The 72089-nt window shown below is 44.5% G+C and overlaps 13 non-coding genes across 13 annotated transcripts; all 13 read right to left on the reverse strand.

Annotated features, from left to right (window-relative positions):
- Positions 1-16468: 16468 nt before the first annotated feature.
- Positions 16469-16541, reverse strand: TRNAH-GUG (transfer RNA histidin (anticodon GUG)). The gene has a single exon. It is a non-coding gene; the product is annotated as a tRNA-His (tRNA).
- A 6562-nt stretch (positions 16542-23103) lies between these two features.
- TRNAH-GUG (transfer RNA histidin (anticodon GUG)) lies at positions 23104-23176 on the reverse strand. The gene has a single exon. It is a non-coding gene; the product is annotated as a tRNA-His (tRNA).
- Positions 23177-27811: 4635 nt separating this feature from the next.
- On the reverse strand, positions 27812-27884 carry TRNAH-GUG (transfer RNA histidin (anticodon GUG)). Its single transcript has one exon. It is a non-coding gene; the product is annotated as a tRNA-His (tRNA).
- Positions 27885-28987: 1103 nt separating this feature from the next.
- Positions 28988-29060, reverse strand: TRNAH-GUG (transfer RNA histidin (anticodon GUG)). The gene has a single exon. It is a non-coding gene; the product is annotated as a tRNA-His (tRNA).
- A 4782-nt stretch (positions 29061-33842) lies between these two features.
- TRNAH-GUG (transfer RNA histidin (anticodon GUG)) lies at positions 33843-33915 on the reverse strand. Its single transcript has one exon. It is a non-coding gene; the product is annotated as a tRNA-His (tRNA).
- Positions 33916-33989: 74 nt separating this feature from the next.
- On the reverse strand, positions 33990-34062 carry TRNAH-GUG (transfer RNA histidin (anticodon GUG)). Its single transcript has one exon. It is a non-coding gene; the product is annotated as a tRNA-His (tRNA).
- A 960-nt stretch (positions 34063-35022) lies between these two features.
- TRNAH-GUG (transfer RNA histidin (anticodon GUG)) lies at positions 35023-35095 on the reverse strand. The gene has a single exon. It is a non-coding gene; the product is annotated as a tRNA-His (tRNA).
- A 515-nt stretch (positions 35096-35610) lies between these two features.
- Positions 35611-35683, reverse strand: TRNAH-GUG (transfer RNA histidin (anticodon GUG)). Its single transcript has one exon. It is a non-coding gene; the product is annotated as a tRNA-His (tRNA).
- Positions 35684-35757: 74 nt separating this feature from the next.
- On the reverse strand, positions 35758-35830 carry TRNAH-GUG (transfer RNA histidin (anticodon GUG)). The gene has a single exon. It is a non-coding gene; the product is annotated as a tRNA-His (tRNA).
- Positions 35831-36790: 960 nt separating this feature from the next.
- TRNAH-GUG (transfer RNA histidin (anticodon GUG)) lies at positions 36791-36863 on the reverse strand. Its single transcript has one exon. It is a non-coding gene; the product is annotated as a tRNA-His (tRNA).
- A 662-nt stretch (positions 36864-37525) lies between these two features.
- Positions 37526-37598, reverse strand: TRNAH-GUG (transfer RNA histidin (anticodon GUG)). The gene has a single exon. It is a non-coding gene; the product is annotated as a tRNA-His (tRNA).
- Positions 37599-40141: 2543 nt separating this feature from the next.
- On the reverse strand, positions 40142-40214 carry TRNAH-GUG (transfer RNA histidin (anticodon GUG)). Its single transcript has one exon. It is a non-coding gene; the product is annotated as a tRNA-His (tRNA).
- Positions 40215-41170: 956 nt separating this feature from the next.
- Positions 41171-41243, reverse strand: TRNAH-GUG (transfer RNA histidin (anticodon GUG)). The gene has a single exon. It is a non-coding gene; the product is annotated as a tRNA-His (tRNA).
- Between the last annotated feature and the right edge of the window lie 30846 nt (positions 41244-72089).

Consider the following 72089-nt stretch of genomic DNA (forward strand, 5'->3'; position numbering starts at 1 on the left):
TCGTCAGGTATTGTGTAAAAACCTTGACTTCTTACGTCACATCTGAGACCTCACAACACCGCTCCCGGATGGGCTCGAACCACCAACCTATTGGTTAACAGCCGATCGCGCTAACCATTGCGCCACGGAAGCCCAAAAGTTAAGTGCTCGTCAGGTATTGTGTAAAAACCTTGACTTTTTACGTCACATCTGAGACCTCACAACACCGCTCCCGGATGGGCTCGAACCACCAACCTATTGGTTAACAGCCGAACGCGCTAACCATTGAGCCACGGAAGCTCAGAAATTTAATGGTTGTCAGGTGTTGTGGAAAAACTTTGGCTTTCTACGTTACATTTGAGACCCCACAACACCTCTCCCGGGTGGGCTCGAACCACCAACCTTTCGATTAACAGCCGAACGCGCTAAACATTGCGCCACGGAAGCCCAAAAGTTAAATGCTCGTTAGGTATTGTGTAAAAACCTTGACTTTTTACGTCACATCTGAGACCTCACAACACCGCTCCCGGATGGGCTCGAACCACCAACCTATTGGTTAACAGCCGAACGCGCTAACCTTTGCGCCACGGAAGCCCAAAAGTTAAATGCTCGTCAGGTATTATGTAAAAACCTTGACTTTTTACGTCACATCTGAGACCTCACAACACCGCTCCCGGATGGGGTCGAACCACCAACCTATTGGTTAACAGCCGAACGCGCTAACCATTGAGCCACGGAAGCTCAGAAATTAAATGGTTGTCAGGTATTGTGGAAAACCTTGACTTTTTACGTCACATCTTTTTACGTCACATCTGAGACCTCACAACACCGCTCCCGGATGGGCTCGAACCACCAATCTATTGGTTAAAAGCCGAACGTGCTAACCATTGCGCCACGGAAGCCCAAAAATTAAATGGTCGTCAGGTATTGTGGAAAAACTTTGGCTTTCTACGTTACATTTGAGATCACACAACACCGCTCCCGGACGGGCTCGAACCACCAACCTATTGGTTAACAGCCGAACGCGCTAATCATTGCGCCACGGAAGCCCAAAAGTTTAGTGCTCGTCAGGTATTGTGTAAAAAACTTGACTTTTTACGTCACATCTGAGACCTCACAACACCGCTCCCGGATGGGCTCGAACCACCAACCTATTGGTTAACAGCCGAACGCGCTAACCATTGCGCCAAGGAAGCCCAAAATTTAAATGCTCGTCAGGTATTGTGTAAAAACCTTGACTTTTTACGTCACATCTGAGACCTCACAACACCGCTCCCGGATGGGCTCGAACCACCAACCTATTGCTTAACAGCCGAACGCGCTAACCATTGCGCCACGGAAGCCCAAAACCTAAATGCTCGTCAGGTATTGTGCAAAAAACTTGACTTTTTACGTCACATCTGAGACCTCACAACACCGCTCCCGGATGGGGTCGAACCACCAACCTATTGGTTAACAGCCGAACGCGCTAACCATTGCGCCAAGGAAGCCCAAAATTTAAATGCTCGTCAGGTATTGTGTAAAAACCTTGACTTTTTACGTCACATCTGAGACCTCACAACACCGCTCCCGGATGGGCTCGAACCACCAACCTATTGCTTAACAGCCGAACGCGCTAACCATTGCGCCACGGAAGCCCAAAACCTAAATGCTCGTCAGGTATTGTGCAAAAAACTTGACTTCTTACGTCACATCTGAGACCTCACAACACCGCTCCCGGATGGGCTCGAACCACCAACCTATTGGTTAACAGCCGAACGCGCTAACCATTGCGCCACGGAAGCCCAAAAGTTAAGTGCTCGTCAGGTATTGTGTAAAAACCTTGACTTTTTACGTCACATCTGAGACCTCACAACACCGCTCCCGGATGGGCTCGAACCACCAACCTATTGGTTAACAGCCGAACGCGCTAACCATTGAGCCACGGAAGCTCAGAAATTTAATGGTTGTCAGGTGTTGTGGAAAAACTTTGGCTTTCTACGTTACATTTGAGACCCCACAACACCTCTCCCGGGTGGGCTCGAACCACCAACCTTTCGATTAACAGCTGAACGCGCTAACCATTGCGCCACGGAATCCCAAAAATTAAATGCTCGTCAGGTATTGTGTAAAAACCTTGACTTTTTACGTCACATCTGAGACCTCACAACACCGCTCCCGGATGGGCTCGAACCACCAACCTATTGGTTAACAGCCGAACGCGCTAACCATTGCGCCACGGAAGCCCAAAAGTTAAATGCTCGTCAGGTATTATGTAAAAACCTTGACTTTTTACGTCACATCTGAGACCTCACAACACCGCTCCCGGATGGGGTCGAACCACCAACCTATTGGTTAACAGCCGAACGCGCTAACCATTGAGCCACGGAAGCTCAGAAATTAAATGGTTGTCAGGTATTGTGGAAAACCTTGACTTTTTACGTCACATCTTTTTACGTCACATCTGAGACCTCACAACACCGCTCCCGGATGGGCTCGAACCACCAATCTATTGGTTAAAAGCCGAACGTGCTAACCATTGCGCCACGGAAGCCCAAAAATTAAATGGTCGTCAGGTATTGTGGAAAAACTTTGGCTTTCTACGTTACATTTGAGATCACACAACACCGCTCCCGGACGGGCTCGAACCACCAACCTATTGGTTAACAGCCGAACGCGCTAACCATTGCGCCACGGAAGCCCAAAAGTTTAGTGCTCGTCAGGTATTGTGTAAAAAACTTGACTTTTTACGTCACATCTGAGACCTCACAACACCGCTCCCGGATGGGCTCGAACCACCAACCTATTGGTTAACAGCCGAACGCGCTAACCATTGCGCCAAGGAAGCCCAAAATTTAAATGCTCGTCAGGTATTGTGTAAAAACCTTGACTTTTTACGTCACATCTGAGACCTCACAACACCGCTCCCGGATGGGCTCGAACCACCAACCTATTGCTTAACAGCCGAACGCGCTAACCATTGCGCCACGGAAGCCCAAAACCTAAATGCTCGTCAGGTATTGTGCAAAAAACTTGACTTTTTACGTCACATCTGAGACCTCACAACACCGCTCCCGGATGGGGTCGAACCACCAACCTATTGGTTAACAGCCGAACGCGCTAACCATTGCGCCAAGGAAGCCCAAAATTTAAATGCTCGTCAGGTATTGTGTAAAAACCTTGACTTTTTACGTCACATCTGAGACCTCACAACACCGCTCCCGGATGGGCTCGAACCACCAACCTATTGCTTAACAGCCGAACGCGCTAACCATTGCGCCACGGAAGCCCAAAACCTAAATGCTCGTCAGGTATTGTGCAAAAAACTTGACTTTTTACGTCACATCTGAGACCTCACAACACCGCTCCCGGATGGGGTCGAACCACCAACCTATTGGTTAACAGCCGAACGCGCTAACCATTGCGCCACGGAAGCCCAAAAATTAAATACTCGTCAGGTATTGTGTAAAAACCTTGACTTCTTACGTCACATCTGAGACCTCACAACACCGCTCCCGGATGGGCTCGAACCACCAACCTATTGGTTAACAGCCGAACGCGCTAACCATTGCGCCACGGAAGCCCAAAAGTTAAGTGCTCGTCAGGTATTGTGTAAAAACCTTGACTTTTTACGTCACATCTGAGACCTCACAACACCGCTCCCGGATGGGCTCGAACCACCAACCTATTGGTTAACAGCCGAACGCGCTAACCATTGAGCCACGGAAGCTCAGAAATTTAATGGTTGTCAGGTGTTGTGGAAAAACTTTGGCTTTCTACGTTACATTTGAGACCCCACAACACCTCTCCCGGGTGGGCTCGAACCACCAACCTTTCGATTAACAGCTGAACGCGCTAACCATTGCGCCACGGAATCCCAAAAATTAAATGCTCGTCAGGTATTGTGTAAAAACCTTGACTTTTTACGTCACATCTGAGACCTCACAACACCGCTCCCGGATGGGCTCGAACCACCAACCTATTGGTTAACAGCCGAACGCGCTAACCATTGCGCCACGGAAGCCCAAAAGTTAAATGCTCGTTAGGTATTGTGTAAAAACCTTGACTTTTTACGTCACATCTGAGACCTCACAACACCGCTCCCGGATGGGCTCGAACCACCAACCTATTGGTTAACAGCCGAACGCGCTAACCATTGCGCCACGGAAGCCCAAAAGTTAAATGCTCGTCAGGTATTATGTAAAAACCTTGACTTTTTACGTCACATCTGAGACCTCACAACACCGCTCCCGGATGGGGTCGAACCACCAACCTATTGGTTAACAGCCGAACGCGCTAACCATTGCGCCACGGAAGCCCAAAAGTTAAATACTCGTCAGGTATTGTGTAAAAACCTTGACTTCTTACGTCACATCTGAGACCTCACAACACCGCTCCCGGATGGGCTCGAACCACCAACCTATTGGTTAACAGCCGAACGCGCTAACCATTGCGCCACGGAAGCCCAAAAGTTAAGTGCTCGTCAGGTATTGTGTAAAAACCTTGACTTTTTACGTCACATCTGAGACCTCACAACACCGCTCCCGGATGGGCTCGAACCACCAACCTATTGGTTAACAGCCGAACGCGCTAACCATTGAGCCACGGAAGCTCAGAAATTTAATGGTTGTCAGGTGTTGTGGAAAAACTTTGGCTTTCTACGTTACATTTGAGACCCCACAACACCTCTCCCGGGTGGGCTCGAACCACCAACCTTTCGATTAACAGCTGAACGCGCTAACCATTGCGCCACGGAATCCCAAAAATTAAATGCTCGTCAGGTATTGTGTAAAAACCTTGACTTTTTACGTCACATCTGAGACCTCACAACACCGCTCCCGGATGGGCTCGAACCACCAACCTATTGGTTAACAGCCGAACGCGCTAACCATTGCGCCACGGAAGCCCAAAAGTTAAATGCTCGTTAGGTATTGTGTAAAAACCTTGACTTTTTACGTCACATCTGAGACCTCACAACACCGCTCCCGGATGGGCTCGAACCACCAACCTATTGGTTAACAGCCGAACGCGCTAACCATTGCGCCACGGAAGCCCAAAAGTTAAATGCTCGTCAGGTATTATGTAAAAACCTTGACTTTTTACGTCACATCTGAGACCTCACAACACCGCTCCCGGATGGGGTCGAACCACCAACCTATTGGTTAACAGCCGAACGCGCTAACCATTGAGCCACGGAAGCTCAGAAATTAAATGGTTGTCAGGTATTGTGGAAAACCTTGACTTTTTACGTCACATCTGAGACCTCACAACACCGCTCCCGGATGGGCTCGAACCACCAACCTATTGGTTAACAGCCGAACGCGCTAACCATTGCGCCAAGGAAGCCCAAAATTTAAATGCTCGTCAGGTATTGTGTAAAAACCTTGACTTTTTACGTCACATCTGAGACCTCACAACACCGCTCCCGGATGGGCTCGAACCACCAACCTATTGCTTAACAGCCGAACGCGCTAACCATTGCGCCACGGAAGCCCAAAACCTAAATGCTCGTCAGGTATTGTGCAAAAAACTTGACTTTTTACGTCACGTCTGAGACCTCACAACACCGCTCCCGGATGGGGTCGAACCACCAACCTATTGGTTAACAGCCGAACGCGCTAACCATTGCGCCAAGGAAGCCCAAAATTTAAATGCTCGTCAGGTATTGTGTAAAAACCTTGACTTTTTACGTCACATCTGAGACCTCACAACACCGCTCCCGGATGGGCTCGAACCACCAACCTATTGCTTAACAGCCGAACGCGCTAACCATTGCGCCACGGAAGCCCAAAACCTAAATGCTCGTCAGGTATTGTGCAAAAAACTTGACTTTTTACGTCACATCTGAGACCTCACAACACCGCTCCCGGATGGGGTCGAACCACCAACCTATTGGTTAACAGCCGAACGCGCTAACCATTGCGCCACGGAAGCCCAAAAGTTAAATACTCGTCAGGTATTGTGTAAAAACCTTGACTTCTTACGTCACATCTGAGACCTCACAACACCGCTCCCGGATGGGCTCGAACCACCAACCTATTGGTTAACAGCCGAACGCGCTAACCATTGCGCCACGGAAGCCCAAAAGTTAAGTGCTCGTCAGGTATTGTGTAAAAACCTTGACTTTTTACGTCACATCTGAGACCTCACAACACCGCTCCCGGATGGGGTCGAACCACCAACCTATTGGTTAACAGCCGAACGCGCTAACCATTGCGCCATGGAAGCCCAAAACCTAAATGCTCGTCAGGTATTGTGCAAAAAACTTGACTTTTTACGTCACATCTGAGACCTCACAACACCGCTCCCGGATGGGGTCGAACCACCAACCTATTGGTTAACAGCCGAACGCGCTAACCATTGCGCCAAGGAAGCCCAAAATTTAAATGCTCGTCAGGTATTGTGTAAAAACCTTGACTTTTTACGTCACATCTGAGACCTCACAACACCGCTCCCGGATGGGCTCGAACCACCAACCTATTGCTTAACAGCCGAACGCGCTAACCATTGCGCCACGGAAGCCCAAAACCTAAATGCTCGTCAGGTATTGTGCAAAAAACTTGACTTTTTACGTCACATCTGAGACCTCACAACACCGCTCCCGGATGGGGTCGAACCACCAACCTATTGGTTAACAGCCGAACGCGCTAACCATTGCGCCACGGAAGCCCAAAAGTTAAATACTCGTCAGGTATTGTGTAAAAACCTTGACTTCTTACGTCACATCTGAGACCTCACAACACCGCTCCCGGATGGGCTCGAACCACCAACCTATTGGTTAACAGCCGAACGCGCTAACCATTGCGCCACGGAAGCCCAAAAGTTAAGTGCTCGTCAGGTATTGTGTAAAAACCTTGACTTTTTACGTCACATTTGAGACCTCACAACACCGCTCCCGGATGGGCTCGAACCACCAACCTATTTGTTAACAGCCGAACGCGCTAACCATTGAGCCACGGAAGCTCAGAAATTTAATGGTTGTCAGGTGTTGTGGAAAAACTTTGGCTTTCTACGTTACATTTGAGACCACACAACACCTCTCCCGGGTGGGCTCGAACCACCAACCTTTCGATTAACAGCTGAACGCGCTAACCATTGCGCCACGGAATCCCAAAAATTAAATGCTCGTCAGGTATTGTGTAAAAACCTTGACTTTTTACGTCACATCTGAGACCTCACAACACCGCTCCCGGATGGGCCCGAACCACCAACCTATTGGTTAACAGCCGAACGCGCTAACCATTGCGCCACGGAAGCCCAAAAGTTAAATGCTCGTTAGGTATTGTGTAAAAACCTTGACTTTTTACGTCACATCTGAGACCTCACAACACCGCTCCCGGATGGGCTCGAACCACCAACCTATTGGTTACAGCCGAACGCGCTAACCATTGCGCCACGGAAGCCCAAAAGTTAAATGCTCGTCAGGTATTATGTAAAAACCTTGACTTTTTACGTCACATCTGAGACCTCACAACACCGCTCCCGGATGGGGTCGAACCACCAACCTATTGGTTAACAGCCGAACGCGCTAACCATTGAGCCACGGAAGCTCAGAAATTAAATGGTTGTCAGGTATTGTGGAAAACCTTGACTTTTTACGTCACATCTGAGACCTCACAACACCGCTCCCGGATGGGCTCGAACCACCAACCTATTGGTTAACAGCCGAACGCGCTAACCGTTGCGCCAAGGAAGCCCAAAATTTAAATGCTCGTCAGGTATTGTGTAAAAACCTTGACTTTTTACGTCACATCTGAGACCTCACAACACCGCTCCCGGATGGGCTCGAACCACCAACCTATTGCTTAACAGCCGAACGCGCTAACCATTGCGCCACGTAAGCCCAAAACCTAAATGCTCGTCAGGTATTGTGCAAAAAACTTGACTTTTTACGTCACATCTGAGACCTCACAACACCGCTCCCGGATGGGCTCGAACCACCAACCTATTGGTTAACAGCCGAACGCGCTAACCATTGCGCCAAGGAAGCCCAAAATTTAAATGCTCGTCAGGTATTGTGTAAAAACCTTGACTTTTTACGTCACATCTGAGACCTCACAACACCGCTCCCGGATGGGCTCGAACCACCAACCTATTGCTTAACAGCCGAACGCGCTAACCATTGCGCCACGTAAGCCCAAAACCTAAATGCTCGTCAGGTATTGTGCAAAAACCTTGACTTTTTACGTCACATCTGAGACCTCACAACACCGCTCCCGGATGGGCTCGAACCACCAACCTATTGCTTAACAGCCGAACGCGCTAACCATTGCGCCACGGAAGCCCAAAACCTAAATGCTCGTCAGGTATTGTGCAAAAAACTTGACTTTTTACGTCACATCTGAGACCTCACAACACCGCTCCCGGATGGGGTCGAACCACCAACCTATTGGTTAACAGCCGAACGCGCTAACCATTGCGCCACGGAAGCCCAAAACTTAAATACTCGTCAGGTATTGTGTAAAAACCTTGACTTCTTACGTCACATCTGAGACCTCACAACACCGCTCCCGGATGGGCTCGAACCACCAACCTATTGGTTAACAGCCGAACGCGCTAACCATTGAGCCACGGAAGCTCAGAAATTTAATGGTTGTCAGGTGTTGTGGAAAAACTTTGGCTTTCTACGTTACATTTGAGACCCCACAACACCTCTCCCGGGTGGGCTCGAACCACCAACCTTTCGATTAACAGCTGAACGCGCTAACCATTGCGCCACGGAATCCCAAAAATTAAATGCTCGTCAGGTATTGTGTAAAAACCTTGACTTTTTACGTCACATCTGAGACCTCACAACACCGCTCCCGGATGGGCTCGAACCACCAACCTATTGGTTAACAGCCGAACGCGCTAACCATTGCGCCACGGAAGCCCAAAAGTTAAATGCTCGTTAGGTATTGTGTAAAAACCTTGACTTTTTACGTCACATCTGAGACCTCACAACACCGCTCCCGGATGGGCTCGAACCACCAACCTATTGGTTAACAGCCGAACGCGCTAACCATTGCGCCACGGAAGCCCAAAAGTTAAATGCTCGTCAGGTATTATGTAAAAACCTTGACTTTTTACGTCACATCTGAGACCTCACAACACCGCTCCCGGATGGGGTCGAACCACCAACCTATTGGTTAACAGCCGAACGCGCTAACCATTGAGCCACGGAAGCTCAGAAATTAAATGGTTGTCAGGTATTGTGGAAAACCTTGACTTTTTACGTCACATCTGAGACCTCACAACACCGCTCCCGGATGGGCTCGAACCACCAACCTATTGGTTAACAGCCGAACGCACTAACCATTGCGCCACGGAAGCCCAAAACCTAAATGCTCGTCAGGTATTGTGCAAAAAACTTGACTTTTTACGTCACATCTGAGACCTCACAACACCGCTCCCGGATGGGGTCGAACCACCAACCTATTGGTTAACAGCCGAACGCGCTAACCATTGCGCCAAGGAAGCCCAAAATTTAAATGCTCGTCAGGTATTGTGTAAAAACCTTGACTTTTTACGTCACATCTGAGACCTCACAACACCGCTCCCGGATGGGCTCGAACCACCAACCTATTGCTTAACAGCCGAACGCGCTAACCATTGCGCCACGGAAGCCCAAAACCTAAATGCTCGTCAGGTATTGTGCAAAAAACTTGACTTTTTACGTCACATCTGAGACCTCACAACACCGCTCCCGGATGGGGTCGAACCACCAACCTATTGGTTAACAGCCGAACGCGCTAACCATTGCGCCACGGAAGCCCAAAACTTAAATACTCGTCAGGTATTGTGTAAAAACCTTGACTTCTTACGTCACATCTGAGACCTCACAACACCGCTCCCGGATGGGCTCGAACCACCAACCTATTGGTTAACAGCCGAACGCGCTAACCATTGCGCCACGGAAGCCCAAAAGTTAAGTGCTCGTCTGGGATTGTGTAAAAACCTTGACTTTTTACGTCACATCTGAGACCTCACAACACCGCTCCCGGATGGGCTCGAACCACCAACCTATTGGTTAACAGCCGAACGCGCTAACCATTGAGCCACGGAAGCTCAGAAATTTAATGGTTGTCAGGTGTTGTGGAAAAACTTTGGCTTTCTACGTTACATTTGAGACCCCACAACACCTCTCCCGGGTGGGCTCGAACCACCAACCTATTGGTTAACAGCCGAACGCGCTAACCATTGAGCCACGGAAGCTCAGAAATTAAATGGTTGTCAGGTATTGTGGAAAACCTTGACTTTTTACGTCACATCTGAGACCTCACAACACCGCTCCCGGATGGGCTCGAACCACCAATCTATTGGTTAAAAGCCGAACGTGCTAACCATTGCGCCACGGAAGCCCAAAAATTAAATGGTCGTCAGGTATTGTGGAAAAACTTTGGCTTTCTACGTTACATTTGAGATCACACAACACCGCTCACGGATGGGCTCGAACCACCAACCTATTGGTTAACAGCCGAACGCGCTAACCATTGATTCACGGAAGCTCAGAAATTAAATGGTTGTCAGGTATTGTGGAAAACCTTTGGCTTTGTACGTTACATTTGAGACCCCACAACACCTTTCCCGGATGGGCTCGAACCACCAACCTATTGCTTAACAGCCGAACGCGCTAACCATTGCGCCACGGAAGCCCAAAACCTAAATGCTCGTCAGGTATTGTGCAAAAAACTTGACTTTTTACGTCACATCTGGGACCTCACAACACCGCTCCCGGATGGGCTCGAACCACCAACCTATTGGTTAACAGCCGAACGCGCTAACCATTGCGCCACGGAAGCCCAAAAGTTTTAACTCGTCAGGTATTGTGTAAAAACCTTGACTTCTTACGTCACATCTGAGACCTCACAACACCGCTCCCGGATGGGCTCGAACCACCAACCTATTGGTTAACATCCGAACGCGCTAACCATTGAGCCACGGAAGCTCAGAAATTAAATGGTTGTCAGGTGTTGTGGAAAAACTTTGGCTTTCTACGTTACATTTGAGACCCCACAACACCTCTCCCGGATGGGCTCGAACCACCAACCTTTCGATTAACAGCTGAACGCGCTAACCATTGCGCCACGGAATCCCAAAAATTAAATGCTCGTCAGGTATTGTGTAAAAACCTTGACTTCTTACGTCACATCTGAGACCTCACAACACCGCTCCCGGATGGGCTCGAACCACCAACCTATTGGTTAACAGCCGAACGCGCTAACCATTGCGCCACGGAAGCCCAAAAGTTAAGTGCTCGTCTGGGATTGTGTAAAAACCTTGACTTTTTACGTCACATCTGAGACCTCACAACACCGCTCCCGGATGGGCTCGAACCACCAACCTATTGGTTAACAGCCGAACGCGCTAACCATTGAGCCACGGAAGCTCAGAAATTTAATGGTTGTCAGGTGTTGTGGAAAAACTTTGGCTTTCTACGTTACATTTGAGACCCCACAACACCTCTCCCGGGTGGGCTCGAACCACCAACCTATTGGTTAACAGCCGAACGCGCTAACCATTGAGCCACGGAAGCTCAGAAATTAAATGGTTGTCAGGTATTGTGGAAAACCTTGACTTTTTACGTCACATCTGAGACCTCACAACACCGCTCCCGGATGGGCTCGAACCACCAATCTATTGGTTAAAAGCCGAACGTGCTAACCATTGCGCCACGGAAGCCCAAAAATTAAATGGTCGTCAGGTATTGTGGAAAAACTTTGGCTTTCTACGTTACATTTGAGATCACACAACACCGCTCACGGATGGGCTCGAACCACCAACCTATTGGTTAACAGCCGAACGCGCTAACCATTGATTCACGGAAGCTCAGAAATTAAATGGTTGTCAGGTATTGTGGAAAACCTTTGGCTTTGTACGTTACATTTGAGACCCCACAACACCTTTCCCGGATGGGCTCGAACCACCAACCTATTGCTTAACAGCCGAACGCGCTAACCATTGCGCCACGGAAGCCCAAAACCTAAATGCTCGTCAGGTATTGTGCAAAAAACTTGACTTTTTACGTCACATCTGGGACCTCACAACACCGCTCCCGGATGGGCTCGAACCACCAACCTATTGGTTAACAGCCGAACGCGCTAACCATTGCGCCACGGAAGCCCAAAAGTTTTAACTCGTCAGGTATTGTGTAAAAACCTTGACTTCTTACGTCACATCTGAGACCTCACAACACCGCTCCCGGATGGGCTCGAACCACCAACCTATTGGTTAACATCCGAACGCGCTAACCATTGAGCCACGGAAGCTCAGAAATTAAATGGTTGTCAGGTGTTGTGGAAAAACTTTGGCTTTCTACGTTACATTTGAGACCCCACAACACCTCTCCCGGATGGGCTCGAACCACCAACCTTTCGATTAACAGCTGAACGCGCTAACCATTGCGCCACGGAATCCCAAAAATTAAATGCTCGTCAGGTATTGTGTAAAAACCTTGACTTTTTACGTCACATCTGAGACCTAACAACACCGCTCCCGGATGGGCTCGAACCACCAACCTATTGGTTAACAGCCGAACGCGCTAACCATTGCGCCACGGAAGCCCAAAAGTTAAATACTCGTCAGGTATTGTGTAAAAACCTTGACTTCTTACGTCACATCTGAGACCTCACAACACCGCTCCCGGATGGGCTCGAACCACCAACCTATTGGTTAACAGCCGAACGTGCTAACCATTGCGCCACGGAAGCCCAAAAATTAAATGGTCGTCAGGTATTGTGGAAAAACTTTGGCTTTCTACGTTACATTTGAGATCACACAACACCGCTCCCGGGTGGGCTCGAACCACCAACCTATTGGTTAACAGCCGAACGCGCTAACCATTGCGCCAAGGAAGCCCAAAACTTAAATGCTCGTCAGGTATTGTGTAAAAACCTTGACTTTTTACGTCACATCTGAGACCTCACAACACCGCTCCCGGATGGGCTCGAACCACCAACCTATTGCTTAACAGCCGAACGCGCTAACCATTGCGCCACGGAAGCCCAAAACCTAAATGCTCGTCAGGTATTGTGCAAAAAACTTGACTTTTTTCGTCACATCTGAGACCTCACAACACCGCTCCCGGATGGGCTCGAACCACCAACCTATTGGTTAACAGCCGAACGCGCTAACCATTGCGCCACGGAAGCCCAAAAGTTAAATGCTCGTCAGGTATTGTGTAAAAACCTTGACTTTTTACGTCACATCTGAGACCTCACAACACCGCTCCCGGATGGGCTCGAACCACCAACCTATTGGTTAACAGCCGAACGCGCTAACCACTGAGCCACGGAAGCTCAGAAATTAAATGGTTGTGGAAAAACTTTGGCTTTCTACGTTACATTTGAGACCCCACAACACCTTTCCCGGGTGGGCTCGAACCACCAACCTTTCGATTAACAGCTGAACGCGCTAACCATTTTGCCACGGAATCCCAAAAATTAAATGCTCGTCAGGTATTGTGTAAAAACCTTGACTTTTTACGTCACATCTGAGACCTCACAACACCGCTCCCGGATGGGCTCGAACCACCAACCTATTGGTTAACAGCCGAACGCGCTAACCATTGCGCCACGGAAGCCCAAAAGTTAAATACTCGTCAGGTATTGTGTAAAAACCTTGACTTCTTACGTCACATCTGAGACCTCACAACACCGCTCCCGGATTGGCTCGAACCACCAACCTATTGGTTAACAGCCGAACGCGCTAACCATTGCGCCACGGAAGCACAAAAGTTAAATGCTCGTCAGGTATTGTGTAAAAACCTTGACTTTTTACGTCACATCTCGCTAACCATTGATCCACGGAAGCTCAGAAATTAAATGGTTGTCAGGTATTGTGGAAAAACTTTGGCTTTCTACGTTACATTTGAGACCCCACAACACCTTTCCCGGGTGGGCTCGAACCACCAACCTTTCGATTAACAGCTGAACGCGCTAACCATTGAGCCACGGAAGCTCAGAAATTAAATGGTTGTCAGGTGTTGTGGAAAAACTTTGGCTTTCTACGTTACATTTGAGACCCCACAACACCTCTCCCGGATGGGCTCGAACCACCAACCTTTCGATTAACAGCTGAACGCGCTAACCATTGCGCCACGGAATCCCAAAAATTAAATGCTCGTCAGGTATTGTGTAAAAACCTTGACTTTTTACGTCACATCTGAGACCTAACAACACCGCTCCCGGATGGGCTCGAACCACCAACCTATTGGTTAACAGCCGAACGCGCTAACCATTGCGCCACGGAAGCCCAAAAGTTAAATACTCGTCAGGTATTGTGTAACAACCTTGACTTCTTACGTCACATCTGAGACCTCACAACACCGCTCCCGGATGGGCTCGAACCACCAACCTATTGGTTAACAGCCGAACGTGCTAACCATTGCGCCACGGAAGCCCAAAAATTAAATGGTCGTCAGGTATTGTGGAAAAACTTTGGCTTTCTACGTTACATTTGAGATCACACAACACCGCTCCCGGGTGGGCTCGAACCACCAACCTATTGGTTAACAGCCGAACGCGCTAACCATTGCGCCAAGGAAGCCCAAAATTTAAATGCTCGTCAGGTATTGTGTAAAAACCTTGACTTTTTACGTCACATCTGAGACCTCACAACACCGCTCCCGGATGGGCTCGAACCACCAACCTATTGCTTATCAGCCGAACGCGCTAACCATTGCGCCACGGAAGCCCAAAACCTAAATGCTCGTAAGGTATTGTGCAAAAAACTTGACTTTTTACGTCACATCTGAGACCTCACAACACCGCTCCCGGATGGGCTCGAACCACCAACCTATTGGTTAACAGCCGAACGCGCTAACCATTGCGCCACGGAAGCCCAAAAGTTAAATACTCGTCAGGTATTGTGTAAAAACCTTGACTTCTTACGTCACATCTGAGACCTCACAACACCGCTCCCGGATGGGCTCGAACCACCAACCTATTGGTTAACAGCCGAACGCGCTAACCATTGCGCCACGGAAGCCCAAAAGTTAAATGCTCGTCAGGTATTGTGTAAAAACCTTGACTTTTTACGTCACATCTGAGACCTCACAACACCGCTCCCGGATGGGCTCGAACCACCAACCTATTGGTTAACAGCCGAACGCGCTAACCATTGAGCCACGGAAGCTCAGAAATTAAATGGTTGTCAGGTGTTGTGGAAAATTTTTGGCTTTCTACGTTACATTTGAGACCCCACAACACCTTTCCCGGGTGGGCTCGAACCACCAACCTTTCGATTAACAGCTGAACGCGCTAACCATTTTGCCACGGAATCCCAAAAATTAAATGCTCGTCAGGTATTGTGTAAAAACCTTGACTTTTACGTCACATCTGAGACCTCACAACACCGCTCCCGGATGGGCTCGAACCACCAACCTATTGGTTAACAGCCGAACGCGCTAACCATTGCGCCACGGAAGCCCAAAAGTTAAATACTCGTCAGGTATTGTGTAAAAACCTTGACTTCTTACGTCACATCTGAGACCTCACAACACCGCTCCCGGATGGGCTCGAACCACCAACCTATTGGTTAACAGCCGAACGCGCTAACCATTGCGCCACGGAAGCACAAAAGTTAAATGCTCGTCAGGTATTGTGTAAAAACCTTGACTTTTTACGTCACATCTGAGACCTCACAACACCGCTCCCGGATGGGCTCGAACCACCAACCTATTGGTTAACAGCCGAACGCGCTAACCATTGCGCCACGGAAGCCCAAAAGTTAAATGCTCGTTAGGTATTGTGTAAAAACCTTGACTTTTTACGTCACATCTGAGACCTCACAACACCGCTCCCGGATGGGCTCGAACCACCAACCTATTAGTTAACAGCCGAACGCGCTAACCATTGCGCCACGGAAGCCCAAAAGTTAAATGCTCGTCAGGTATTATGTAAAAACCTTGACTTTTTACGTCACATCTGAGACCTCACAACACCGCTCCCGGATGGGGTCGAACCACCAACCTATTGGTTAACAGCCGAACGCGCTAACTATTGCGCCACGGAAGCCCAAAAATTAAATGGTCGTCAGGTATTGTGGAAAAACTTTGGCTTTCTACGTTACATTTGAGATCACACAACACCGCTCCCGGATGGGCTCGAACCACCAACCTATTGGTTAACAGCCGAACGCGCTAACCATTGATCCACGGAAGCTCAGAAATTAAATGGTTGTCAGGTATTGTGGAAAAACTTTGGCTTTCTACGTTACATTTGAGACCCCACAACACCTTTCCCGGGTGGGCTCGAACCACCAACCTTTCGATTAACAGCTGAACGCGCTAACCATTGCGCCACGGAAGCCCAAAAATTAAATGCTCGTCAGGTATTGTGTAAAAACCTTGACTTTTTACGTCACATCTGAGACCTCACAACACCGCTCCCGGATGGGCTCGAACCACCAACCTATTGGTTAACAGCCGAACGCGCTAACCATTGCGCCACGGAAGCCCAAAAGTTAAATGCTCGTCAGGTATTGTGTAAAAACCTTGACTTTTTACGTCAAATCTGAGACCTCACAACACCGCTCCCGGATGGGGTCGAACCACCAACCTATTGGTTCACAGCCGAACGCGCTAACCATTGCGCCACGGAAGCACAAAAGTTAAATGCTCGTCAGGTATTATGTAAAAACCTTGACCTTTTACGTCACATCTGAGACCTCACAACACCGCTCCCGGATGGGCTCGAACCACCAACCTATTGGTTAACAGCCGAACGCGCTAACCATTGCGCCACGGAAGCACAAAAGTTAAATGCTCGTCAGGTATTATGTAAAAACCTTGACTTTTTACGTCACATCTGAGACCTCACAACACCGCTCCCGGATGGGGTCGAACCACCAACCTATTGGTTAACAGCCGAACGCGCTAACTATTGCGCCACGGAAGCCCAAAAATTAAATGGTCGTCAGGTATTGTGGAAAAACTTTGGCTTTTTACGTTACATTTGAGATCACACAACACCGCTCCCGGATGGGCTCGAACCACCAACCTATTGGTTAACAGCCGAACGCGCTAACCATTGATCCACGGAAGCTCAGAAATTAAATGGTTGTCAGGTATTGTGGAAAAACTTTGGCTTTCTACGTTACATTTGAGACCCCACAACACCTTTCCCGGGTGGGCTCGAACCACCAACCTTTCGATTAACAGCTGAACGCGCTAACCATTGCGCCACGGAAGCCCAAAAATTAAATGCTCGTCAGGTATTGTGTAAAAACCTTGACTTTTTACGTCACATCTGAGACCTCACAACACCGCTCCCGGATGGGCTCGAACCACCAACCTATTGGTTAACAGCCGAACGCGCTAACCATTGCGCCACGGAAGCCCAAAAGTTAAATGCTCGTCAGGTATTGTGTAAAAACCTTGACTTTTTACGTCACATCTGAGACCTCACAACACCGCTCCCGGATTGGCTCGAACCACCAACCTATTGGTTAACAGCCGAACGCGCTAACCATTGCGCCACGGAAGCCCAAAAGTTAAATGCTCGTTAGGTATTGTGTAAAAACCTTGACTTTTTACGTCACATCTGAGACCTCACAACACCGCTCCCGGATGGGCTCGAACCACCAACCTATTGGTTAACAGCCGAACGCGCTAACCATTGCGCCACGGAAGCCCAAAAGTTAAATGCTCGTCAGGTATTATGTAAAAACCTTGACCTTTTACGTCACATCTGAGACCTCACAACACCGCTCCCGGATGGGCTCGAACCACCAACCTATTGGTTAACAGCCGAACGCGCTAACCATTGCGCCACGGAAGCACAAAAGTTAAATGCTCGTCAGGTATTGTGTAAAAACCTTGACTTTTTACGTCACATCTGAGACCTCACAACACCGCTCCCGGATGGGCTCGAACCAGCAACCTATTGGTAAACAGCCGAACGCGCTAACCATTGCGCCACGGAAGCCCAAAAGTTAAATGCTCGTTAGGTATTGTGTAAAAACCTTGACTTTTTACGTCACATCTGAGACCTCACAACACCGCTCCCGGATGGGCTCGAACCACCAACCTATTGGTTAACAGCCGAACGCGCTAACCATTGCGCCACGGAAGCCCAAAAGTTAAATGCTCGTCAGGTATTGTGTAAAAACTGTTGAAATAATCTATTCTAGTGGCGTTGTTAATGAATGAGTTTTATTTAATTCAAGTTAAATTATAATAAAGTATAACATTAGTAGAAATAAATAACAAATTAACTAAGCCTAACCATAGCCTAACCGGCAAACACCAGAACTCGGAAGCAACTACCTTACACCCCAAAATGGGAAACATCAAGTAAACAAAGGGGGCGTGGCCAACCGGGGTCAAGGGTCTAATTTCGTAGCTTATCTCTAGTCTACAAAAAACATTATGTCTAATACTCCCCTTTGACTAAGATAATCTTACGAAACGGTATCATAATTAAGCTAACATAGATTCATTAATACACAAAATTCTAGAAATTTTCTTTTCGGTAACAACTTTGTGAAAATATCTGCAATATTATCATTTGTACGTACAAAAACTAGGTTAAACAACTTATTATTTAAACAATCACGAACAAAATGAAATCTCAAATCTATGTGTTTCGAGCGGTTATTCTCAATTACATTCTTGGCAAAGTCATTTGCAGCTTGATTATCACAGTACACTCTGGTTAAGCTTAATTTCAGTTCATCGGGGCAGCATTGTTTGTGAAGTTCATTCATGATCGGAGACAACCAGGCTATTTCTTTCGCTAATTCCGCTAGTGCTATATACTCGGACTCCATTGAAGACAAGGCAACGCAGGACTGCTTGCTTGATCGCCACTGGACTGGGTTGTTTCCGATGTTGACAATGAACCCACTGGTGGATTTGCGGTCCTCTGTATCCGAAGCCCAAGAGGCATCAGAATATGCGATTAGACCTGCATCCGATGTCTTGTGATAATGCAAGGAATAATCTTGGGTGTCAATCACGTACTGGAGGACTCTTCTTAGGTATGCACTATGACGCTTCCCGGGATTCGAAGAGAATTTTGCCAGGCATGACACTACGAATGTTATGTCTGGTCTCGTTCGCTGCGACAGATAAAGGAGGGTTCCAATGATTCTCCTATATCCATCTTCTTCTCCTGGTTGGTGGTGTTCGTTTCTTGTTAAGCATGTTCCATTCGGGAGTGGGATATCCAATTTCTTGTCTGATGTTTCCATTGCAAATTGTTTCTTGATTATCTCTATGTATCGTTGTTGATGTATTTTTGCTTCGCCTGATCTGGGAAATTCAAATTCTACTCCGAGGAAATAGTGGAGCTCTCCTAAATCCGTGACCTCAAATACGGAGTTGAGTTGGCAGAGGAGCTTCTTCATCGTATCACTTGTCGTGGTAAAGAGGATGATATCATCTACGTAGACTATTAATACCGCTTGCGATCCATATCGGTATAGGCAATTACAACCTAAGACTTTCGTATATCCAAGTTTGGCCAATGTGGCATCCAATTCCCTGAACCATTGGTGGCCGCTCTGCTTTAACCCATAGAGTGCTTTATTCAGGTGCCATACGGTATCTCCTGTTTCTGTAGCATAACCCTCTGGTTCGGCAACATGGATGTCTTCTTCAAGGCTACCGTAGAGATATGCGCTCTTTATGTCTAGCTGTCTATGCTGCCATTCTAGACAAGTGACAAACAGGAACACGCATATCCTGACTAGTGTGAAATTTATGACTGGAGCATACGTCAAGTCATAGTCTTCGCCGTATCTCTGCGTGTATCCCAGCGCCACCAACCGGGCCTTGTATCTTGCAATTTCTCCCGTCGATTTTCTCTTGATGGCAAACACCCATTTGGTCCCGATAATCTTCATTTCCGGCGTTTTCTTCACGGTCTCGTATACGTTCCTCTGCCTAATAGTCTTCATTTCCATATCCATTGCTTCTTTCCACTGTTCCTTTTCGTCACTTTCTATGGCATCAGCGTAACTTCTTGGGATTTCTATGAGGTTTGCCTCTACGTTTTCTTTTGCTTTCTTCTTCGTAGTGCTGAAGTCGAATTTCGTAGCATCGAATACCTCTCCCCTTTCTTCTAAATACTCTTGAATATCTTTCAGGCATTTGTATTTTCTCGTTCCTCCCTCAGGACGATAATATACATAGGTTCTTCCTCCTGTTTTGCTTGGCTGTATTTCCCTCTTCCATATCGTGGTAGGAGTGTTATTTCCGTCCTCAAGTTCTTCCTGACTGGTTTCTGTGGACCCTATTTCCCCGCTTTCTTCTGACGAGGTGCCGTCATTTTCTTCTGATGCTGTGTCTGATGAGTCTTCCGAGCTTTCATATTCGGCTTCTACATTGTGCAATTCTGGCCAATAGTCATTGTACACCGTGACCTTGTCGTTTTTTCTTTTCGTGGGTGAGATGGCTTCAATTCCTCTCTTGCCTTCATCGAAACTGACATGTTTAGTCTCTGCGGTAAAGTCTTCCTCAGGAAACCATATGCGATACCCTTTTGTTTTGACAGCGTACCCAACGAAAACTCCCTTCCTTGATCTCCTTTCCAATTTGCTCCTCTGGGGTTTGTGCAAATGGGTGAACGCTAAGCAACCAAAGCGCTTCAAATGACTAGCCGACAACTTCCTACCAATCCATTGCTCTTCTGGAACCACTCCAATCACCTTGGAATGTGGTAAGCGATTATTGAGGTAGGTAAATGTTTGTAACGCTTCCGCCCACATATGTTGCGGTAAGCCTGAATCTTCTAGAAGTGCTCGTACGCCATCTAACGCAGTTCGGTTAAATCTCTCCGCCACGCCGTTCATCTGTGGAGTATAGGTATTGGTCCTTTCCATTTGGATGCCTGCACCGTTGCATATTTCTTCGAATTTTCCGGAACAATATTCCAACCCATTGTCTGTTCGGATTCTCTTGAGTTTATGTCCTGTTTGTCTCTCAGCCCAAGCGATGTACTCCTGGAACGTCTTGTATAGGTCTTTCTTCGATGCGAGAAGATAAACTCTTGTCTTTCTTGAGAAGTCATCTATGAAACTCACGAAGTATTTTGCTCCTCCATTTGATTTGACAGGTGCAGGTCCCCACAAGTCGCTATGTACCAGTTCTAAGGTCTTTGTCGTTACGATCTTGTCAATGAGTTTTGATGGGGCCTTCGTTGATTTTGATACTCTGCATGGAACGCATACTCCTAATTTCCTCTGAAATGTCGGCAATCCCTTCACCATATTCTTGTTACTTAGGGCGATCATTCTATCGATACTTGGATGTCCCAGTCGCCTGTGCCAGAGTTCCGTTTCTTCTGCGGTACTGGCATTACATGTTGGCGTTTTACTTTCCTTTCCTTCTACTCGGGCGTCCACCATGTAAAGATTATTCCTTCGGAGTGTAGCTGTCATGAATACCTCATTATCCTCCTTATTGAATACTTCCACTAAGCCTTGGTGAAAGGTTAATTTGTATCCCTGCTCGTCTATCTTCCTTACGGATAACAAATTCCTTTTGTAGGTTGGGACATAGTAAACATCTCGTAACGTTATGTCCTCTTCGCCGTAGTTCGTTTTTACCCTCAGAATCACGTCTCCGGTCCCCTTGGCCTGGGTTTCGTTATCGGCCGTATCCACGTTCAATTCTGTACTCTTGTAGTTAATCATCCATTCTCGTCTCTTGCAAAAATGGTGTGTAGCACCGCTATCGAGTACCCAGGTATCTTCTTCCGATTTGGAGACCATCGCAGACGCGTAAAAAGATTTTCCTTCCCTTTTGGATGATGTAACGCTCTTCTTCTTTTTCGTATCGTCATATTGATCTGGGCACTGTCTTGCAAAATGACCTTTTCTATGGCAATTGAAACATTCCACTTCCTTTTTCTTTCTTCTTGGTCGTCCACCTCCTCGCTGATTCATTTTTGATGCAAATCCGCTGTGTGTCTTTGCCTCCTCCATTTCTTCGGCTATCGCCTCTTGCTTCTGCCTTTCAAATTCTTCAATGAGGAGGGTCTTTACGTTGTCTGGAGTGAATTCTTCGTCCGTTAAGTTGCATATTCTGAATTTCACATTAGAATATTCGCTGGGAAGTAAATGAATCATCTGGTAAGCCACCTCCTTTGATGGGATAGTTCCACCAGCTTGCGCTAATTTTTCCACGACTTCTTCCATCCTTGCCAGATACCCTGCCATAGACTCTGGCGGGGTGAATCTAAGTCCTTGTAACTCCACCCTCAGGTTCAAGATGCGTGTTTTCGACTTTGGCTCATGTTGCTTTCTTAGCCTTTCCCACGCCTCCACCGCTGTCGTACATGGTGCTATGATTCTCTTATGTTGGCTATCTACTGCGAGTAAGATCTTGGATAACGCTTTCTCTTGCCGTAATCTGTATCGCTCTCTCTCGTCTGCTCTTGCCGTCTCCGCTGGAGGAGTTTCTGTGTCGGCAACGATCCCCCAAAGTCCTTGATCCAATAAGGCGCTCTTCATGTCTACCTTCCAATCCGTATAATTGTCATCTGATAATTTCATAAATTCGAAAGCAGGCATTCCTCTACCACTATCGTACCGTTCCGCCATGATTCCACGGTCTTGTTTGGGCTTGCTTGTTGAGTGCCGCTTTGGGGGGGGGGTGGCTCTTAGTTACTTCCACCGCTTGACATGAGAACTTCTTGCATGCAGCCGGGCCTTGGGTTCATTAACAACGAGGTTCCGCGCTCGAACCACGCTCTGCTACCATGTTGAAATAATCTATTCTAGTGTCGTTGTTAATGAATGAGTTTTATTTAATTCAAGTTAAATTATAATAAAGTATAACATTAGTAGAAATAAATAACAAATTAACTAAGCCTAACCATAGCCTAACCGGCAAACACCAGAACTCGGAAGCAACTACCTTACACCCCAAAATGGGAAACATCAAGTAAACAAAGGGGGCGTGGCCAACCGGGGTCAAGGGTCTAATTTCGTAGCTTATCTCTAGTCTACAAAAAAACATTATGTCTAATAAAAACCTTGACTTTTTACGTCACATCTGAGACCTCACAACACCGCTCCCGGATGGGCTCGAACCACCAACCTATTGGTTAACAGCCGAACGCGCTAACCATTGCGCCACGGAAGCCCAAAAGTTAAATGCTCGTCAGGTATTGTGTAAAAACCTTGACTTTTTACGTCAAATCTGAGACCTCACAACACCGCTCCCGGATGGGGTCGAACCACCAACCTATTGGTTCACAGCCGAACGCGCTAACCATTGCACCACGGAAGCCCAAAAATTAAATGGTCGTCATTTATTGTGCAAAAGCTTTGGCTTTCTACGTTACATTTGAGATCCCACAACACCGCTCCCGGATGGGCTCGAACCACCAACCTATTGGTTAACAGCCGAACGTGCTAACCATTGCGCCACGGAAGCCCAAAAATTAAATGGTCGTCAGGTATTGTGGAAAAACTTTGGCTTTCTACGTTACATTTGAGATCACACAACACCGCTCCCGGGTGGGCTCGAACCACCAACCTATTGGTTAACAGCCGAACGCGCTAACCATTGCGCCACGGAAGCCAAGAAATTAAAAGGTTGTCAGGTATTGTGGAAAAGTTTTGACTTTTCACGCTACGTCTGAGAACCCACAACACCTCTCTCGGGTGGGCTCGAACCACCAACCTTTTGAATAACAGCTGAGCGCGCTAACCATTGCGCCACGGAAGCCCAAAAATTAAATGTTCGTCAGGTATTGTGGAAAAACTCTGACACTTTACGTTACATCTGAGACGTCACAACACCGCTCCAGGGAGGGCTCAAACAACCAGTCTTCTGAATTGCAGCTGAACGCGCTAACCATTGCGCCACGGAAGCCCATAAATTAAATGGTTGTCAGGTATTGTGGAAAAACCTTGACTTTTTACGTTACATCTGAGACCTCACAACACCGCTCCCAGATGGGCTCGAACCACCAACCTTTCAGTCGGTTAACAGCCGAACGCGCTAACCATTGGGCCACGGAAGCCCAAATATTAAATGGTCGTCAGGTATTGTGGAAAAACCTTGACTTCTTACGTCACATCTGAGACCTCACAACACCGCTCCCGGGTGGGCTCGAACCTTCAACCTTTTGTATAACAGTTGAGCGCGCTAACCATTGCGCCACGGAAGCCCAAAAGTTAAATGCTCGTCAGGTATTATGTAAAAACCTTGACTTTTTACGTCACATCTGAGACCTCACAACACCGCTCCCGGATGGGCTCGAACCACCAACCTATTGGTTAACAGCCGAACGCGCTAACCATTGCGCCACGGAAGCCCAAAAGTTAAATGCTCGTCAGGTATTGTGTAAAAACCTTGACTTTTTACGTCACATCTGAGACCTCACAACACCGCTCCCGGATTGGCTCGAACCACCAACCTATTGGTTAACAGCCGAACGCGCTAACCATTGCGCCACGGAAGCCCAAAAGTTAAATGCTCGTTAGGTATTGTGTAAAAACCATGACTTTTTACGTCACATCTGAGACCTCACAACACCGCTCCCGGATGGGCTCGAACCACCAACCTATTGGTTAACAGCCGAACGCGCTAACCATTGCGCCACGGAAGCCCAAAAGTTAAATGCTCGTCAGGTATTATGTAAAAACCTTGACCTTTTACGTCACATCTGAGACCTCACAACACCGCTCCCGGATGGGCTCGAACCACCAACCTATTGGTTAACAGCCGAACGCGCTAACCATTGCGCCACGGAAGCACAAAAGTTAAATGCTCGTCAGGTATTGTGTAAAAACCTTGACTTTTTACGTCACATCTGAGACCTCACAACACCGCTCCCGGATGGGCTCGAACCACCAACCTATTGGTTAACAGCCGAACACGCTAACCATTGCGCCACGGAAGCCCAAAAGTTAAATGCTCGTTAGGTATTGTGTAAAAACCTTGACTTTTTACGTCACATCTGAGACCTCACAACACCGCTCCCGGATGGGCTCGAACCACCAACCTATTGGTTAACAGCCGAACGCGCTAACCATTGCGCCACGGAAGCACAAAAGTTAAATGCTCGTCAGGTATTGTGTAAAAACCTTGACTTTTTACGTCACATCTGAGACCTCACAACACCGCTCCCAGATGGGCTCGAACCACCAACCTATTGGTTAACAGCCGAACGCGCTAACCATTGCGCCACGGAAGCCCAAAAGTTAAATGCTCGTTAGGTATTGTGTAAAAACCTTGACATTTTACGTCACATCTGAGACCTCACAACACCGCTCCCGGATGGGCTCGAACCACCAACCTATTGGTTAACAGCCGAACGCGCTAACCATTGCGCCACGGAAGCCCAAAAGTTAAATGCTCGTCAGGTATTGTGTAAAAACCTTGACTTTTTACGTCACATCTGAGACCTCACAACACCGCTCCCGGATGGGCTCGAACCACCAACCTATTGGTTAACAGCCGAACGCGCTAACCATTGCGCCACGGAAGCCCAAAAGTTAAATGCTCGTCAGGTATTGTGTAAAAACCTTGACTTTTTACGTCAAATCTGAGACCTCACAACACCGCTCGCGGATGGGGTCGAACCACCAACCTATTGGTTCACAGCCGAACGCGCTAACCATTGCGCCACGGAAGCACAAAAGTTAAATGCTCGTCAGGTATTGTGTAAAAACCTTGACTTTTTACGTCACATCTGAGACCTCACAACACCGCTCCCGGATGGGCTCGAACCACCAACCTATTGGTTAACAGCCGAACGCGCTAACCATTGCGCCACGGAAGCCCAAAAGTTAAATGCTCGTTAGGTATTGTGTAAAAACCTTGACTTTTTACGTCACATCTGAGACCTCACAACACCGCTCCCGGATGGGCTCGAACCACCAACCTTTCGGTTAACAGCCGAACGCGCTAACCATTGCGCCACGGAAGCCCAAAAGTTAAATACTCGTCAGGTATTGTGTAAAAACCTTGACTTCTTACGTCACATCTGAGACCTCACAACACCGCCCCCGGATGGGCTCGAACCACCAACCTATTGGTTAACAGCCGAACGCGCTAACCATTGCGCCACGGAAGCCCAAAAGTTAAATGCTCGTCAGGTATTGTGTAAAAACCTTGACTTTTTACGTCAAATCTGAGACCTCACAACACCGCTCGCGGATGGGGTCGAACCACCAACCTATTGGTTCACAGCCGAACGCGCTAACCATTGCGCCACGGAAGCACAAAAGTTAAATGCTCGTCAGGTATTGTGTAAAAACCTTGACTTTTTACGTCACATCTGAGACCTCACAACACCGCTCCCGGATGGGCTCGAACCACCAACCTATTGGTTAACAGCCGAACGCGCTAACCATTGCGCCACGGAAGCCCAAAAGTTAAATGCTCGTTAGGTATTGTGTAAAAACCTTGACTTTTTACGTCACATCTGAGACCTCACAACACCGCTCCCGGATGGGCTCGAACCACCAACCTTTCGGTTAACAGCCGAACGCGCTAACCATTGCGCCACGGAAGCCCAAAAGTTAAATACTCGTCAGGTATTGTGTAAAAACCTTGACTTCTTACGTCACATCTGAGACCTCACAACACCGCCCCCGGATGGGCTCGAACCACCAACCTATTGGTTAACAGCCGAACGCGCTAACCATTGCGCCACGGAAGCACAAAAGTTAAATGCTCGTCAGGTATTGTGTAAAAACCTTGACTTTTTACGTCACATCTGAGACCTCACAACACCGCTCCCGGATGGGCTCGAACCACCAACCTATTGGTTAACAGCCGAACGCGCTAACCATTGCGCCACGGAAGCCCAAAAGTTGGATGCTCGTTAGGTATTGTGTAAAAACCTTGACTTTTTACGTCACATCTGAGACCTCACAACACCGCTCCCGGATGGGCTCGAACCACCAACCTATTGGTTAACAGCCGAACGCGCTAACCATTGCGCCACGGAAGCCCAAAAGTTGAATGCTCGTCAGGTATTATGTAAAAACCTTGACTTTTTACGTCACATCTGAGACCTCACAACACCGCTCCCGGATGGGGTCGAACCACCAACCTATTGGTTAACAGCCGAACGCGCTAACTATTGCGCCATGGAAGCCCAAAAATTAAATGGTCGTCAGGTATTGTGGAAAAACTTTGGCTTTCTACGTTACATTTGAGATCACACAACACCGCTCCCGGATGGGCTCGAACCACCAACCTATTGGTTAACAGCCGAACGCGCTAACCATTGATCCACGGAAGCTCAGAAATTAAATGGTTGTCAGGTATTGTGGAAAAACTTTGGCTTTCTACGTTACATTTGAGACCCCACAACACCTTTCCCGGGTGGGCTCGAACCACCAACCTTTCGATTAACAGCTGAACGCGCTAACCATTATGCCACGGAAGCCCAAAAATTAAATGCTCGTCAGGTATTGTGTAAAAACCTTGACTTTTTACGTCACATCTGAGACCTCACAACACCGCTCCCGGATGGGCTCGAACCACCAACCTATTGGTTAACAGCCGAACGCGCTAACCATTGCGCCACGGAAGCCCAAAAGTTAAATGCTCGTTAGGTATTGTGTAAAAACCTTGACTTTTTACGTCACATCTGAGACCTCACAACACCGCTCCCGGATGGGCTCGAACCACCAACCTATTGGTTAACAGCCGAACGCGCTAACCATTGCGCCACGGAAGCCCAAAAGTTGAATGCTCGTCAGGTATTATGTAAAAACCTTGACTTTTTACGTCACATCTGAGACCTCACAACACCGCTCCCGGATGGGGTCGAACCACCAACCTATTGGTTAACAGCCGAACGCGCTAACCATTGCGCCACGGAAGCCCAAAAGTTAAATGCTCGTCAGGTATTGTGTAAAAACCTTGACTTTTTACGTCAAATCTGAGACCTCACAACACCGCTCCCGGATGGGGTCGAACCACCAACCTATTGGTTCACAGCCGAACGCGCTAACCATTGCGCCACGGAAGCCCAAAAGTTGAATGCTCGTCAGGTATTATGTAAAAACCTTGACTTTTTACGTCACATCTGAGACCTCACAACACCGCTCCCGGATGGGCTCGAACCACCAACCTATTGGTTAACAGCCGAACGCGCTAACCATTGCGCCACGGAAGCCCAAAAGTTGAATGCTCGTCAGGTATTATGTAAAAACCTTGACTTTTTACGTCACATCTGAGACCTCACAACACCGCTCCCGGATGGGGTCGAACCACCAACCTATTGGTTAACAGCCGAACGCGCTAACTATTGCGCCATGGAAGCCCAAAAATTAAATGGTCGTCAGGTATTGTGGAAAAACTTTGGCTTTCTACGTTACATTTGAGATCACACAACACCGCTCCCGGATGGGCTCGAACCACCAACCTATTGGTTAACAGCCGAACGCGCTAACCATTGATCCACGGAAGCTCAGAAATTAAATGGTTGTCAGGTATTGTGGAAAAACTTTGGCTTTCTACGTTACATTTGAGACCCCACAACACCTTTCCCGGGTGGGCTCGAACCACCAACCTTTCGATTAACAGCTGAACGCGCTAACCATTATGCCACGGAAGCCCAAAAATTAAATGCTCGTCAGGTATTGTGTAAAAACCTTGACTTTTTACGTCACATCTGAGACCTCACAACACCGCTCCCGGATGGGCTCGAACCACCAACCTATTGGTTAACAGCCGAACGCGCTAACCATTGCGCCACGGAAGCCCAAAAGTTAAATGCTCGTTAGGTATTGTGTAAAAACCTTGACTTTTTACGTCACATCTGAGACCTCACAACACCGCTCCCGGATGGGCTCGAACCACCAACCTATTGGTTAACAGCCGAACGCGCTAACCATTGCGCCACGGAAGCCCAAAAGTTGAATGCTCGTCAGGTATTATGTAAAAACCTTGACTTTTTACGTCACATCTGAGACCTCACAACACCGCTCCCGGATGGGGTCGAACCACCAACCTATTGGTTAACAGCCGAACGCGCTAACCATTGCGCCACGGAAGCCCAAAAGTTAAATGCTCGTCAGGTATTGTGTAAAAACCTTGACTTTTTACGTCAAATCTGAGACCTCACAACACCGCTCCCGGATGGGGTCGAACCACCAACCTATTGGTTCACAGCCGAACGCGCTAACCATTGCACCACGGAAGCCCAAAAATTAAATGGTCGTCATTTATTGTGCAAAAGCTTTGGCTTTCTACGTTACATTTGAGATCCCACAACACCGCTCCCGGATGGGCTCGAACCACCAACCTATTGGTTAACAGCCGAACGTGCTAACCATTGCGCCACGGAAGCCCAAAAATTAAATGGTCGTCAGGTATTGTGGAAAAACTTTGGCTTTCTACGTTACATTTGAGATCACACAACACCGCTCCCGGGTGGGCTCGAACCACCAACCTATTGGTTAACAGCCGAACGCGCTAACCATTGCGCCACGGAAGCCAAGAAATTAAAAGGTTGTCAGGTATTGTGGAAAAGTTTTGACTTTTCACGCTACGTCTGAGAACCCACAACACCTCTCTCGGGTGGGCTCGAACCACCAACCTTTTGAATAACAGCTGAGCGCGCTAACCATTGCGCCACGGAAGCCCAAAAATTAAATGTTCGTCAGGTATTGTGGAAAAACTCTGACACTTTACGTTACATCTGAGACGTCACAACACCGCTCCAGGGAGGGCTCAAACAACCAGTCTTCTGAATTGCAGCTGAACGCGCTAACCATTGCGCCACGGAAGCCCATAAATTAAATGGTTGTCAGGTATTGTGGAAAAACCTTGACTTTTTACGTTACATCTGAGACCTCACAACACCGCTCCCAGATGGGCTCGAACCACCAACCTTTCAGTCGGTTAACAGCCGAACGCGCTAACCATTGGGCCACGGAAGCCCAAATATTAAATGGTCGTCAGGTATTGTGGAAAAACCTTGACTTCTTACGTCACATCTGAGACCTCACAACACCGCTCCCGGGTGGGCTCGAACCTTCAACCTTTTGTATAACAGTTGAGCGCGCTAACCATTGCGCCACGGAAGCCCAAAAGTTAAATGCTCGTCAGGTATTATGTAAAAAAATTGACTTTTTACGTCACATCTGAGACCTCACAACACCGCTCCCGGATGGGCTCGAACCACCAACCTATTGGTTAACAGCCGAACGCGCTAACCATTGCGCCACGGAAGCCCAAAAGTTAAATGCTCGTCAGGTATTGTGTAAAAACCTTGACTTTTTACGTCACATCTGAGACCTCACAACACCGCTCCCGGATTGGCTCGAACCACCAACCTATTGGTTAACAGCCGAACGCGCTAACCATTGCGCCACGGAAGCCCAAAAGTTAAATGCTCGTTAGGTATTGTGTAAAAACCATGACTTTTTACGTCACATCTGAGACCTCACAACACCGCTCCCGGATGGGCTCGAACCACCAACCTATTGGTTAACAGCCGAACGCGCTAACCATTGCGCCACGGAAGCCCAAAAGTTAAATGCTCGTCAGGTATTATGTAAAAACCTTGACCTTTTACGTCACATCTGAGACCTCACAACACCGCTCCCGGATGGGCTCGAACCACCAACCTATTGGTTAACAGCCGAACGCGCTAACCATTGCGCCACGGAAGCACAAAAGTTAAATGCTCGTCAGGTATTGTGTAAAAACCTTGACTTTTTACGTCACATCTGAGACCTCACAACACCGCTCCCGGATGGGCTCGAACCACCAACCTATTGGTTAACAGCCGAACACGCTAACCATTGCGCCACGGAAGCCCAAAAGTTAAATGCTCGTTAGGTATTGTGTAAAAACCTTGACTTTTTACGTCACATCTGAGACCTCACAACACCGCTCCCGGATGGGCTCGAACCACCAACCTATTGGTTAACAGCCGAACGCGCTAACCATTGCGCCACGGAAGCACAAAAGTTAAATGCTCGTCAGGTATTGTGTAAAAACCTTGACTTTTTACGTCACATCTGAGACCTCACAACACCGCTCCCGGATGGGCTCGAACCACCAACCTATTGGTTAACAGCCGAACGCGCTAACCATTGCGCCACGGAAGCCCAAAAGTTAAATGCTCGTTAGGTATTGTGTAAAAACCTTGACATTTTACGTCACATCTGAGACCTCACAACACCGCTCCCGGATGGGCTCGAACCACCAACCTATTGGTTAACAGCCGAACGCGCTAACCATTGCGCCACGGAAGCCCAAAAGTTAAATGCTCGTCAGGTATTGTGTAAAAACCTTGACTTTTTACGTCACATCTGAGACCTCACAACACCGCTCCCGGATGGGCTCGAACCACCAACCTATTGGTTAACAGCCGAACGCGCTAACCATTGCGCCACGGAAGCCCAAAAGTTAAATGCTCGTCAGGTATTGTGTAAAAACCTTGACTTTTTACGTCAAATCTGAGACCTCACAACACCGCTCGCGGATGGGGTCGAACCACCAACCTATTGGTTCACAGCCGAACGCGCTAACCATTGCGCCACGGAAGCACAAAAGTTAAATGCTCGTCAGGTATTGTGTAAAAACCTTGACTTTTTACGTCACATCTGAGACCTCACAACACCGCTCCCGGATGGGCTCGAACCACCAACCTATTGGTTAACAGCCGAACGCGCTAACCATTGCGCCACGGAAGCCCAAAAGTTAAATGCTCGTTAGGTATTGTGTAAAAACCTTGACTTTTTACGTCACATCTGAGACCTCACAACACCGCTCCCGGATGGGCTCGAACCACCAACCTTTCGGTTAACAGCCGAACGCGCTAACCATTGCGCCACGGAAGCCCAAAAGTTAAATACTCGTCAGGTATTGTGTAAAAACCTTGACTTCTTACGTCACATCTGAGACCTCACAACACCGCCCCCGGATGGGCTCGAACCACCAACCTATTGGTTAACAGCCGAACGCGCTAACCATTGCGCCACGGAAGCCCAAAAGTTAAATGCTCGTCAGGTATTGTGTAAAAACCTTGACTTTTTACGTCAAATCTGAGACCTCACAACACCGCTCGCGGATGGGGTCGAACCACCAACCTATTGGTTCACAGCCGAACGCGCTAACCATTGCGCCACGGAAGCCCAAAAGTTAAATACTCGTCAGGTATTGTGTAAAAACCTTGACTTCTTACGTCACATCTGAGACCTCACAACACCGCCCCCGGATGGGCTCGAACCACCAACCTATTGGTTAACAGCCGAACGCGCTAACCATTGCGCCACGGAAGCACAAAAGTTAAATGCTCGTCAGGTATTGTGTAAAAACCTTGACTTTTTACGTCACATCTGAGACCTCACAACACCGCTCCCGGATGGGCTCGAACCACCAACCTATTGGTTAACAGCCGAACGCGCTAACCATTGCGCCACGGAAGCCCAAAAGTTGGATGCTCGTTAGGTATTGTGTAAAAACCTTGACTTTTTACGTCACATCTGAGACCTCACAACACCGCTCCCGGATGGGCTCGAACCACCAACCTATTGGTTAACAGCCGAACGCGCTAACCATTGCGCCACGGAAGCCCAAAAGTTGAATGCTCGTCAGGTATTATGTAAAAACCTTGACTTTTTACGTCACATCTGAGACCTCACAACACCGCTCCCGGATGGGGTCGAACCACCAACCTATTGGTTAACAGCCGAACGCGCTAACTATTGCGCCACGGAAGCCCAAAAATTAAATGGTCGTCAGGTATTGTGGAAAAACTTTGGCTTTCTACGTTACATTTGAGATCACACAACACCGCTCCCGGATGGGCTCGAACCACCAACCTATTGGTTAACAGCCGAACGCGCTAACCATTGATCCACGGAAGCTCAGAAATTAAATGGTTGTCAGGTATTGTGGAAAAACTTTGGCTTTCTACGTTACATTTGAGACCCCACAACACCTTTCCCGGGTGGGCTCGAACCACCAACCTTTCGATTAACAGCTGAACGCGCTAACCATTATGCCACGGAAGCCCAAAAATTAAATGCTCGTCAGGTATTGTGTAAAAACCTTGACTTTTTACGTCACATCTGAGACCTCACAACACCGCTCCCGGATGGGCTCGAACCACCAACCTATTGGTTAACAGCCGAACGCGCTAACCATTGCGCCACGGAAGCCCAAAAGTTAAATGCTCGTTAGGTATTGTGTAAAAACCTTGACTTTTTACGTCACATCTGAGACCTCACAACACCGCTCCCGGATGGGCTCGAACCACCAACCTATTGGTTAACAGCCGAACGCGCTAACCATTGCGCCACGGAAGCCCAAAAGTTGAATGCTCGTCAGGTATTATGTAAAAACCTTGACTTTTTACGTCACATCTGAGACCTCACAACACCGCTCCCGGATGGGGTCGAACCACCAACCTATTGGTTAACAGCCGAACGCGCTAACTATTGCGCCACGGAAGCCCAAAAATTAAATGGTCGTCAGGTATTGTGGAAAAACTTTGGCTTTCTACGTTACATTTGAGATCACACAACACCGCTCCCGGATGGGCTCGAACCACCAACCTATTGGTTAACAGCCGAACGCGCTAACCATTGATCCACGGAAGCTCAGAAATTAAATGGTTGTCAGGTATTGTGGAAAAACTTTGGCTTTCTACGTTACATTTGAGACCCCACAACACCTTTCCCGGGTGGGCTCGAACCACCAACCTTTCGATTAACAGCTGAACGCGCTAACCATTATGCCACGGAAGCCCAAAAATTAAATGCTCGTCAGGTATTGTGTAAAAACCTTGACTTTTTACGTCACATCTGAGACCTCACAACACCGCTCCCGGATGGGCTCGAACCACCAACCTATTGGTTAACAGCCGAACGCGCTAACCATTGCGCCACGGAAGCCCAAAAGTTAAATGCTCGTCAGGTATTGTGTAAAAACCTTGACTTTTTACGTCAAATCTGAGACCTCACAACACCGCTCCCGGATGGGGTCGAACCACCAACCTATTGGTTCACAGCCGAACGCGCTAACCATTGCACCACGGAAGCCCAAAAATTAAATGGTCGTCATTTATTGTGCAAAAGCTTTGGCTTTCTACGTTACATTTGAGATCCCACAACACCGCTCCCGGATGGGCTCGAACCACCAACCTATTGGTTCACAGCCGAACGCGCTAACCATTGCACCACGGAAGCCCAAAAATTAAATGGTCGTCATTTATTGTGCAAAAGCTTTGGCTTTCTACGTTACATTTGAGATCACACAACACCGCTCCCGGGTGGGCTCGAACCACCAACCTATTGGTTAACAGCCGAACGCGCTAACCATTGCGCCACGGAAGCCAAGAAATTAAAAGGTTGTCAGGTATTGTGGAAAAGTTTTGACTTTTCACGCTACGTCTGAGACCCCACAACACCTCTCTCGGGTGGGCTCGAACCACCAACCTTTTGAATAACAGCTGAGCGCGCTAACCATTGCGCCACGGAAGCCCAAAAATTAAATGTTCGTCAGGTATTGTGGAAAAACTCTGACATTTTACGTTACATCTGAGACGTCACAACACCGCTCCAGGGAGGGCTCAAACAACCAGTCTTCTGAATTGCAGCTGAACGCGCTAACCATTGCGCCACGGAAGCCCATAATTTAAATGGTTGTCAGGTATTGTGGAAAAACCTTGACTTTTTACGTTACATCTGAGACCTCACAACACCGCTCCCAGATGGGCTCGAACCACCAACCTTTCAGTCGGTTAACAGCCGAACGCGCTAACCATTGCGCCACGGAAGCCCAAATATTAAATGGTCGTCAGGTATAGTGGAAAAACCTTGACTTCTTACGTCACATCTGAGACCTCACAACACCGCTCCCGGGTGGGCTCGAACCTTCAACCTTTTGTATAACAGTTGAGCGCGCTAACCATTGCGCCACGGAAGCCCAAAAGTTAAATGCTCGTCAGGTATTATGTAAAAACCTTGACTTTTTACGTCACATCTGAGACCTCACAACACCGCTCCCGGATGGGCTCGAACCACCAACCTATTGGTTAACAGCCGAACGCGCTAACCATTGCGCCACGGAAGCCCAAAAGTTAAATGCTCGTCAGGTATTGTGTAAAAACCTTGACTTTTTACGTCAAATCTGAGACCTCACAACACCGCTCCCGGATGGGGTCGAACCACCAACCTATTGGTTCACAGCCGAACGCGCTAACCATTGCGCCACGGAAGCACAAAAGTTAAATGCTCGTCAGGTATTGTGTAAAAACCTTGACTTTTTACGTCACATCTGAGATCACACAACACCGCTCCCGGATGGGCTCGAACCACCAACCTATTGGTTAATAGCCGAACGCGCTAACCATTGATCCACGGAAGCTCAGAAATTAAATGGTTGTCAGGTATTGTGGAAAAACTTTGGCTTTCTACGTTACATTTGAGACCCCACAACACCTTTCCCGGGTGGGCTCGAACCACCAACCTTTCGATTAACAGCTGAACGCGCTAACCATTATGCCACGGAAGCCCAAAAATTAAATGCTCGTCAGGTATTGTGTAAAAACCTTGACTTTTTACGTCACATCTGAGACCTCACAACACCGCTCCCGGATGGGCTCGAACCACCAACCTATTGGTTAACAGCCGAACGCGCTAACCATTGCGCCACGGAAGCCCAAAAGTTAAATGCTCGTCAGGTATTGTGTAAAAACCTTGACTTTTTACGTCAAATCTGAGACCTCACAACACCGCTCCCGGATGGGGTCGAACCACCAACCTATTGGTTCACAGCCGAACGCGCTAACCATTGCACCACGGAAGCCCAAAAATTAAATGGTCGTCATTTATTGTGCAAAAGCTTTGGCTTTCTACGTTACATTTGAGATCCCACAACACCGCTCCCGGATGGGCTCGAACCACCAACCTATTGGTTCACAGCCGAACGCGCTAACCATTGCACCACGGAAGCCCAAAAATTAAATGGTCGTCATTTATTGTGCAAAAGCTTTGGCTTTCTACGTTACATTTGAGATCACACAACACCGCTCCCGGGTGGGCTCGAACCACCAACCTATTGGTTAACAGCCGAACGCGCTAACCATTGCGCCACGGAAGCCAAGAAATTAAAAGGTTGTCAGGTATTGTGGAAAAGTTTTGACTTTTCACGCTACGTCTGAGACCCCACAACACCTCTCTCGGGTGGGCTCGAACCACCAACCTTTTGAATAACAGCTGAGCGCGCTAACCATTGCGCCACGGAAGCCCAAAAATTAAATGTTCGTCAGGTATTGTGGAAAAACTCTGACATTTTACGTTACATCTGAGACGTCACAACACCGCTCCAGGGAGGGCTCAAACAACCAGTCTTCTGAATTGCAGCTGAACGCGCTAACCATTGCGCCACGGAAGCCCATAATTTAAATGGTTGTCAGGTATTGTGGAAAAACCTTGACTTTTTACGTTACATCTGAGACCTCACAACACCGCTCCCAGATGGGCTCGAACCACCAACCTTTCAGTCGGTTAACAGCCGAACGCGCTAACCATTGCGCCACGGAAGCCCAAATATTAAATGGTCGTCAGGTATAGTGGAAAAACCTTGACTTCTTACGTCACATCTGAGACCTCACAACACCGCTCCCGGGTGGGCTCGAACCTTCAACCTTTTGTATAACAGTTGAGCGCGCTAACCATTGCGCCACGGAAGCCCAAAAGTTAAATGCTCGTCAGGTATTATGTAAAAACCTTGACTTTTTACGTCACATCTGAGACCTCACAACACCGCTCCCGGATGGGCTCGAACCACCAACCTATTGGTTAACAGCCGAACGCGCTAACCATTGCGCCACGGAAGCCCAAAAGTTAAATGCTCGTCAGGTATTGTGTAAAAACCTTGACTTTTTACGTCAAATCTGAGACCTCACAACACCGCTCCCGGATGGGGTCGAACCACCAACCTATTGGTTCACAGCCGAACGCGCTAACCATTGCGCCACGGAAGCACAAAAGTTAAATGCTCGTCAGGTATTGTGTAAAAACCTTGACTTTTTACGTCACATCTGAGACCTCACAACACCGCTCCCGGATGGGCTCGAACCACCAACCTATTGGTTAACAGCCGAACGCGTTAACTATTGCGCCACGGAAGCCCAAAAAATAAATGGTCGTCAGGTATTGTGGAAAAACTTTGGCTTTCTACGTTACATTTGAGATCACACAACACCGCTCCCGGATGGGCTCGAACCACCAACCTATTGGTTAACAGCCGAACGCGCTAACCATTGATCCACGGAAGCTCAGAAATTAAATGGTTGTCAGGTATTGTGGAAAAACTTTGGCTTTCTACGTTACATTTGAGACCCCACAACACCTTTCCCGGGTGGGCTCGAACCACCAACCTTTCGATTAACAGCTGAACGCGCTAACCATTATGCCACGGAAGCCCAAAAATTAAATGCTCGTCAGGTATTGTGTAAAAACCTTGACTTTTTACGTCACATCTGAGACCTCACAACACCGCTCCCGGATGGGCTCGAACCACCAACCTATTGGTTAACAGCCGAACGCGCTAACCATTGCGCCACGGAAGCCCAAAAGTTAAATGCTCGTCAGGTATTGTGTAAAAACCTTGACTTTTTACGTCAAATCTGAGACCTCACAACACCGCTCCCGGATGGGGTCGAACCACCAACCTATTGGTTCACAGCCGAACGCGCTAACCATTGCACCACGGAAGCCCAAAAATTAAATGGTCGTCATTTATTGTGCAAAAACTTTGGCTTTCTACGTTACATTTGAGATCCCACAACACCGCTCCCGGATGGGCTCGAACCACCAACCTATTGGTTAACAGCCGAACGTGCTAACCATTGCGCCACGGAAGCCCAAAAATTAAATGGTCGTCAGGTATTGTGGAAAAACTTTGGCTTTCTACGTTACATTTGAGATCACACAACACCGCTCCCGGGTGGGCTCGAACCACCAACCTATTGGTTAACAGCCGAACGCGCTAACCATTGCGCCATGGAAGCCAAGAAATTAAAAGGTTGTCAGGTATTGTGGAAAAACTCTGACATTTTACGTTACATCTGAGACGTCACAACACCGCTCCAGGGAGGGCTCAAACAACCAGTCTTCTGAATTGCAGCTGAACGCGCTAACCATTGCGCCACGGAAGCCCATAAATTAAATGGTCGTCAGGTATTGTGGAAAAACCTTGACTTTTTACGTTACATCTGAGACCTCACAACACCGCTCCCAGATGGGCTCGAACCACCAACCTTTCAGTCGGTTAACAGCCGAACGCGCTAACCATTGCGCCACGGAAGCCCAAATATTAAATGGTCGTCAGGTATTGTGGAAAAACCTTGACTTCTTACGTCACATCTGAGACCTCACAACACCGCTCCCGGGTGGGCTCGAACCTTCAACCTTTTGTATAACAGTTGAGCGCGCTAACCATTGCGCCACGGAAGCCCAAAAATAAAATGTTCGTCAGGTATTGTGGAAAAACCTTGATTTTACTTCACATCTGAGACGTCACAACACCGCTCCCGGATGGGCTCGAACCACCAACCTATTGGTTAACAGCCGAACGCGCTAACCATTGAGCCACGGAAGCTCAGAAATTAAATGGTTGTCACGTAATGTGTAAAAGTTTTGACTTTTTGCGCTACATCTGAGACCACACAACACCTCTCCCGGTTGGGCTCGAACCAACAATCTTTCGATTAACAGCTGAACGCGCTAACCATTGCGCCACGGAAGCCCAAAAATGAAATGTCCGTCAGGTATTGTGGAAAAACTTTGGCTTTCTACGTTACATTTGAGACCCCACAACACCGCTCCTGGGTGGGCCGAACGCGCTAACCATTGAGCCACAGAAGCTCAGAAATTAAATGGTTGTCACGTATTGTGGAAATGTTTTGACTTTTTACGCTACATCTGAGACCCCACAACACCTCTCCCGGGTGGGCCCGAACCACCAAATTTTCGATTAACAGCTGAAAGCGCTAACCAATTGCGCCACGGACGCCCAAAAATTAAATGTTCGTCAGGTATTTTGGAAAAACTAACATTTTACGTTACATCTGAGACGTCACAACACCGCTCCCGGGTGGGCTCAAACCACCAGTCTTTTGAATAGCAGCTGAACGCGCTAACCATTGCGCCACGGAAGCCCAAAAATTAATTGGTCGTCAGGTATTGTGGAAAACCTTGACTTTTGACGTCATCTTGAGACGTCACAACACCTCTCCCGGATGGGCTCGAACCACCAATCTTTCGGTTAACAGCCGAACGCGCTAACCATTGAGCCACGGACGCCCAAAAATTAAATGTTCGTCAGGTATTTTGGAAAAACTCTAACATTTTACGTTACATCTGAGACGTCACAACACCGCTCCCGGGTGGGCTCAAACCACCAGTCTTTTGAATAGCAGCTGAACTTGCTAACCATTGCGCCACGGAAGCCCAAAAATTAAATGGTCGTCAGGTATTGTGGAAAAACCTTGACTTTTGACGTCGTCTTGAGACGTCACAACACCGCTCCCGGATGGGCTCGAACCACCAACCTATTTGTTAACAGCCGAACGCGCTAACCATTGAGCCACGGAAGCTCTGAAATTAAATGGTTGTCAAGTATTGTGGAAAAGTTTTGACTTTTTACGCTACATCTGAGACCACACAACACCTCTCCCGGATGGGCTCGAACCACCAACCTTTCGATTAACAGCTGAACGCGCTAACCAATTGCGCCACGGACGCCCAAAAATTAAATGTTCGTCAGGTATTTTGGAAAAACTCTAACATTTTACGTTACATCTGAGACGTCACAACACCGCTCCCGGGTGGGCTCAAACCACCAGTCTTTTGAATAGCAGCTGAACGCGCTAACCATTGCGCCACGGAAGCCCAAAAATTAATTGGTCTTCAGGTATTGTGGAAAAACCTTGACTTTTGACGTCATCTTGAGACGTCACAACACCGCTCCCGGATGGGCTCGAACCACCAACCTATTTGTTAACAGCCGAACGCGCTAACCATTGAGCCACGGAAGCTCTGAAATTAAATGGTTGTCACGTATTGTGGAAATGTTTTGACTTTTTCCGCTACATCTGAGACCGTACAACACCTCTCCCGGGTGGGCTCGAACCACCAACCTTTCGATTAACAGCTGAACGCGCTAACCATTGCGCCACGGAAGCCCAAAAATTAAATGCTCGTCAGGTATTGTGTAAAAACCTTGACTTTTTACGTCAAATCTGAGACCTCACAACACCGCTCCCGGATGGGGTCGAACCACCAACCTATTGGTTCACAGCCGAACGCGCTAACCATTGCGCCACGGAAGCCCAAAAGTTAAATACTCGTCAGGTATTGTGTAAAAACCTTGACTTCTTACGTCACATCTGAGACCTCACAACACCGCTCCCGGATGGGCTCGAACCACCAACCTATTGGTTAACAGCCGAACGCGCTAACCATTGCGCCACGGAAGCACAAAAGTTAAATGCTCGTCAGGTATTGTGTAAAAACCTTGACATTTTACGTCACATCTGAGACCTCACAACACCGCTCCCGGATTGGCTCGAACCACCAACCTATTGGTTAACAGCCGAACGCGCTAACCATTGCGCCACGGAAGCCCAAAAGTTAAATGCTCGTTAGGTATTGTGTAAAAACCTTGACTTTTTACGTCACATCTGAGACCTCAGAACACCGCTCCCGGATGGGCTCGAACCACCAACCTATTGGTTAACAGCCGAACGCGCTAACCATTGCGCCACGGAAGCCCAAAAGTTAAATGCTCGTCAGGTATTATGTAAAAACCTTGACTTTTTACGTCACATCTGAGACCTCACAACACCGCTCCCGGATGGGCTCGAACCACCAACCTATTGGTTAACAGCCGAACGCGCTAACCATTGCGCCACGGAAGCACAAAAGTTAAATGCTCGTCAGGTATTGTGTAAAAACCTTAACTTTTTACGTCACATCTGAGACCTCACAACACCGCTCCCGGATGGGCTCGAACCACCAACCTATTGGTTAACAGCCGAACGCGCTAACCATTGCGCCACGGAAGCCCAAAAGTTAAATGCTCGTTAGGTATTGTGTAAAAACCTTGACTTTTTACGTCACATCTGAGACCTCACAACACCGCTCCCGGATGGGCTCGAACCACCAACCTATTGGTTAACAGCCGAACGCGCTAACCATTGCGCCACGGAAGCCCAAAAGTTAAATGCTCGTCAGGTATTGTGTAAAAACCTTGACTTTTTACGTCAAATCTGAGACCTCACAACACCGCTCCCGGATGGGGTCGAACCACCAACCTATTGGTTCACAGCCGAACGCGCTAACCATTGCGCCACGGAAGCACAAAAGTTAAATGCTCGTCAGGTATTGTGTAAAAACCTTGACTTTTTACGTCACATCTGAGACCTCACAACACCGCTCCCGGATGGGCTCGAACCACCAACCTATTGGTTAACAGCCGAACGCGCTAACCATTGCGCCACGGAAGCCCAAAAGTTAAATACTCGTCAGGTATTGTGTAAAAACCTTGACTTCTTACGTCACATCTGAGACCTCACAACACCGCTCCCGGATGGGCTCGAACCACCAACCTATTGGTTAACAGCCGAACGCGCTAACCATTGCGCCACGGAAGCCCAAAAGTTAAATGCTCGTTAGGTATTGTGTAAAAACCTTGACTTTTTACGTCACATCTGAGACCTCACAACACCGCTCCCGGATGGGCTCGAACCACCAACCTATTGCTTAACAGCCGAACGCGCTAACTATTGCGCCACGGAAGCCCAAAAATTAAATGGTCGTCAGGTATTGTGGAAAAACTTTGGCTTTCTACGTTACATTTGAGATCACACAACACCGCTCCCGGATGGGCTCGAACCACCAACCTATTGGTTAACCGCCGAACGCGCTAACCATTGATCCACGGAAGCTCAGAAATTAAATGGTTGTCAGGTATTGTGGAAAAACTTTGGCTTTCTACGTTACATTTGAGAACCCACAACACCTTTCCCGGGTGGGCTCGAACCACCAACCTTTCGATTAACAGCTGAACGCGCTAACCATTATGCCACGGAAGCCCAAAAATTAAATGCTCGTCAGGTATTGTGTAAAAACCTTGACTTTTTACGTCACATCTGAGACCTCACAACACCGCTCCCGGATGGGCTCGAACCACCAACCTATTGGTTAACAGCCGAACGTGCTAACCATTGTGCCACGGAAGCCCAAAAATTAAATGGTCGTCAGGTATTGTGGAAAAACTTTGGCTTTCTACGTTACATTTGAGATCACACAACACCGCTCCCGGGTGGGCTCGAACCACCAACCTATTGGTTAACAGCCGAACGCGCTAACCATTGCGCCACGGAAGCCAAGAAATTAAAAGGTTGTCAGGTATTGTGGAAAAGTTTTGACTTTTCACGCTACGTCTGAGACCCCACAACACCTCTCTCGGGTGGGCTCGAACCACCAACCTTTTGAATAACAGCTGAGCGCGCTAACCATTGCGCCACGGAAGCCCATAAATTAAATGGTCGTCAGGTATTGTGGAAAAACCTTGACTTTTTACGTTACATCTGAGACCTCACAACACCGCTCCCAGATGGGCTCGAACCACCAACCTTTCAGTCGGTTAACAGCCGAACGCGCTAACCATTGCGCCACGGAAGCCCAAATATTAAATGGTCGTCAGGTATTGTGGAAAAACCTTGACTTCTTACGTCACATCTGAGACCTCACAACACCGCTCCCGGGTGGGCTCGAACCTTCAACCTTTTATATAACAGTTGAGCGCGCTAACCATTGCGCCACGGAAGCCCAAAAATAAAATGTTCGTCAGGTATTGTGGAAAAACCTTGATTTTACTTCACATCTGAGACGTCACAACACCGCTCCCGGATGGGCTCGAACCACCAACCTATTGGTTAACAGCCGAACGCGCTAACCATTGAGCCACGGAAGCTCAGAAATTAAATCGTTGTCAGGTATTGTGGAAAAACCTTGATTTTTTACGTCACATCTGAGACGTCACAACACCGCTCCTGGATTGGCTCGAACCACCAACCTATTTGTTAACAGCTAAACGCGCTAACCATTGAGCCACGGAAGCTCAGAAATTAAATGTTTGTCAGGTATTGTGGAAAAGTTATGACTTTTTACGTTACATCTGAGACCCTACAACACCTCTCCCGGGTGGGCTCGAACCACCAACCTTTCGGTTAACAGCCGAACGCGCTAACCATTGAGCCACGGAAGCTCAGAAATTAAATGGTTGTCACGTAATGTGTAAAAGTTTTGACTTTTTGCGCTACATCTGAGACCACACAACACCTCTCCCGGTTGGGCTCGAACCAACAATCTTTCGATTAACAGCTGAACGCGCTAACCATTGCGCCACGGAAGCCCAAAAATGAAATGGTCGTCAGGTATTGTGGAAAAACTTTTACTTTCTACGTTACATTTGAGACCCCACAACACCGCTCCTGGGTGGGCCGAACGCGCTAACCATTGAGCCACAGAAGCTCGGAAATTAAATGGTTGTCACGTATTGTGGAAATGTTTTGACTTTTTACGCTACATCTGAGACCCCACAACACCTCTCCCGGGTGGGCTCGAACCACCAAATTTTCGATTAACAGCTGAAAGCGCTAACCAATTGCGCCACGGACGCCCAAAAATTAAATGTTCGTCAGGTATTTTGGAAAAACTCTAACATTTTACGTTACATCTGAGACGTCACAACACCGCTCCCGGGTGGGCTCAAACCACCAGTCTTTTGAATAGCAGCTGAACTTGCTAACCATTGCGCCACGGAAGCCCAAAAATTAAATGGTCGTCAGGTATTGTGGAAAAACCTTGACTTTTGACGTCGTCTTGAGACGTCACAACACCGCTCCCGGATGGGCTCGAACCACCAACCTATTTGTTAACAGCCGAACGCGCTAACCATTGAGCCACGGAAGCTCTGAAATTAAATGGTTGTCAAGTATTGTGGAAAAGTTTTGACTTTTTACGCTACATCTGAGACCACACAACACCTCTCCCGGATGGGCTCGAACCACCAACCTTTCGATTAACAGCTGAACGCGCTAACCAATTGCGCCACGGACGCCCAAAAATTAAATGTTCGTCAGGTATTTTGGAAAAACTCTAACATTTTACGTTACATCTGAGACGTCACAACACCGCTCCCGGGTGGGCTCAAACCACCAGTCTTTTGAATAGCAGCTGAACGCGCTAACCATTGCGCCACGGAAGCCCAAAAATTAATTGGTCGTCAGGTATTGTGGAAAAACCTTGACTTTTGACGTCATCTTGAGACGTCACAACACCGCTCCCGGATGGGCTCGAACCACCAACCTATTTGTTAACAGCCGAACGCGCTAACCATTGAGCCACGGAAGCTCTGAAATTAAATGGTTGTCACGTATTGTGGAAATGTTTTGACTTTTTCCGCTACATCTGAGACCGTACAACACCTCTCCCGGGTGGGCTCGAACCACCAACCTTTCGATTAACAGCTGAACGCGCTAACCATTGCGCCACGGAAGCCAAAAAATTAAATGTTCGTCAGGGATTGTGGAAAAACTCTGACATTTTACGTTACATCTGAGACGTCACAACAACGCTCCCGGGAGGGCTCAAACCACCAGTCTTTTGAATAGCAGCTGAACGCGCTAACCATTGCGCCACGGAAGCCCAAAAATTAAATGGTCGTCAGGTATTTTGGAAAAACCTTGACTTTTTACGTCACATCTGACACGTCACAACACCGCTCCCGGATGGGCTCGAACCACCAACCTATTAGTTAACAGCCGAACGCGCTAACCATTGAGCCACGGAAGCTCTGAAATTAAATGGTTGTCACGTATTGTGGAAAAGTTTTGACTTTTTACGCTACATCTGAGACCACACAACACCTCTCCCGGGTGTGCTCGAACCACCAATCTTTCGATTAACAGCTGAACGCGCTAAACATTGCGCCACGGAAGCCCAAAAATTAAATGTTCGTCAGGTATTGTGGAAAAACTCTGATATTTTACGTTACATCTGAGACGTCACAACACCGCTCCCGGGAGGGCTCAACGATTTTGAAAATGTTATTAAAAATCGAGGTACATTTTTAATTATTGTTCAATCGAGATGAAATCACTTTCAATGAGTGTTTTATAGGGAATTAAGCTGAATTCGGTCAAACATTTCTCCAGAAAAAAATGCATTCAAAAGTGTACCGAAAAAATCGCATGTTTTTCTTCTTCAAGATACAAAATCCGTGACAACGATTTCTTATTGAAAAATTTAATTTTAACAGTTTTTTAAATGAATATCGTTACATTTGCTTGAATTAAAGCAAAAAGTATAAAAATGATGGTTTCAGTGAACATATTTGAAAATAGTGAAGAAATACTCAAAGTAAGCTTCTTTGGCCGTGAAACGTCGATTTTGAAAATGTTATTAAAAATCGAGGTAAATTTTTAATTATTGTTCAATCGAGATGAAATCACTTTCAATGAGTGTTTTATAGGCAATTAAGCTGAATTCGGTCAAAAATTTCTCCTGAAAAAATGCATTCAAAAGTGTACCGAAAAAATCGCATGTTTTTTTCTTCAAGATACAAAATCCGTGACAACGATTTCTTATTTAAAATTGAAATTTAACAGTTTGTTGAATGAATATCGTTACATTTGCTTGAATTAACGCAAAAATTACAAAAATAATGGTTTCAGTGGTTATATTTGAAAACAGTGAACAAATACTCAAAATGTTTTTCTTAGGCCGAGTTACGTCGATTTTGAAAATGTTATTAAAAATCGAGGTACATTTTAATTTATTGTTCAATCGAGATGAAATCACTTTCAAAGAGTGTTTTATAGGGTATTAAGCTGAATTCGGTCAAACATTTCTCCAAAAAAAATGCATTCAAAAGTGTACCGAAAAAATCGCATGTTTTTTTCTTCAAGATACAATATCCGTGACAACGATTTCTTATTGAAAATTGAATTTTAACAGTTTTTTGAATGAATATCGTTACATTGCTTGAATTAAAGCAAAAAGTATAAAAATAATGGTTTCAGTGGTTATATTTGAAAATAGTGAAGAAATACTCAAAATATGCTTCTTTGGCCGTGAAACGTCGATTTTGAAAATGTTATTAAAAATCGAGGTACATTTTTATTTATTGTTCAATCGAGATGAAATCACTTTCAATGAGTGTTTTATAGGGAATTAAGCTGAATTCGGTCAAAAATTTCTCCAGAAAAAAATGCATTCAAAAAAATACCGAAAAAATCGCATGTTTTTTTCTTCAAGATACAATATCCGTGACAACGATTTCTTATTGAAAATTGAATTTTAACAGTTTTTTGAATGAATATCGTTACATTGCTTGAATTAAAGCAAAAAGTATAAAAATAATGGTTTCAGTGAACATATTTGAAAATAGTGACGAAATACTCAAAGTAAGCTTCTTTGGCCGTGAAACGTCGATTTTGAAAATGTTATTAAAAATCGAGGTATATTTTTATTTATTGTTCAATCGAGATGAAATCACTTTTATTGAGTGTTTTATAGGGAATTAAGCTGAATTCGGTCAAAAATTTCTCCAGAAAAAAATGCATTCAAAAAAGTACCGAAAAAATCGCATGTTTTTTTTCTTCAAGATACAAAATCCGTGACAACGATTTCTTATTAAAAATTGAATTTTAACAGTTTGTTGAATGAATATCGTTACATTTGCTTGCATTAAAGCAAAAAGTATAAAAATAATGGTTTCAGTGGTTATTTTTGAAAATAGTGAAGAAATACTCAAAATATGCTTCTTTGGCCGTGAAACGTCGATTTTGAAAATGTTATTAAAAATCGAGGTACATTTTTATTTATTGTTCAATCGAGATGAAATCACTTTTAATGAGTGTTTTATAGGGAATTAAGCTGAATTCGGTCAAAAATTTCTCCTGAAAAAAATGCATTCAAAAAAGTACCGAAAAAATCGCATGTTTTTCTTCTTCAAGATACAAAATCCGTGACAACGATTTCTTATTGAAAAATTTAATTTTAACAGTTTTTTGATTGAATATCGTTACATTTGCTTGAATTAAAGCAAAAAGTATAAAAATAATGGTTTCAGTGAACATATTTGAAAATAGTGAAGAAATACTCAAAGTAAGCTTCTTTGGCCGTGAAACGTCGATTTTGAAAATGTTATTAAAAATCGAGGTACATTTTTATTTATTGTTCAATCGAGATGAAATCACTTTTAATGAGTGTTTTATAGGGAATTAAGCTGAATTCGGTCAAACATTTCTCCAGAAAAAAATGCATTCAAAAAAGTACCGAAAAAATCGCATGTTTTTCTTCTTCAAGATACAAAATCCGTGACAACGATTTCTTATTTAAAATTGAAATTTAACAGTTTGTTGAATGAATATCGTTACATTTGCTTGAATTAACGCAAAAATTACAAAAATAATGGTTTCAGTGGTTATATTTGAAAACAGTGAACAAATACTCAAAATGTTTTTCTTAGGCCGAGTTACGTCGATTTTGAAAATGTTATTAAAAATCGAGGTACATTTTAATTTATTGTTCAATCGAGATGAAATCACTTTTAATGAGTGTTTTATAGGCAATTAAGCTGAATTCGGTCAAAAATTTCTCCTGAAAAAATGCATTCAAAAGTGTACCGAAAAAATCGCATGTTTTTTTTCTTCAAGATACAAAATCCGTGACAACGATTTCTTATTTAAAATTGAATTTTAACAGTTTGTTGAATGAATATCGTTACATTTGCTTGAATTAACGCAAAAATTTCAAAAATAATGGTTTCAGTGGTTATATTTGAAAGCAGTGAACAAATACTCAAAATGTTTTTCTTAGGCCGAGTTACGTCGATTTTGAAAATGTTATTAAAAATCGAGGTACATTTTTATTTATTGTTCAATCGAGATGAAATCACTTTCAATGAGTGTTTTATAGGGAATTAAGCTGAATTCGGTCAAAAATTTCTCCAGAAAAAAATGCATTCAAAAAAGTACCGAAAAAATCGCATGTTTTTCTTCTTCAAGATACAAAATCCGTGACAACGATTTCTTATTGAAAAATTGAATTTTAACAGTTTTTTGAATGAATATCGTTACATTTGCTTGAATTAAAGCAAAAAGTATAAAAATAATGGTTTCAGTGGTTATTTTTGAAAATAGTGAAGAAATACTCAAAATATGCTTCTTTGGCCGTGAAACGTCGATTTTGAAAATATTATTAAAAATCGAGGTACATTTTTATTTATTGTTCAATCGAGATGAAATCACTTTTAATGAGTGTTTTATAGGGAATTAAGCTGAATTCGGTCAAAAATTTCTCCTGAAAAAAATGCATTCAAAAAAGTACCGAAAAAATCGCATGTTTTTCTTCTTCAAGATACAAAATCCGTGACAACGATTTCTTATTGAAAAATTTAATTTTAACAGTTTTTTGATTGAATATCGTTACATTTGCTTGAATTAAAGCAAAAAGTATAAAAATAATGGTTTCAGTGAACATATTTGAAAATAGTGAAGAAATACTCAAAGTAAGCTTCTTTGGCCGTGAAACGTCGATTTTGAAAATGTTATTAAAAATCGAGGTACATTTTTATTTATTGTTCAATCGAGATGAAATCACTTTTAATGAGTGTTTTATAGGGAATTAAGCTGAATTCGGTCAAACATTTCTCCAGAAAAAAATGCATTCAAAAAAGTACCGAAAAAATCGCATGTTTTTCTTCTTCAAGATACAAAATCCGTGACAACGATTTCTTATTTAAAATTGAAATTTAACAGTTTGTTGAATGAATATCGTTACATTTGCTTGAATTAACGCAAAAATTACAAAAATAATGGTTTCAGTGGTTATATTTGAAAACAGTGAACAAATACTCAAAATGTTTTTCTTAGGCCGAGTTACGTCGATTTTGAAAATGTTATTAAAAATCGAGGTACATTTTAATTTATTGTTCAATCGAGATGAAATCACTTTTAATGAGTGTTTTATAGGCAATTAAGCTGAATTCGGTCAAAAATTTCTCCTGAAAAAATGCATTCAAAAGTGTACCGAAAAAATCGCATGTTTTTTTTCTTCAAGATACAAAATCCGTGACAACGATTTCTTATTTAAAATTGAATTTTAACAGTTTGTTGAATGAATATCGTTACATTTGCTTGAATTAACGCAAAAATTTCAAAAATAATGGTTTCAGTGGTTATATTTGAAAGCAGTGAACAAATACTCAAAATGTTTTTCTTAGGCCGAGTTACGTCGATTTTGAAAATGTTATTAAAAATCGAGGTACATTTTTATTTATTGTTCAATCGAGATGAAATCACTTTCAATGAGTGTTTTATAGGGAATTAAGCTGAATTCGGTCAAAAATTTCTCCAGAAAAAAATGCATTCAAAAAAGTACCGAAAAAATCGCATGTTTTTCTTCTTCAAGATACAAAATCCGTGACAACGATTTCTTATTGAAAAATTGAATTTTAACAGTTTTTTGAATGAATATCGTTACATTTGCTTGAATTAAAGCAAAAAGTATAAAAATAATGGTTTCAGTGGTTATTTTTGAAAATAGTGAAGAAATACTCAAAATATGCTTCTTTGGCCGTGAAACGTCGATTTTGAAAATATTATTAAAAATCGAGGTACATTTTTATTTATTGTTCAATCGAGATGAAATCACTTTTAATGAGTGTTTTATAGGGAATTAAGCTGAATTCGGTCAAAAATTTCTCCTGAAAAAAATGCATTCAAAAAAGTACCGAAAAAATCGCATGTTTTTCTTCTTCAAGATACAAAATCCGTGACAACGATTTCTTATTGAAAAATTTAATTTTAACAGTTTTTTGATTGAATATCGTTACATTTGCTTGAATTAAAGCAAAAAGTATAAAAATAATGGTTTCAGTGAACATATTTGAAAATAGTGAAGAAATACTCAAAGTAAGCTTCTTTGGCCGTGAAACGTCGATTTTGAAAATGTTATTAAAAATCGAGGTACATTTTTATTTATTGTTCAATTGAGATGAAATCACTTTTAATGAGTGTTTTATAGGGAACTAAGCTGAATTCGGTCAAAAATTTCTCCTGAAAAAAATGCATTCAAAAAAGTACCGAAAAAATCGCATGTTTTTCTTCTTCAAGATACAAAATCCGTGACAACGATTTCTTATTGAAAAATTTAATTTTAACAGTTTTTTGATTGAATATCGTTACATTTGCTTGAATTAAAGCAAAAAGTATAAAAATAATGGTTTCAGTGAACATATTTGAAAATAGTGAAGAAATACTCAAAATATGCTTCTTTGGCCGTGAAACGTCGATTTTGAAAATGTTATTAAAAATCGAGGTACATTTTTATTTATTGTTCAATCGAGATGAAATCACTTTCAATGAGTGTTTTATAGGCAATTAAGCTGAATTCGGTCAAAAATTTCTCCTGAAAAAAATGCATTCAAAAGTGTACCGAAAAAATCGCATGTTTTTTTATCTTCAAGATCAAAAATCCGTGACAACGATTTCTTATTTAAAATTGAATTTTAACAGTTTGTTGAATGAATATCGTTACATTTGCTTGAATTAACGCAAAAATTACAAAAATAATGGTTTCAGTGGTTATATTTGAAAACAGTGAACAAATACTCAAAATGTTTTTCTTAGGCCGAGTTACGTCGATTTTGAAAATGTTATTAAAAATCGAGGTACATTTTTATTTATTGTTCAATCGAGATGAAATCACTTTCAATGAGTGTTTTATAGGGAATTAAGCTGAATTCGGTCAAAAATTTCTCCAGAAAAAAATGCATTCAAAAAAGTACCGAAAAAATCGCATGTTTTTCTTCTTCAAGATACAAAATCCGTGACAACGATTTCTTATTGAAAAATGGAATTTTAACAGTTTTTTGAAAGAATATCGTTACATTTGCTTGAATTAAAGCAAAAAGTATAAAAATAATGGTTTCAGTGAATATATTTGTAAATAGTGAACAAATACTCAAAATGTTTTTCTTAGGCCGAGTTACGTCGATTTTGAAAATGTTATTAAAAATCGAGGTATATTTTTATTTATTGTTCAATCGAGATGAAATCACTTTTATTGAGTGTTTTATAGGGAATTAAGCTGAATTCGGTCAAAAATTTCTCCAGAAAAAAATTCATTCAAAAAAGTACCGAAAAAATCGCATGTTTTTTTTCTTCAAGATACAAAATCCGTGACAACGATTTCTTATTTAAAATTGAATTTTAACAGTTTGTTGAATGAATATCGTTACATTTGCTTGCATTAAAGCAAAAAGTAAAAAAATAATGGTTTCAGTGGTTATTTTTGAAAATAGTGAAGAAATACTCAAAGTAAGCTTCTTTGGCCGTGTAACGTCGATTTTGAAAATGTTATTAAAAATCGAGGTACATTTTTATTTATTGTTCAATCGAGATGAAATCACTTTTAATGAGTGTTTATAGGGAATTAAGCTGAATTCGGTCAAAAATTTCTCCTGAAAAAAATGCATTCAAAAAAGTACCGAAAAAATCGCATGTTTTTCTTCTTCAAGATACAAAATCCGTGACAACGATTTCTTATTGAAAAATTTAATTTTAACAGTTTTTTGATTGAATATCGTTACATTTGCTTGAATTAAAGCAAAAAGTATAAAAATAATGGTTTCAGTGAACATATTTGAAAATAGTGAAGAAATACTCAAAATATGCTTCTTTGGCCGTGAAACGTCGATTTTGAAAATGTTATTTAAAATCGAGGTACATTTTTATTTATTGTTCAATCGAGATGAAATCACTTTCAATGAGTGTTTTATAGGCAATTAAGCTGAATTCGGTCAAAAATTTCTCCTGAAAAAAATGCATTCAAAAGTGTACCGAAAAAATCGCATGTTTTTTATCTTCAAGATCAAAAATCCGTGACAACGATTTCTTATTTAAAATTGAATTTTAACAGTTTGTTGAATGAATATCGTTACATTTGCTTGAATTAACGCAAAAATTACAAAAATAATGGTTTCAGTGGTTATATTTGAAAACAGTGAACAAATACTCAAAATGTTTTTCTTAGGCCGAGTTACGTCGATTTTGAAAATGTTATTAAAAATCGAGGTACATTTTTATTTATTGTTCAATCGAGATGTAATCACTTTCAATGAGTGTTTTATAGGGAATTAAGCTGAATTCGGTCAAAAATTTCTCCAGAAAAAAATGCATTCAAAAAAGTACCGAAAAAATAGCATGTTTTTCTTCTTCAAGATACAAAATCCGTGACAACGATTTCTTATTGAAAAATGGAATTTTAACAGTTTTTTGAATGAATATCGTTACATTTGCTTGAATTAAAGCAAAAAGTATAAAAATAATGGTTTCAGTGAATATATTTGTAAATAGTGAACAAATACTCAAAATGTTTTTCTTAGGCCGAGTTACGTCGATTTTGAAAATGTTATTAAAAATCGAGGTATATTTTTATTTATTGTTCAATCGAGATGAAATCACTTTTATTGAGTGTTTTATAGGGAATTAAGCTGAATTCGGTCAAAAATTTCTCCAGAAAAAAATTCATTCAAAAAAGTACCGAAAAAATCGCATGTTTTTTTTCTTCAAGATACAAAATCCGTGACAACGATTTCTTATTTAAAATTGAATTTTAACAGTTTGTTGAATGAATATCGTTACATTTGCTTGCATTAAAGCAAAAAGTAAAAAAATAATGGTTTCAGTGGTTATTTTTGAAAATAGTGAAGAAATACTCAAAATATGCTTCTTTGGCCGTGAAACGTCGATTTTGAAAATGTTATTAAAAATTGAGGTACATTTTTATTTATTGTTCAATCGGGATGAAATCACTTTTAATGAGTGTTTTATAGGGAATTAAGCTGAATTCGGTCAAAAATTTCTCCTGAAAAAAATGCATTCAAAAAAGTACCGAAAAAATCGCATGTTTTTCTTCTTCAGATACAAAATCCGTGACAACGATTTCTTATTGAAAAATTTAATTTTAACAGTTTTTTGATTGAATATCGTTACATTTGCTTGAATTAAAGCAAAAAGTATAAAAATAATGGTTTCAGTGAACATATTTGAAAATAGTGACGAAATACTCAAAGTAAGCTTCTTTGGCCGTGAAACGTCGATTTTGAAAATGTTATTAAAAATCGAGGTAAATTTTTAATTATTGTTCAATCAAGATGAAATCACTTTCAATGAGTGTTTTATAGGGAATTAAGCTGAATTCGGTCAAACATTTCTCCAGAAAAAAATGCATTCAAAAAAGTACCGAAAAAATCGCATGTTTTTCTTCTTCAAGATACAAAATCCGTGACAACGATTTCTTATTTAAAATTGAAATTTAACAGTTTGTTGAATGAATATCGTTACATTTGCTTGAATTAACGCAAAAATTACAAAAATAATGGTTTCAGTGGTTATATTTGAAAACAGTGAACAAATACTCAAAATGTTTTTCTTAGGCCGAGTTACGTCGATTTTGAAAATGTCATTAAAAATCGAGGTACATTTTAATTTATTTTTAAATCGAGATGAAATCACTTTTAATGAGTGTTTTATAGGCAATTAAGCTGAATTCGGTCAAAAATTTCTCCTGAAAAAATGCATTCAAAAGTGTACCGAAAAAATCGCATGTTTTTTTTCTTCAAGATACAAAATCCGTGACAACGATTTCTTATTTAAAATTGAATTTTAACAGTTTGTTGAATGAATATCGTTACATTTGCTTGAATTAACGCAAAAATTTCAAAAATAATGGTTTCAGTGGTTATATTTGAAAGCAGTGAACAAATACTCAAAATGTTTTTCTTAGGCCGAGTTACGTCGATTTTGAAAATGTTATTAAAAATCGAGGTACATTTTTATTTATTTTTAAATCGAGATGAAATCACTTTCAATGAGTGTTTTATAGGGAATTAAGCTGAATTCGGTCAAAAATTTCTCCAGAAAAAAATGCATTCAAAAAAGTACCGAAAAAATCGCATGTTTTTCTTCTTCAAGATACAAAATCCGTGACAACGATTTCTTATTGAAAAATTGAATTTTAACAGTTTTTTGAATGAATATCGTTACATTTGCTTGAATTAAAGCAAAAAGTATAAAAATAATGGTTTCAGTGAATATATTTGTAAATAGTGAACAAATACTCAAAATGTTTTTCTTAGGCCGAGTTACGTCGATTTTGAAAATGTTATTAAAAATCGAGGTATATTTTTATTTATTGTTCAATCGAGATGAAATCACTTTTATTGAGTGTTTTATAGGGAATTAAGCTGAATTCGGTCAAAAATTTCTCCAGAAAAAAATGCATTCAAAAAAGTACCGAAAAAATCGCATGTTTTTTTTCTTCAAGATACAAAATCCGTGACAACGATTTCTTATTTAAAATTGAATTTTAACAGTTTGTTGAATGAATATCGTTACATTTGCTTGCATTAAAGCAAAAAGTATAAAAATAATGGTTTCAGTGGTTATTTTTGAAAATAGTGAAGAAATACTCAAAATATGCTTCTTTGGCCGTGAAACGTCGATTTTGAAAATGTTATTAAAAATCGAGGTACATTTTTATTTATTGTTCAATCGAGATGAAATCACTTTTAATGAGTGTTTTATAGGGAATTAAGCTGAATTCGGTCAAAAATTTCTCCTGAAAAAAATGCATTCAAAAAAGTACCGAAAAAATCGCATGTTTTTCTTCTTCAAGATACAAAATCCGTGACAACGATTTCTTATTGAAAAATTTAATTTTAACAGTTTTTTGATTGAATATCGTTACATTTGCTTGAATTAAAGCAAAAAGTATAAAAATAATGGTTTCAGTGAACATATTTGAAAATAGTGAAGAAATACTCAAAGTAAGCTTCTTTGGCCGTGAAACGTCGATTTTGAAAATGTTATTAAAAATCGAGGTACATTTTTATTTATTGTTCAATCGAGATGAAATCACTTTTAATGAGTGTTTTATAGGGATTTAAGCTGAATTCGGTCAAAACTTTCTCCTGAAAAAAATGCATTCAAAAAAGTACCGAAAAAATCGCATGTTTTTCTTCTTCAAGATACAAAATCCGTGACAACGATTTCTTATTGAAAAATTTAATTTTAACAGTTTTTTGATTGAATATCGTTACATTTGCTTGAATTAAAGCAAAAAGTATAAAAATAATGGTTTCAGTGAACATATTTGAAAATAGTGAAGAAATACTCAAAATATGCTTCTTTGGCCGTGAAACGTCGATTTTGAAAATGTTATTAAAAATCGAGGTACATTTTTATTTATTGTTCAATCGAGATGAAATCACTTTCAATGAGTGTTTTATAGGCAATTAAGCTGAATTCGGTCAAAAATTTCTCCTGAAAAAAATGCATTCAAAAGTGTACCGAAAAAATCGCATGTTTTTTATCTTCAAGATCAAAAATCCGTGACAACGATTTCTTATTTAAAATTGAATTTTAACAGTTTGTTGAATGAATATCGTTACATTTGCTTGAATTAACGCAAAAATTACAAAAATAATGGTTTCAGTGGTTATATTTGAAAACAGTGAACAAATACTCAAAATGTTTTTCTTAGGCCGAGTTACGTCGATTTTGAAAATGTTATTAAAAATCGAGGTACATTTTTATTTATTGTTCAATCGAGATGAAATCACTTTCAATGAGTGTTTTATAGGGAATTAAGCTGAATTCGGTCAAAAATTTCTCCAGAAAAAAATGCATTCAAAAAAGTACCGAAAAATCGCATGTTTTTCTTCTTCAAGATACAAAATCCGTGACAACGATTTCTTATTGAAAAATGGAATTTTAACAGTTTTTTGAATGAATATCGTTACATTTGCTTGAATTAAAGCAAAAAGTATAAAAATAATGGTTTCAGTGAATATATTTGTAAATAGTGAACAAATACTCAAAATGTTTTTCTTAGGCCGAGTTACGTCGATTTTGAAAATGTTATTAAAAATCGAGGTATATTTTTATTTATTGTTCAATCGAGATGAAATCACTTTAATTGAGTGTTTTATAGGGAATTAAGCTGAATTCGGTCAAAAATTTCTCCAGAAAAAAATGCATTCAAAAAAGTACCGAAAAAATCGCATGTTTTTTTTCTTCAAGATACAAAATCCGTGACAACGATTTCTTATTGAAAAATTGAATTTTAACAGTTTTTTGAATGAATATCGTTACATTTGCTTGAATTAAAGCAAAAAGTATAAAAATAATGGTTTCAGTGAATATTTTTGTAAATAGTGAAGAAATACTCAAAATATGCTTCGTTGGCGGTGAAACGTCGATTTTTAAAATGTTATTAAAAATCGAGGTACATTTTTAGTTATTGTTCAATCGAGATGAAATCATTTTTAATGAGTGTTTTATAGGGAATTAAGCTGAATTCGGTCAAACATTTCTCCAGAAAAAAATGCATTTAAAAGTGTACCGAAAAAATCGCATGTTTTTTTTCTTCAAGATACAAAATCCGTGACAACGATTTCTTATTTAAAATTGAATTTTAACAGTTTGTTGAATGAATATCGTTACATTTGCTTGAATTAACGCAAAAATTACAAAAATAATGGTTTCAGTGGTTATATTTGAAAACAGTGAACAAATACTCAAAATGTTTTTCTTAGGCCGAGTTACGTCGATTTTGAAAATGTTATTAAAAATCGAGGTACCTTTTTATTTATTGTTCAATCGAGATGAAATCACTTTCAATGAGTGTTTTATAGGGAATTAAGCTGAATTCGGTCAAAAATTTCTCCAGAAAAAAATGCATTCAAAAAAGTACCGAAAAAATCGCATGTTTTTCTTCTTCAAGATACAAAATCCGTGACAACGATTTCTTATTGAAAAATTGAATTTTAACAGTTTTTTGAATGAATATCGTTACATTTGCTTGAATTATAGCAAAAAGTATAAAAATAATGGTTTCAGTGAATATATTTGTAAATAGTGAACAAATACTCAAAATGTTTTTCTTAGGCCGAGTTACGTCGATTTTGAAAATGAGCCCGGGAGGGCTCGAACCACCAACCTATTGGTTAACAGCCGAACGCGCTAACCATTGAGCCACGGAAGCCCAAAAATTAAATGTTCGTCAGGTATTGTGGAAAAACTCTGACATTTTACGTTACATCTGAGACGTCACAACACTTCTCCCGGATGGGCTCGAACCACCAACCTATTGGTTAACAGCCGAACGCGCTAACCATTGAGCCACGGAAGCTCAGAAAATAAATGGTTATCACGTATTATGGAAAAACTTTGGCTATTTACGTTACATTTGAGATCCCAAAACACCGCTCCCGGGTGGGCTCGAACCACCAACCTTTCGATTAACAGCTGGACGCGCTAATTATTGCGCCACGGAAGCCCAAAAATGAAATGTTCGTCAGGTATTGTAGAAAAACTCTGACATTTTACGTAACATCTGAGACGTCACAACACCGCTCCCGGATGGGCTCGAACCACCAACCTTTCGGTTAACAACCGAACGCGCTAACCATTGCGCCACGGAAGCCCAGAAATTAAATGTTCGTCAGTTATTGTGGAAAAACTCTGACATTTTACGTTACATCTGAGACGTCACAACACCGCTCCCGGATGGGCTCGAACCACCAACCTTTCGGTTAACAACCGAACGCGCTAACCATTGCGCCACGGAAGCCCAGAAATTAAATGTTCGTCAGTTATTGTGGAAAAACTCTGACATTTTACGTTACATCTGAGACCTCACAGCACCGCTCCCGGGAGGGCTCAAACCACCAGTCTTTTGAATAACAGCTGAACGCAATAACCATTGCGCCACGGAAGCCCAAAATTTAAATGGTCGTCAGGTGCTGTGGAAAAACTATGACATTTATGTTACATCTGAGACCTCACAACACCGCTCCCGGATGGGCTCGAACCACCAACCTATTGGTTAACAGCCGAACGCGCTAACAATTGAGCCACGGAAGCTCAGTAATTAAATGGATGTTTGGTATTGTGGAGAAACTCTGACTTTTTACGTTACATCTGAGACCCCACAAAACGCTCCCGGAGAGGCTCGAACCACCAACCTTTTGAATAACAGCTGAGCGCACTAACCATTGCGCCACGGAAGCCCAAAAATTAAATGTTCGTCAGGTATTGTGGAAAAACTCTGACTTTTCACGTTACATCTGAGACACCACAAAACCCTCCCGGATGGGCTCGAACCACCAAACTTTCGGTTCGTCAGTTATTGTGGAAAACGTTTTACCTCAATACCTGACGACCATTTAATATTTGGGCTTCCGTTGCGCTATGGTTAGCGCGTTCGGCTGTTAACCGAAAGGTTGGTGGTTCGAGCCCACCCGGGAGCGATGTTGTGGGATCTCTAATGTAACGTAAAAACCCAAAGTTTTCCCACAATACTTGACGACCATTTCATTTTTGGGCTTCCGTGGCGCAATAATTAGCGCGTCCAGCTGTTAATCGAAAGGTTGGTGGTTCAAGCCCACCCGGGAGCGGTGTTTTGGGATCTCAAATGTAACGTAAATAGCCAAAGTTTTTCCATAATACGTGATAACCATTTATTTTCTGAGTTTCGTGGCTCAATGGTTAGCGCGTTCGGCTGTTAATCGAAAGGTTGGTGGTTCGAGCCGATCCGGGAGCGGTGTTGTGAGGTCTCAGATGTAGCGTGAAAAGTCAAACTTTTTCCATAATACGTGATAACCATTCATTTTCTGAGCTTCCGTGGCTCAATTGTTAGCGCGTTCGGCTGTTAACCAATAGGTTGGTGGTTCGAGCCCATCCGGGAGAAGTGTTGTGACGTCTCAGATGTAACGTAAAATGTCAGAGTTTTTCCACAATACCAGACGAACATTTAATTTCTGGGCTTCCGTGGCTCAATGGTTAGCGCGTTCGGCTGTTAATCGAAAGGTTGGTGGTTCGAGCCGATCCGGGAGCGGTGTTGTGAGGTCTCAGATGTAGCGTGAAAAGTCAAACTTTTTCCATAATACGTGATAACCATTTATTTTCTGAGCTTCCGTGGCTCAATTGTTAGCGCGTTGGGCTGTTAACCAATAGGTTGGTGGTTCGAGCCCATCCGGGAGAAGTGTTGTGACGTCTCAGATGTAACGTAAAATGTCAGAGGTTTTCCAAAATACCTGCCGAATATTTAATTTTTGGGCTTCCGTGGCTCAATGGTTAGAGCGTTCGGCTGTTAACCAATAGGTTGGTGGTTCGAGCCCTCCCGGGAGCGGTGTTGTGACGTCTCAGATGTAACGTAAAATGTCAGAGTTTTCCACAATACTTGACGAGCATTTAATTTTTGGGCTTCCGTGGCGCAATGGTTAGCGCGTTCAGCTGTTAATCGAAAGGTTGGTGGTTCGAGCCCATCCGGGAGCGGTGTTGAGAGGTCTCAGATGTGAAGTAAAAACTCAAAGTTTTACCTCAATACCTGACGAAAATTAAATTTTAGGGCTTCAGAGGCGCAATGGTCAGCGCGTTCAGCTGTTAACCGAAAAGTTGGTGGTTCGAGCCCATCCGGGAGAAGTGTTGTGACGTCTCAGATGTAACGTAAAATGTCAGAGTTTTTCCACAATACCTGACGAACATTTAATTTTTGGGCTTCCGTGGCTCAATGGTTAGAGCGTTCGGCTGTTAACCAATAGGTTGGTGGTTCGAGCCCATCCGGGAGAAGTGTTGTGACGTCTCAGATGTAACGTAAAATGTCAGAGTTTTTCCACAATACCTGACGAACATTTAATTTTTGGGCTTCCGTGGCTCAATGGTTAGCGCGTTCGGCTGTTAACCAATTGGTTGGTGGTTCGAGCCCATCCGGGAGCGGTGTTGTGAGGTCTCAGATGTGACGTAAAAAGTCAAGGTTTTTCCACAATACCTGACGACCATTTAGCTTTTGGGCTTCCGTGGCGCAATGGATAGCGCGTTCGGCTGCAAACCAATAGGTTGGTGGTTCGAGCCCACCCGGGAGCGGTGATGTGGGATTTCAAATGTAACGTAGAAAACCAAAGTTTTTCCACAATACCTCACGACCATTTATTTTTCTGGCTTCCTTGGCGCAATGGTTAGCGCGTTCGGCTGTTAACCGAAAGGTTGGTGGTTCGAGCCCAACCGGGAGAGGTGTTGTATGGTCTCAGATGTAACGTAATAAGTCATAACTTATCCACAATACCTGACAACCATTTAATTTCTGAGCTTCCATGGCTCAATGGTTAGCGCGTTCGGCTGTTAACCAATAGGTTGGTGGTTCGAGCCCATCCGGGAGCGGTGTTGTGAGGTCTCAGATGTAACGTAAAATGTCAGATTTTTTCCACAATACCTGACGAACATTTAATTTTTGGGCTTCCGAGGCGCAATGATTAGCGCGTTCAGCTGTTAATCGAAAGGTTGAAGGTTCGAGCACACCCGGGAGAGGTGTTGTGGGGTCTCAGATGTAGCGTAAAAAGTCAAAACTTTTCCACAATACGTGACAACCATTTAATTTCTGAGCTTCCGTGGCTCAATGGTTAGCGCGTTCGGCTGTTAACCAATAGGTTGGTGGTTCGAGCCCATCCGGGAGCGGTGTTGTGAGGTCTCAGATGTGACGTAAAAAGTCAAGGTTTTTACACAATACCTGACGAGCATTTAATTTTTGGGCTTCCGTGGCGCAATGATTAGCGCGTTCAGCTGTTAATCGAAAGGTTGAAGGTTCGAGCCCACCCGGGAGAGATGTTGTGGGGTCTCAGATGTAGCGTCAAAAGTCAAAACTTTTCCACAATACGTGACAACCATTTAATTTCTGAGCTTCCGTGGCTCAATGGTTAGCGCGTTCGGCTGTTAACCAATAGGTTGGTGGTTCGAGCTCATCCGGGAGCGGTGTTGTGAGGTCTCAGATGTGACGTAAAAAGTCAAGGTTTTTTCCACAATACCTGACGAGCATTTAGCTTTTGGGCTTCCGTGGCGCAATGGTCAGCGCGTTCAGCTGTTAACCGAAAGGTTGGTGGTTCGAGCCCATCCGGGAGCGGTGTTGTGACGTCTCAGATGTAACGTAAAATGTCAGAGTTTTTCCACAATACCTGACGAACATTTAATTTTCGGGCTTCCGTGGCGCAATTATTAGCGCGTTCAACTGTTAATCGAAAGGCTGGTGGTTCGAGCCCACCCGGAAGAGGTGTTGTGGGGTCTCAGATGTAACGTAAAATGTCAGAGTTTGTCCACAATACCTGACGAACATTTAATTTTTGGGCTTCCGTGGCGCAATGATTAGCGCGAACAGCTGTTAATCGAAAGGTTGAAGGTTCGAGCCCACCCGGGAGAGGTGTTGTGGGGTCTCAGATGTAGCGTAAAAAGTCAAAACTGTTCCACAATACGTGACAACCATTTAATTTCTGAGCTTCCGTGGCTCAATGGTTAGCGCGTTCGGCTGTTAACCAATAGGTTGGTGGTTCGAGCCCATCCGGGAGCGGTGTTGTGAGGTCTCAGATGTGACGTAAAAAGTCAAGGTTTTTACACAATACCTGACGAGCATTTAACTTTTGGGCTTCCGTGGCTCAATGGTTAGCGCGTTCGGCTGTTAACCAATAGGTTGGTGGTTCGAGCCCATCCGGGAGCGGTGTTGTGACGTCTCAGATGTGACGTAAAAAGTCAAGGTTTTTTCCACAACACCTGACGACCATTTAATTTTTGGGCTTCCGTGGCGCAATGGTTAGCGCGTTAGGCTGTTAACCAATAGGTTGGTGGTTCGAGCCCATCCGGGAGCGGTGTTGTGAGGTCTCAGATGTAACGTAAAATGTCAGAGTTTTTCCACAATACCTGACGAACATTTAATTTTTGGGCTTCCGTGGCTCAATGGTTAGAGCGTTCGGCTGTTAACCAATAGGTTGGTGGTTCGAGCCCATCCGGGAGAAGTGTTGTGACGTCTCAGATGTAACGTAAAATGTCAGAGTTTTTCCACAATACCAGACGAACATTTATTTTTGGGCTTCCGTGGCTCAATGGTTAGCGCGTTCGGCTGTTAACCAATTGGTTGGTGGTTCGAGCCCATCCGGGAGCGGTGTTGTGAGGTCTCAGATGTGACGTAAAAAGTCAAGGTTTTTACACAATACCTGACGAGCATTTAATTTTTGGGCTTCCGTGGCGCAATGGTTAGCGCGTTTAGCTGTTAACCAATAGGTTGGTGGTTCGATCCCACCCGGGAGCGGTGTTGTGGGATCTCAAATGTAACGTAGAAAGCCAAAGTTTTTCCACAATACCTGACGACCATTTAGCTTTTGGGCTTCCGTGGCGCAATGGATAGCGCGTTCGGCTGCAAACCAATAGGTTGGTGGTTCGAGCCCACCTGGGAGCGGTGATGTGGGATTTCAAATGTAACGTAGAAAGCCAAAGTTTTTCCACAATACCTGACGACCATTTATTTTTCTGGCTTCCTTGGCGCAATGGTTAGCGCGTTCGGCTGTTAACCGAAAGGTTGGTGGTTCGAGCCCAACCGGGAGAGGTGTTGTAGGGTCTCAGATGTAACGTAATAAGTCATAACTTATCCACAATACCTGACAACCATTTAATTTCTGAGCTTCCATGGCTCAATGGTTAGCGCGTTCGGCTGTTAACCAATAGGTTGGTGGTTCGAGCCCATCCGGGAGCGGTGTTGTGAGGTCTCAGATGTAACGTAAAATGTCAGATTTTTTCCACAATACCTGACGAACATTTAATTTTTGGGCTTCCGAGGCGCAATGATTAGCGCGTTCAGCTGTTAATCGAAAGGTTGAAGGTTCGAGCCCACCCGGGAGAGGTGTTGTGGGGTCTCAGATGTAGCGTAAAAAGTCAAAACTTTTCCACAATACGTGACAACCATTTAATTTCTGAGCTTCCGTGGCTCAATGGTTAGCGCGTTCGGCTGTTAACCAATAGGTTGGTGGTTCGAGCTCATCCGGGAGCGGTGTTGTGAGGTCTCAGATGTGACGTAAAAAGTCAAGGTTTTTCCACAATACCTGACGAGCATTTAGCTTTTGGGCTTCCGTGGCGCAATGGTCAGCGCGTTCAGCTGTTAACCGAAAGGTTGGTGGTTCGAGCCCATCCGGGAGCGGTGTTGTGACGTCTCAGATGTAACGTAAAATGTCAGAGTTTTTCCACAATACCTGACGAACATTTAATTTTCGGGCTTCCGTGGCGCAATTATTAGCGCGTTCAACTGTTAATCGAAAGGCTGGTGGTTCGAGCCCACCCGGAAGAGGTGTTGTGGGGTCTCAGATGTAACGTAAAATGTCAGAGTTTGTCCACAATACCTGACGAACATTTAATTTTTGGGCTTCCGTGGCGCAATGATTAGCGCGAACAGCTGTTAATCGAAAGGTTGAAGGTTCGAGCCCACCCGGGAGAGGTGTTGTGGGGTCTCAGATGTAGCGTAAAAAGTCAAAACTTTTCCACAATACGTGACAACCATTTAATTTCTGAGCTTCCGTGGCTCAATGGTTAGCGCGTTCGGCTGTTAACCAATAGGTTGGTGGTTCGAGCCCATCCGGGAGCGGTGTTGTGAGGTCTCAGATGTGACGTAAAAAGTCAAGGTTTTTACACAATACCTGACGAGCATTTAACTTTTGGGCTTCCGTGGCTCAATGGTTAGCGCGTTCGGCTGTTAACCAATAGGTTGGTGGTTCGAGCCCATCCGGGAGCGGTGTTGTGACGTCTCAGATGTGACGTAAAAAGTCAAGGTTTTTTCCACAACACCTGACGACCATTTAATTTTTGGGCTTCCGTGGCGCAATGGTTAGCGCGTTAGGCTGTTAACCAATAGGTTGGTGGTTCGAGCCCATCCGGGAGCGGTGTTGTGAGGTCTCAGATGTAACGTAAAATGTCAGAGTTTTTCCACAATACCTGACGAACATTTAATTTTTGAGCTTCCGTGGCGCAATGATTAGCGCGTTCAGCAGTTAATCGAAAGGTTGAAGGTTCGAGCCCACCCGGGAGAGGTGTTGTGGGGTCTCAGATGTAGCGTAAAAAGTCAAAACTTTTCCACAATACGTGACAACCATTTAATTTCTGAGCTTCCGTGGCTCAATGGTTAGCGCGTTCGGCTGTTAACCAATAGGTTGGTGGTTCGTGCCCATCCGGGAGTGGTGTTGTGACGTCTCAGATGTGATGTAAAAAGTCAAGGTTTTTTCCACAACACCTGACGACCATTTAATTTTTGGGCTTCCGTGGCGCAATGGTTAGCGCGTTAGGCTGTTAACCAATAGGTTGGTGGTTCGAGCCCATCCGGTAGCGGTGTTGTGAGGTCTCAGATGTAACGTAAAATGTCAGAGTTTTTCCACAATACCTGACGAACATTTAATTTTTGAGCTTCCGTGGCGCAATGATTAGCGCGTTCAGCAGTTAATCGAAAGGTTGAAGGTTCGAGCCCACCCGGGAGAGGTGTTGTGGGGTCTCAGATTTAGCGTAAAAAGTCAAAACTTTTCCACAATACGTGACAACCATTTAATTTCTGAGCTTCCGTGGCTCAATGGTTAGCGCGTTCGGCTGTTAACCAATAGGTTGGTGGTTCGAGCCCATCCGGGAGCGGTGTTGTGACGTCTCAGATGTGACGTAAAAAGTCAAGGTTTTTTCCACAACACCTGACGACCATTTAATTTTTGGGCTTCCGTGGCGCAATGGTTAGCGCGTTAGGCTGTTAACCAATAGGTTGGTGGTTCGAGCCCATCCGGGAGCGGTGTTGTGAGGTCTCAGATGTGACGTAAAAAGTCAAGGTTTTTACACAATACCTGACGAGCATTTAATTTTTGGGCTTCCGTGGCGCAATGGTTAGCGCGTTTAGCTGTTAACCAATAGGTTGGTGGTTCGAGCCCATCCGGGAGCGGTGTTGTGAGGTCTCAGATGTAACGTAAAATGTCAGAGTTTTTCCACAATACCTGACGAACATTTAATTTTTGGGCTTCCGTGGCTCAATGGTTAGAGCGTTCGGCTGTTAACCAATAGGTTGGTGGTTCGAGCCCATCCGGGAGAAGTGTTGTGACGTCTCAGATGTAACGTAAAATGTCAGAGTTTTTCCACAATACCTGACGAACATTTATTTTTGGGCTTCCGTGGCTCAATGGTTAGCGCGTTCGGCTGTTAACCAATTGGTTGGTGGTTCGAGCCCATCCGGGAGCGGTGTTGTGAGGTCTCAGATGTGACGTAAAAAGTCAAGGTTTTTACACAATACCTGACGAGCATTTAATTTTTGGGCTTCCGTGGCGCAATGGTTAGCGCGTTTAGCTGTTAACCAATAGGTTGGTGGTTCGATCCCACCCGGGAGCGGTGTTGTGGGATCTCAAATGTAACGTAGAAAGCCAAAGTTTTTCCACAATACCTGACGACCATTTAGATTTTGGGCTTCCGTGGCGCAATGGATAGCGCGTTCGGCTGCAAACCAATAGGTTGGTGGTTCGAGCCCACCCGGGAGCGGTGATGTGGGATTTCAAATGTAACGTAGAAAGCCAAAGTTTTTCCACAATACCTGACGACCATTTATTTTTCTGGCTTCCTTGGCGCAATGGTTAGCGCGTTCGGCTGTTAACCGAAAGGTTGGTGGTTCGAGCCCAACCGGGAGAGGTGTTGTAGGGTCTCAGATGTAACGTAATAAGTCATAACTTATCCACAATACCTGACAATCATTTAATTTCTGAGCTTCCATGGCTCAATGGTTAGCGCGTTCGGCTGTTAACCAATAGGTTGGTGGTTCGAGCCCATCCGGGAGCGGTGTTGTGAGGTCTCAGATGTAACGTAAAATGTCAGATTTTTTCCACAATACCTGACGAACATTTAATTTTTGGGCTTCCGAGGCGCAATGATTAGCGCGTTCAGCTGTTAATCGAAAGGTTGAAGGTTCGAGCACACCCGGGAGAGGTGTTGTGGGGTCTCAGATGTAGCGTAAAAAGTCAAAACTTTTCCACAATACGTGACAACCATTTAATTTCTGAGCTTCCGTGGCTCAATGGTTAGCGCGTTCGGCTGTTAACCAATAGGTTGGTGGTTCGAGCCCATCCGGGAGCAGTGTTGTGAGGTCTCAGATGTGACGTAAAAAGTCAAGGTTTTTACACAATACCTGACGAGCATTTAATTTTTGGGCTTCCGTGGCGCAATGATTAGCGCGTTCAGCTGTTAATCGAAAGGTTGAAGGTTCGAGCCCACCCGGGAGAGGTGTTGTGGGGTCTCAAATGTAGCGTCAAAAGTCAAAACTTTTCCACAATACGTGACAACCATTTAATTTCTGAGCTTCCGTGGCTCAATGGTTAGCGCGTTCGGCTGTTAACCAATAGGTTGGTGGTTCGAGCTCATCCGGGAGCGGTGTTGTGAGGTCTCAGATGTGACGTAAAAAGTCAAGGTTTTTCCACAATACCTGACGAGCATTTAGCTTTTGGGCTTCCGTGGCGCAATGGTCAGCGCGTTCAGCTGTTAACCGAAAGGTTGGTGGTTCGAGCCCATCCGGGAGCGGTGTTGTGACGTCTCAGATGTAACGTAAAATGTCAGAGTTTTTCCACAATACCTGACGAACATTTAATTTTCGGGCTTCCGTGGCGCAATTATTAGCGCGTTCAACTGTTAATCGAAAGGCTGGTGGTTCGAGCCCACCCGGAAGAGGTGTTGTGGGGTCTCAGATGTAACGTAAAATGTCAGAGTTTGTCCACAATACCTGACCAACATTTAATTTTTGGGCTTCCGTGGCGCAATGATTAGCGCGAATAGCTGTTAATCGAAAGGTTGAAGGTTCGAGCCCACCCGGGAGAGGTGTTGTGGGGTCTCAGATGTAGCGTAAAAAGTCAAAACTTTTCCACAATACGTGACAACCATTTAATTTCTGAGCTTCCGTGGCTCAATGGTTAGCGCGTTCGGCTGTTAACCAATAGGTTGGTGGTTCGAGCCCATCCGGGAGCGGTGTTGTGAGGTCTCAGATGTGACGTAAAAAGTCAAGGTTTTTACACAATACCTGACGAGCATTTAACTTTTGGGCTTCCGTGGCTCAATGGTTAGCGCGTTCGGCTGTTAACCAATAGGTTGGTGGTTCGAGCCCATCCGGGAGCGGTGTTGTGACGTCTCAGATGTGACGTAAAAAGTCAAGGTTTTTTCCACAACACCTGACGACCATTTAATTTTTGGGCTTCCGTGGCGCAATGGTTAGCGCGTTAGGCTGTTAACCAATAGGTTGGTGGTTCGAGCCCATCCGGGAGCGGTGTTGTGAGGTCTCAGATGTAACGTAAAATGTCAGAGTTTTTCCACAATACCTGACGAACATTTAATTTTTGAGCTTCCGTGGCGCAATGATTAGCGCGTTCAGCAGTTAATCGAAAGGTTGAAGGTTCGAGCCCACCCGGGAGAGGTGTTGTGGGGTCTCAGATGTAGCGTAAAAAGTCAAAACTTTTCCACAATACGTGACAACCATTTGATTTCTGAGCTTCCGTGGCTCAATGGTTAGCGCGTTCGGCTGTTAACCAATAGGTTGGTGGTTCGTGCCCATCCGGGAGTGGTGTTGTGACGTCTCAGATGTGACGTAAAAAGTCAAGGTTTTTTCCACAACACCTGACGACCATTTAATTTTTGGGCTTCCGTGGCGCAATGGTTAGCGCGTTAGGCTGTTAACCAATAGGTTGGTGGTTCGAGCCCATCCGGTAGCGGTGTTGTGAGGTCTCAGATGTAACGTAAAATGTCAGAGTTTTTCCACAATACCTGACGAACATATAATTTTTGAGCTTCCGTGGCGCAATGATTAGCGCGTTCAGCAGTTAATCGAAAGGTTGAAGGTTCGAGCCCACCCGGGAGAGGTGTTGTGGGGTCTCAGATTTAGCGTAAAAAGTCAAAACTTTTCCACAATACGTGACAACCATTTAATTTCTGAGCTTCCGTGGCTCAATGGTTAGCGCGTTCGGCTGTTAACCAATAGGTTGGTGGTTCGAGCCCATCCGGGAGCGGTGTTGTGACGTCTCAGATGTGACGTAAAAAGTCAAGGTTTTTTCCACAACACCTGACGACCATTTAATTTTTGGGCTTCCGTGGCGCAATGGTTAGCGCGTTAGGCTGTTAACCAATAGGTTGGTGGTTCGATCCCACCCGGGAGCGGTGTTGTGGGATCTCAAATGTAACGTAGAAAGCCAAAGTTTTTCCACAATACCTGACGACCATTTAGCTTTTGGGCTTCCGTGGCGCAATGGATAGCGCGTTCGGCTGCAAACCAATAGGTTGGTGGTTCGAGCCCACCCGGGAGCGGTGATGTGGGATTTCAAATGTAACGTAGAAAGCCAAAGTTTTTCCACAATACCTGACGACCATTTATTTTTCTGGCTTCCTTGGCGCAATGGTTAGCGCGTTCGGCTGTTAACCGAAAGGTTGGTGGTTCGAGCCCAACCGGGAGAGGTGTTGTAGGGTCTCAGATGTAACGTAATAAGTCATAACTTATCCACAATACCTGACAACCATTTAATTTCTGAGCTTCCATGGCTCAATGGTTAGCGCGTTCGGCTGTTAACCAATAGGTTGGTGGTTCGAGCCCATCCGGGAGCGGTGTTGTGAGGTCTCAGATGTAACGTAAAATGTCAGATTTTTTCCACAATACCTGACGAACATTTAATTTCTGGGCTTCCGAGGCGCAATGATTAGCGCGTTCAGCTGTTAATCGAAAGGTTGAAGGTTCGAGCCCACCCGGGAGAGGTGTTGTGGGGTCTCAGATGTAGCGTCAAAAGTCAAAACTTTTCCACAATACGTGACAACCATTTAATTTCTGAGCTTCCGTGGCTCAATGGTTAGCGCGTTCGGCTGTTAACCAATAGGTTGGTGGTTCGAGCTCATCCGGGAGCGGTGTTGTGAGGTCTCAGATGTGACGTAAAAAGTCAAGGTTTTTCCACAATACCTGACGAGCATTTAGCTTTTGGGCTTCCGTGGCGCAATGGTCAGCGCGTTCAGCTGTTAACCGAAAGGTTGGTGGTTCGAGACCATCCGGGAGCGGTGTTGTGACGTCTCAGATGTAACGTAAAATGTCAGAGTTTTTCCACAATACCTGAAGAACATTTAATTTTCGGGCTTCCGTGGCGCAATTATTAGCGCGAACAGCTGTTAATCGAAAGGTTGAAGGTTCGAGCCCACCCGGGAGAGGTGTTGTGGGGTCTCAGATGTAGCGTAAAAAGTCAAAACTTTTCCACAATACGTGACAACCATTTAATTTCTGAGCTTCCGTGGCTCAATGGTTAGCGCGTTCGGCTGTTAACCAATAGGTTGGTGGTTCGAGCCCATCCGGGAGCGGTGTTGTGAGGTCTCAGATGTGACGTAAAAAGTCAAGGTTTTTACACAATACCTGACGAGCATTTAACTTTTGGGCTTCCGTGGCTCAATGGTTAGCGCGTTCGGCTGTTAACCAATAGGTTGGTGGTTCGAGCCCATCCGGGAGCGGTGTTGTGACGTCTCAGATGTAACGTAAAATGTCAGAGTTTTTCCACAACACCTGACGAACATTTAATTTTTGGGCTTCCGTGGCGCAATGATTAGCGCGTACAGCTGTTAATCGAAAGGTTGAAGGTTCGAGCCCACCCGGGAGAGGTGTTGTGGGGTCTCAGATGTAGCGAAAAAAGTCAAAACTTTTCCACAATACGTGACAACCATTTAATTTCTGAGCTTCCGTGGCTCAATGGTTAGCGCGTTCGGCTGTTAACCGAAAGGTTGGTGGTTCGAGCACAACCGGGAGAGGTGTTGTAGGGTCTCAGATGTAACGTAATAAGTCATAACTTATCCACAATACCTGACAACCATTTTGTTTCTGAGCTTTCGTGGCTCAATGATTAGAGCGTTCGGCTGTTAACCAATAGGTTGGTGGTTCGAGCCCATCCGGGAGCGGTGTTGTGAGGTCTCAGATGTAACGTAAAATGTCAGAGTTTTTCCACAACACCTGACGAACATTTAATTTTTGGGCTTCCGTGGCGCAATGATTAGCGCGTACAGCTGTTAATCGAAAGGTTGAAGGTTCGAGCCCACCCGGGAGAGGTGCTGTGGGGTCTCAGATGTTGCGTAAAAAGTCAAAACCTTTCCACAATACGTGACAACCATTTAATTTCTGAGCTTCCGTGGCTCAATGGTTAGCGCGTTCGGCTGTTAACCAATAGGTTGGTGGTTCGAGCCCATCCGGGAGCGGTGTTGTGAGGTCTCAGATGTAACGTAAAAAGTCAAGGTTTTTTCCACAACACCTGACGAACATTTAATTTTTGGGCTTCCGTGGCGCAATGATTAGCGCGTTCAGCTGTTAATCGAAAGGTTGAAGGTTCGAGCCCAATCGGGAGAGGTGTTGTGGGGTCTCAGATGTAGCGTAAAAAGTCAAAACTTTTCCACAATACGTGACAACCATTTAATTTCTGAGCTTCCGTGGCTCAATGGTTAGCGCGTTCGGCTGTTAACCGAAAGGTTGGTGGTTCGAGCCAAACCGGGAGAGGTGTTGTAGGGTATCAGATGTAACGTAATAAGTCATTACTTATCCACAATACCTGACAACCATTTAATTTCTGAGCTTCCGTGGCTCAATGGTTAGCGCGTTCGGCTGTTAACCAAGAGGTTGGTGGTTCGAGCCCATCCGGGAGCGGTGTTGTGACGTCTCAGATGTGACGTAAAAAGTCAAGGTTTTTTCCACAACACCTGACGACCATTTAATTTTTGGGCTTCCGTGGCGAAATGGTTAGCGCGTTCGGCTGTTAACCAATAGGTTGGTGGTTCGAGCCCATCCGGGAGCGGTGTTGTGAGGTCTCAGATGTAACGTAAAATGTCAGAGTTTTTCCACATTACCTGACGAACATTTAATTTTTGAGCTTCCGTGGCGCAATGATTAGCGCGTTCAGCTGTTAATCGAAAGGTTGAAGGTTCGAGCCCACCCGGGAGAGGTGTTGTGGGGTCTCAGATGTAGCGTAAAAAGTCAAAACTTTTCCACAATACGTGACAACCATTTAATTTCTGAGCTTCCGTGGCTCAATGGTTAGCGCGTTCGGCTGTTAACCAATAGGTTGGTGGTTCGAGCCCATCCGGGAGCGGTGTTGTGAGGTCTCAGATGTAACGTAATAAGTCATTACTTATCCACAATACCTGACAACCATTTAATTTCTGAGCTTCCGTGGCTCAATGGTTAGCGCGTTCGGCTGTTAACCAAGAGGTTGGTGGTTCGAGCCCATCCGGGAGCGGTGTTGTGACGTCTCAGATGTGACGTAAAAAGTCAAGGTTTTTTCCACAACACCTGACGACCATTTAATTTTTGGGCTTCCGTGGCGAAATGGTTAGCGCGTTCGGCTGTTAACCAATAGGTTGGTGGTTCGAGCCCATCCGGGAGCGGTGTTGTGAGGTCTCAGATGTAACGTAAAATGTCAGAGTTTTTCCACAATACCTGACGAACATTTAATTTTTGAGCTTCCGTGGCGCAATGATTAGCGCGTTCAGCTGTTAATCGAAAGGTTGAAGGTTCGAGCCCACCCGGGAGAGGTGTTGTGGGGTCTCAGATGTAGCGTAAAAAGTCAAAACTTTTCCACAATACGTGACAACCATTTAATTTCTGAGCTTCCGTGGCTCAATGGTTAGCGCGTTCGGCTGTTAACCAATAGGTTGGTGGTTCGAGCCCATCCGGGAGCGGTGTTGTGAGGTCTCAGATGTAACGTAAAATGTCAGAGTTTTTCCACAACACCTGACGAACATTTAATTTTTGGGCTTCCGTGGCGCAATGATTAGCGCGTACAGCTGTTAATCGAAAGGTTGAAGGTTCGAGCCCACCCGGGAGAGCTGTTGTGGGGTCTCAGATGTAGCGAAAAAAGTCAAAACTTTTCCACAATACGTGACAACCATTTAATTTCTGAGCTTCCGTGGCTCAATGGTTAGCGCGTTCGGCTGTTAACCGAAAGGTTGGTGGTTCGAGCCCATCCGGGAGCGGCGTTGTGACGTCTCAGATGTAACGTAAAATGTCAGAGTTTTTCCACAATACCTGAAGAACATTTAATTTTCGGGCTTCCGTGGCGCAATTATTATCGCGTTCAACTGTTAATCGAAAGGCTGGTGGTTCGAGCCCACCCGGAAGAGGTGTTGTGGGGTCTCAGATGTAACGTAAAATGTCAGAGTTTGTCCACAATACCTGACGAACATTTAATTTTTGGGCTTCCGTGGCGCAATGATTAGCGCGTTCAGCTGTTAATCGAAAGGTTGAAGGTTCGAGCC

The sequence above is a fragment of the Phalangium opilio genome, unplaced genomic scaffold, assembly GCF_054372755.1.
Source record: "Phalangium opilio isolate 3A_F unplaced genomic scaffold, DU_Popi_V2 ptg000101l_1, whole genome shotgun sequence".
Classification (NCBI taxonomy): domain Eukaryota; kingdom Metazoa; phylum Arthropoda; class Arachnida; order Opiliones; family Phalangiidae; genus Phalangium; species Phalangium opilio.